Genomic DNA, 72,089 nt, shown 5'->3' with positions numbered 1-72,089 from the left:
ATTCCTCTTATGGGGGGCTTCTTCTTTTGGGGGGGATATTTATGTACATGGGTACCTAACATGGCCTCATTTGCCGGGACCCATCTTTTCACCCACCTAAGCTACGCTTAAGGGGGGGTGTTAGTGTAGGTTTTTTTTATTTTCCTTATGTTAGGGGGTATTTATTTTTCCTACACATATATTATTAAGCTTGCTTAGGTTATTAGGTGTGGTTAATATGAGGACACGTGGTGGAATACATTAGCTACATGTGTAACTCTCCACCTCACATGGGTAGTTGAGTTACACACCCTCTTTTGGCTTGTTGTGCCACCTCTCATAACCACTATTTTGTCATTTCCTAAGTGGGTTATGGGGTAGTTGGGTTTCTCACCCTCTTTTGGCCTTATGTGCCACCTCTTATAACTCCTTTTTTGTTTTCATGTAAGGAGGTTATGCCACATGTTTTGGCATTTACCAAGTAGGTAAAAACCTCCCACCTTTTATGGGGTAGTAGGTAAAACCTCCCACTTTTTATGGAGGTGGGAATTAATGCACCTCTTGGTTGTATATGCTATTATTTTTCTATATAATAAGCAATATACTCTCACCTTCACAAGTTAAGTGATAGCTCGGTGAGAGTCTTCTCTAAATTCTCTTCTTTATCTCTATTTTTCTCTCATATCAGATTTATCTTCATTCAGCTATTTTGATCTTCGATCATCCATTGCTTGGAGTTGCATGTGATCTATGACCGACATCAGATCCTGGCTCAATTCTTGCTTCTCACAGAATTTAATAGCCTCGACCTGTCCATTGTCTTGAGGGTAATATACTGATGACCAATGTGGATATCATCATGAATAGGATTGTCGTCAGAGTCATCAGATGAAGTTTCCAAACCTCTTTCAGGTGATTTAGTAAGCATATGTATGGTATCAATGCCAACATCTTTAATGTTGCAAGTCCCTTCATGTTGTGGTTCATCCGTTATTTGTACCTGACACACCTGTTGACATGATCCCATTGTTTCTGTAACTTGTTGTCGCCTACTCCATTTAGCTTCTTTTGGACTGATGACTAGTTCATTTTGTGTAGCTTCTAACTCTTTTTGTGTAGTGTTGTACTTGATTTGTTCTAGTTTAGCATGGGGGTACATGGATGAAAAGTTCTTTGGTATTGTTCCTTTTGTCAATGCTTGTTCATAGTTGGCTTGTCTCTTTCATCTGATCTCATGTATTTCTTTGTCTAGTTTCATACGCATCAACTCTTGAGCATCATCTATGACACCACTAGATTCTTTTGGAGTTTTTGTAGTGGATGTGTCTGAAAGGTAGTCAGGACCCCATTCATACTCGTTTGAATCAGTTTCTGAATCATCTACTTGTTGCCTACCAGTATATGTGATTGGAACTTTTAATGGTGCGAACAATTCTTTGATTCTTACAACTTCATCTCTTATATCCTCAGGGACCTCAACTTCTTGTATTATCATAGCTGATACCATCGAAGCCTGAGCACTGACTATTTCTTCTTTCTTGATTGTTGATTCCTCTTTCTCTTCTCTACACTCTACTTTTGTTTGTTTAGTGTCTGCTTCATGTAATGTTAAAGGCGATATCTTTTTCGAGCACCTAGACTTAGAAACATGTTTTTGGTCTAATGTCTTTTTTGGATTATATCTCAGTCCAGCCTTATCATTTGTGGATTTGGTTTGTATCTGAATTGGTTCAGTAATACCTTCCTTTTGTTTTCCCAGAGGACCCATACCAGAATACACTATGCGCTGAATCATTTTGTAACCAGGACCATACTAAGTAGGAGAAATCTCACAGTGTCATACCTCTTCATTTTGACTATCTTCCTTAAAGTGCCAGTTAAGCACAACATGCTCTTCTATTTCATTGGCCAAGGAGGTAGAAGACTGTACAAAAAGAACATCATATATGATATTAGGAGTTGGATTCTGTGTTCTCATGTTCTTCGATGGTTTGCCCAACTATTTTGGTGATGGAGGAAGAGAAACTAATGATAGTACCAGTTCTATCTTGTAACCATCCATGCTGGTATCTGTAATCTTCAATCTCTTTTCTAAGTCTTTCATCAATGTTTCTGGATCTTCATTTGGAGAGGCTGCCCTATTATGAGGCACAAAAGTATCTGCACCTTTTGTCAATGCATTACAGATGACATTTGTATCAGCGGGAATACTGACTTCAGCTCCATTATAAGGAAACTTTAAGCATTGGTGATACGTTGACGATACTGCCTTCATTTCATGAATCCATGGCCTGCCCAGTAAAATATTGTATAACAATGGAATATCAAGAACCTGGAAAAGGACTTCTCTCTCTACCGGTCCCACTCTGATTGGTAATGATACCTGACCTTTGGAGGTCCTTTCTTCTTCATCATAGGCTTTAATTGTTATTTTCTTGCCTGGATCAATAACATTTTTCAGAGAATCCTAGTTGTGTGAGAAGATGGTAAGTACAGATATTCAACCCCGCGCCTCCATCTATCAAAACATGTTTGACTTTATGTTTGTGGATCATGGCCTCAATATGCAATGGCTGGTTATGTGGATGATTTAATGAATTGTCATCTTCTTCAGAGAAGGTCAAATAGTGAGGTGAAGTCAGATGACCCACCATAGACTAAAACTGATCAATGTCTAAATCTTTTGGAATGTTTGTATTGAGCAATGCTTTATCTAGGATTTCCTTGTGAGCCGATGAGAGTTGTAGCAATTCAAAAATTGAAATTTGAGCATTTGTCCTTTTCAACTGTTCAACTACACTGTATCCAGAGGATGATGATGAAGTTAACCTTTTAAATTTGTCCAAGGTTGATTCCTTTTGTTTATTTGGTAAGGCTGTTGGATTTGATGTTTCTTGAGCTAGATTATAAGAACTAGCTCCTTGGAGAGTGACTTTCATTTGAGATCAGGTCAGAGCTCTTGCATATCGTGATTCATTTGGTTTATCTTGAACTATAATCACATTGCAATATTCCGAGTGTGAAGGCTCAATCATGTTGATAACGTTGTCCTGGTTGGCATAGGTATAATTTACCTTAGCACCTCCTTTGGTCTTTGATGAATCACCTTGTTTGTAAACAGGTAAATGATCTTTGAATGCTTTGTGATTAGCGTTGGTCGGATGATTTCTGACAATGATTTTACCAGTGTCTATAAGATCTTGAATCTCATGTTTTAGTTTCATGCAATTGTTTATGTTATGACCCTTGTTTCGATGAAAATCATAGTATTCAACTTCTCTCCACCATCTTGGTTTGACTTCTGGATCGTATGGTCTGGAGTTATCTGGTAGCATTGTCAGGTTGTTTGCCAATAGAGTCTTGAAAGTGGATCCATATGATTCTTCGAGAGGAGTGAAATCACGCTTAGGTTTAGAGAGCCAAGGTTTCTCTTTGAACCATTCTTTTTTCTTAGGAGTATTCTCTACTACAATCTCAGTAGCTTTGAGTGCTTGTGTACCACTAGCCAAGTTGAATATTGCGGGCTGTGAGGTGGTTTTAACAGTATCTACTACTCCATCATTAACAACATTCTTGTTGTTGTCCTTGCCAAATTTCCAATACTTGTTCTTCTCTTTAGAACTAGATCTTGGTTGTGTTTCCTTCCAAGGTGAAATATCCCCTTTTTTGATGAGCACATCTTCCATTCGAATGGCATTGTCTACCATCCTGTTAAATGATGGGTGTACTTGCATTTGGATACTATATTTCAATTCTGGGACCAAGTTATTGACAAATATATCCATTTTCTTAGAGTCTGGGATAGGTCGTGGGTACCTAGAGAACATCCTTCTCCAACGCTGGAGGAAAGTGAGAAAAGGTTCTCCTGTCTTCTGTTTAGTATTGCAAAGATCGATCATAGTCACAAGATGTCGAATGTTGTATGAGTATTATTTGCAAGAATAGTTGGACTAGTTCTTCAAATGATTTTATTCCTTGAGGTAGACTTGAGAACCATTCCATGGCTTGTCCTCCCAGACTCCTCGGGAAAAGACGCATGAGATAGGTGTGATCATGCATGAATTCCATATAAGCAGCACAAAACTCTCTGACATGATCTTGGGGATCTGAGATACCATCATATTTATCAAATTTTGGGATTTCAACTCGCAAAGGAAATTAAGGCATGTATAGACTCTTGTCAAATGGAAATGGGAATATTGTCTCCAGGGAATATTGCTTCGGGGATTTATCCTTATTCTTCAGTTCCGTGATCTCATTTTTCAAAGCTAGTAGTTGTTTGTGTACTGTGAGGATAGGTGAATCTTCCTTTTTGGTGACAAGTGTCTGAACATCATATCCAAGAGGAAGTTTGGCGCCTTGTCTTGCTAATTCTAAGATATAGTCTTCCTTCTCTCTAGCTAGGATAGCATTCATCACTTTTCTAAAGTCTTTGTCCTTTTGCAAGTCAAGAATTTCTTTTTCGAAAGGTTCAGCATCTTGATCAGCGTCACTGGAGGAGGAATCATCACTTCCATGAACATTACTATTGTCCTTATTTTTGTTGTCATATACTGTCTCATATATAGGAGGAGGTTGAGGTTCATCAAAAGTTGGTATTCCTGATGATGAAGGTATGTTAGTGAGTGGGTCTTCCTGATAAAATGGATTATGCTGGTATGTGAAGACCGGTTCCTTACGTTTGGCTTCTTTCTTACTGGAACTCCTGGTTTGTATAGGCATCTTTACGGATTAGTGTGATCCAAATCTTGTTTTTGGATGTAGAGGTCAAGATCAATTTTAGTGCTAGTTTGTTCGGTTAAAGTATTGTTTGAGAGAAACAACTGAGATTTAGTTTGGTTTCAGGAAAGATTTATCCCGTATAAGACATTTACCTAGGTTGATTCTAAAATAGCAACTAAGATTCAATCTGATTCAGGAATGATATATCCTATGTAAGATGTTATCTAAGTGAATTGAGTTTGATAGGTGGTTTGATTTGAACGAGCTGAAGGGTGATCGACCAAATCGTGCAACAAAAAAAAAATGGCAGAGGTACACTATTTTGATCTCTTTTATGCTCAGGAAAATGATAACCAGTATTATGTTCACTGTAGACTGTGTTTTTGGCAATTTTGACTGTTCTGTCTGACAAAACTAGAGACTTGTACGACTGGGTCTTCTGAACCAGACGACAATTTAGCAGTTATAGAACGAAAAAAGTTTCTATTTCGTACGAGTTGCTGCCTTATACCGTACAACTGATGGGCATGCGCAGGACGACAAAAGACTGAGGTCAATTCTGTCTCGTACGAGACAGGACACAATGCAGGAGGATAAATGATGTAGACTCGTACGAATGAGAATCTACTATGGAACGATAAATCAGTAAACTCATACAACATAGGACTGGTGTAGCACGATAAAGTAGCAGACTCGTACGACTTTTCTCAGGGCAGAGACTAAAAATTTTGAGTTTTCTAACTGCTGAGTATGACAACTGAGTATGACAAGTTCTGAGATGGATTGATTTCTGACCAGGCTAGACTAGTTTCCGACACAGACAGAGTTTCGACTTAAGATGGACTAGTTTCTGACGCGGACAGAGTTTTGACTTAAGATGGACTAGTTTCTGACACAGACAGAGTTTCGACTTAAGATGGACTAGTTTCTGACACAGACATAGTTTCGACTTAAGATGGACTAGTTTCTGACATGGATAGAGTTTCGACTCACTGAGTTGTTTCTGGTCTTCACTGATTTTTGGTACTTCAATTTTTGTTTCAGGGATGAAAACACAGAAAACAAGTAGTATGTATAGTGACTGCAATCACAACATGCAAACCCTAAGGAATTTGGTGAGGAAAGAAAACCTTTGCTTGTAGACTCAGGTACACACCCAATAGGTAATCAGAATACGGCCGAAGAGTCTCACGTAATGGATTCTCAACGCCGTATTATTCGACTCCAAATGCTAATGGGGGCACAAAATGACAAGTATCTTGGGAGAGTTACTATCTCTCTTGCACAAAGATTATCTCCCTTTTGGAGGTGAACCGGGTAGCTTCTAATTTTAATTGGATTTAGTAAGGGGTCCGTTCGGCGCGTCGAGGTATAAACTCAATTAAGAGGTCTCCCAGCCTTGAAAACCAAGGTTTAATATACCCAAAGGTACAGAGGACAGCTATTCCCGAGCACTGCCGTTGACTTGATTTTCATCAAATCACATTTATTTTATAGTGGGTTGGAGTACTTGTTGTCTAGCCATTCTCACTTAGGTCGTTCCCCTCTCACCGGCCCTAAAGGCTATAGAGTTATTAGCTCCTCAGGAGGGCAAGCCTGCTAAAGATGTTGCAATCAATCTTAAGAAAGCACTTCAAGGGTCTAGATTTTTGATTGTCTAAAAGAAGACAAGAGCATACTCTCCTACCTCTCAGATTTTTCTAAAACATGAAAGACAGATTTTGTTCATTAACCAGATAGCAAGTTAGGTGCCTAAAAATGAATTTAAAGAATACACGATGTTTAGTCGATTCTCCTTAGGCAACCTGCAAAGACAACGAATCAGTAGTCATATTGTTTTTGTGTGACAAGCATATTCTTCAAAAAGTGTCCTGCAAAAACTAGTTAGGCTGTGAAATTTTTTGAGATAGACGGATAAACAGTCAGGGTCAGTCGTCAGAATAATAAAAAAAATGATAAAATCATGAAATTTTCCTTTTTACCAGAAAATACGGGATCGTACGACAGACTCTCGACTCGTACGAGACAGGATTTAGTATCACACGAAATAGGATTGCTGATGATGTTTGCTCGTACGACAGAGGATCTCTGCTCGTACGACAGAAAATCTACTCGTACAATAAAATATTGCCTTTCATACGTACCTGAAGTTTGTCATTTCAGCCTGTAAAAATTGTTGTACGAGGTGACGTAGAGGCTGTACGGTCGAAAATCCGAAAAGTCAAAAAACCTGAAAAATAAGAAAAAAAAAATCAATCTTGGAGGCCAAAAAATGTAGTCTCGGGCCCCACGGTGGGCGCCATAAATGTGTGTGTGAAAAGTGGGATGAGGAGCTGTATCTGCAATACACAACACTTCAATTTAGTCATTATATGCATGGTTAGTCAGGTATAAGCATTAATAAGAAAACCATGACAAATTGACCAATTGCCTTCTAAAAGATGCGAGTATAAGATTGCTCTCAGATTTTTATAAGCAATATCAGTGACTAGACTACACCAAGATGAAGGATTTAATCTATATGATATTTAAGCTATATGGATGCAATATGAATGAATAATTCAAGCAATAATCAATTCAAGCAATAATGGATGCAAGCAATAATGGATGCAAGTAATCTAAAAAAAAAAGAGCACAATATATCAATGACTCCAGAGCAAAATCAACATGATAACAATCTCCAAGCCTGTTCTCAAAAATCTCTGGGGTGAATTGGAATGAGAGCCGGAGACTGAATTTATAGAGAATGACAAGAGAAAAAGCTCAATTTAGGACTAATTGAAAATAATTGAGAAATCAGGTTGAGTTAACCTTGAGATAGATTCCAATTATAGTTTAATTGAAATGCATTCAAATTAGAAGTCCAAGTTGCATTGGAAAATAATAATAACTTAATTCCATGCATATCAGATAAAAATAGATAATTCCATGCACATATTTGATTTATTGAAGAAAAAGGTCTTTTTAATGCAACTGAACTTCTTTTTCTGAAAAGCTTCGAGTTCCAATTTAAGAGAATAATTAATAATTCAATTAATTGCTTTTCTGATTTCAAGTTCTAAATTTAGAAAAAGAAATAATATCTCAAGTTTGATTTCTCTCAATTCAATTATTTTATTTAATTTTCAATTCAACTCTTTGTTTTGTAATAAATTCTTCTTTTGTAGTAAATTAATTCTTTTCGCATGGTTGAATGGCAAATTTAGTAATTAATTAAATATGCAAAGATATATAATAAATTAAAATAGGATAATTGATCAAAATGATATTCTTGGAAATGATTCAATTAATTAAATAAATATTTAATTAATATTGAGTAATTGATTTGCCATATGATTTTTGATAATTAAAGAATTAATAATGTGCTCAAGATTGATTTAATTGCCTTGGTTAGGACCTTGGTGATGTTGTTGAGATTAGGGGCCCATGGTTTAGATGACCAATTTTAGGGTATTACAAAGGTAAATACCTATCAAGTTCCTTTTGATCGGACGATCGGCGCTATTTCACATCCCTAAGGTGCTTGAGATTTAACCTTCGCAAAATAGCGAAGTGACATGGCAGCCACTTGGTCGGTGACGTGGCAGAATGGATGGGTTAGACCTCTAACGAAAAGACAAGTTGTCAGATACACGTCGCGGACCTGAAGTGGATCCCGTGGAAGTTGTTCGACGAATAAAAGATTGACACGTTGGTTTCCTTTGCCATTAGGTTGCCAGGTTGGATGGTGCTAAGTCAGAGGGCCCACTTCTACCGGTTAAGTTTGTTAAAGGGCGGGTATCTCAAAAGGATCCTACAGTGGGCGCTATTTCGTAGCCCGAAGATGCAAGGTAATTACCGTTTGCAAAATAGCAAAAACCGCTAGCCTTAAACACTTGGTGCATGGTTAGTGGGGTTAACCATCAGTCACATGATAGAATAAAGACCGATCAAGTTCCTTTTGATCGGACGGCCCACGCAGTTTGGTTGGATGAATGTGCATGATGTTTAGCTTTCGCGAAATGGCGAAAGAGATCTAAGCCCGTCGTCGGATGAAGAATAGTCATAAAGTAAAAGTCGTGCAAGTTTTGTTGGATCTAACGGTTGGCATGATTTCGCTTGATGAAGAAGCACAGATTTTAGGCTTCGCGAAATGGCGAAACAAGAAAGTGATAAAAACATAGACATTTTGTGATCTGTTGGAGCGAAATTTTTGAATTCATTTGTGAATTCAATTATGAGGTGATGGCCGAAGCATGTGGTGTTAATGTCGCAGTTAAGAACCCAATTGCCGTATATGCTCACATCAATTGAATGTAGGCATCATTTCGAAGAGTTGTTGCAGAAAAGATGGTGCAGAGCAGAGTTCTTCAGGCCGAGAACAGGTTTTCTTGTATCTTGCTTACCAGTTACTTGAAAGTTTGATTGAATTGTGGTTTTGTTCTGTTAAAGAATTGTTGTGATTAGTAATTGAATTACTTGCATATCATTGAGATGGCACCCAGAAGGGACTTCACAGGGAAAGTTAATTACCAGGAGAGAGCAATTTGTGATGATTTCCTGGAATAGTTGTCTATGTCCACAAACGTAGTAGCTAAGGTTAAAGAATTAGTGCGTAAGGCTCCTCGCTTGAGAATAGGAGAAGGATTGTATGACAAGGGTAATTGGCTGAGAGACCCACAGATAGGGTTCTCTGGTTTGGGTTTATTCAAGGTTGGATTTGGTATGAGGCACTCCTCAGCCCCAATGAACAGTATTTGGGAGTTGGATGTAGGTAAATTGGTGGTCCCTGGAGTGTTCATGGATGTGGATCTCCTAACTCAAATTGCACACAACTATGACCCTGTTACCAAAAGTGCTAGGGATATAAATGGAAAAACCCTCATTGAAATAAATGATGATGAGTTCATAAATGTATTTAGGCTCAGTGAGGTGTCCAATTATTTGGAGCCCATTAATTTTAAATCATTGGCTCAGGTCTACAATGCACAGAGGAATCATCTTAGAAATGGGCCTCTTAAAGAATTCTTTGTTAAAATTGGTGTATTGACTGTTTTAGGACCTAATACCATGGAGCCTTTCTCCTTAAATTTGTTCACTCTTAGAGCCAAAGGATTATACTGGTCACTCTGCCAGATTTTTGGAGAGGATGTTGAAGTGAACATGCCAACTCATTACATGTTAATGATAGCTCAAATTTTAAATCCTTCTTTGGTAGTCACATTTGATTATGCCCCCTATATTACTGATGCAATCCATGAAGGCTTGATAGGGATAAAGAATGGTAAGGTGGATAGGCCTTTTGGATGGTACTCCCTTCTCATGCATCTGTTTCTATTCAAGGGTGGTGACTACTTTACCAATGAAATGGATCTGGTGAAAGAAAAGGATGGGGAGAAAATGCCAGTTCAATTATGGAGCACAGTGTTGTCATGGGATAGGGAAGATGCTAGCTACCTAAAGTTTGATAAGTGCTTTGCATCCAAGATCAAAATTCTTTTATGCTCAGAGAATCCAAGGGTCCCTAAACCTCTTTTAGAGTTTCTTAGGCCAAAGGAGTTTGTTGAAGGAATCAAAATTGTCCACAATTGGGGTGACATGTACTTGTACCCTGTTTCCACAGTTTTCAGAGTGTATGGTTTCAAAGGCATTCCTTTTTTGTTGCCATATCAGGTCCCACTGAAAGTAGGAATTGCAGAAGTCCTCAGGTAGATTGGGAGTGTGCAAGAGGCAGAGCTATCTAACAGAGGAAAAGGGACCATTTTCCCTACAGTAACAATAGCACATCAATTTGTGATTACTAAAGGTGGATGGAAGTGCTTTGAGGAATTCTTTCAACAATACCATTTGTCCACTGTAGTGTCAAGGTTTTCTGACCCTAAAGATTTCTTTAATGGTATGTTTAGGAAAAGGTAGTATGCAAAGGCAGACCTCACCAATTCCAATTCCTTGAAGACCTCATCAGAAATGAGTTTGATTTGGATGAGCAGGAGCTAAGGAAAGAAAAATGGGTGGCCTACAAGAAGGCTCTAGATTTTGTGCACCAATTTGACACCAGCTATGACCCTTTGTCCACTTTTCACCCCTTTGAGGAAAAAGAAAAATTCCTAATTCTTTGATTTGAAGATGTAATGCAAACATTGAAGGAGAAGAGGGAAGCAGTGATTAAAAACAACCCTAAGAAGGCAAGACTAGTTCTAGCTAGGTCTACATCTGCTAAAGCAATCCCTCCTGGTGACTATGTGCTACATAGAAAATCCAAGTATAGTGTGTTGGTGCCAATAACATGGGAACCTTCTACTTCAAAAGGGAAGAGGAAAATACAAGATGTCATTGACATTTAGGAATCCCCAAAGAAGAAAAGGGTGGGAAAGGAAGTGCAATCTAATGAGCCCTTGTATTACCCATCTCAATCCCCTATTCATATAGGAGATGAGCAGGCAGCAGCTAAGCAATTGTTGTAGTTAGGGAGTCTTGGGGAGATAGCCTATACCTATGATGAAATAGAAGATGGATTGCCTCAAGAGCCAGAAGATGCTGAAATGAACATAACCACCAATGAGTTCAAAGGCCAGGAACTGGATCCTGCCATTAAACAAGCCAGTGAGGAATTCTTAGCTGATAGCAACTTTGTTACCTCAGGAGATTTTATGCAATTTGTGTAGAAGCAGAATATTGATAAGTTTAATGCCAGATGTGAGAAGAGGAAGAGTGAGCAGCCCCACAAGGATGCAGTTGTGGTGGAGGAAGAAATACAGCAAGAAATGGTCACTGAATTTAAGACCATCACTCCTTAGCAAGGAAGGGAGATGGTAGCAAAGGCTGGTGTACTCATCCTCCCTGAATGGGATATAGTAGATGCCTTGGTTCTAAAGGCAATTAGGAAAGAGACCAAGCCTATGAAAGGAGTAACCTTCAGCAAGGATAATGTTGCCTTGGTCATGTGGTCTCTGAAAAGAGATGAGAATAAAAAGAAAAAGGATACCCCAGAGTCAAGCTACCTTGGAGGTATGATAGTGAAGAGAGTACAAAATACTGGAGTGGTGGAGGCTGCTGGCACAGTCTTGGAAACTGCAAAGTTCAGTGTTGCAGTGGCAGAAAAGGAAGCAAAGCAAAGGGCAGATCTCCAAGCTAAGTTGGAGATAGTTTTAAAAGCTTACAATGATGCCAAAGGAGAGGTAATGAGCCGAGACACTATTATTGCTAATTTGAAAAGCCAATTGGCAGGTCAATACCATCGAGGTGAGTCCTTAACATTGATGATTGCTTCTTCTCCTGCATAGCCTCCATTTACTAGCCCTATCATTGAATTCCCACCTTCTCCTGCACCTTCTAGTTCCTGATTAGTTGAGATCACTCCTCAGGAGTTGGAGAAGCTAAAACAGGCTCAAACCCTGTTTGCAAATAAATATGAAGAGAGAGTGAGGGCCACAATTTTGAGTTTTGCTGACACTGTAGGATCATCATTGGTGTATAACAATATGAGTAAAGTTTTGGATATGTGGAATGAGCTCAATGAAGACAAGGCTATTCTAATGCCTATTTTGGACAAGTGGAAGCCTAGGGAGGAGGACCTAGAACTTGTATGTGTATCTTATGATGAGGCAGGGGCTGATCCCATTATCAAATCCACTTGTGACATGACAAAGGATCTGGCAAAGTTAGTAGAAGGAGTAGATAATGCAAAGAGGAAGATCAACTTGTATAAGAAAGAGTACACTGAGCAAGTATTTGAATTATTCCCAGGGGGTTTTGCCAGTCCAACTCAATTGAAGGACAAACAAATATGGCTTAATGAATTAGGAGCCAACCTATCATTAAGGATAAAGGGAATCATTAATATAGATGATACTTCCCTATTTGTCAGAACAGTTGAGGAGATAGAGAAAATTTAATCACACTATGGTTTCCTAAATTCAGAGGTCAATAAAATGAGGAACTCTTGGAAGAGATTAGCCAAGACAAAAGGGAAAGTTTTTAGCTTCTCATGGCCTATTGATGATGTGTACTAGGAGTGGACAAGAAAGTATGTTGTGCTGGATGCAGAGGTTCAAGAAGAAGCCGCAAAATGCCAACCGCGGGAAAGGGGCCGTTAGAAAGTGGAAAAGATTTGCTACTTCTTGTTCAAACAAGAAGTTTGTGGTAACAAACCATTTGAAAAGGTCTGAAGCTTGTATGAATCCATACTATTATAAATGGATACCAAGACTAATTAAAAAGGATCACAAGAATTTGTAAGGAAACTCTGCAAAAATATATCTGGGTTTTTCTAAGTTTACAGAGAATATTCTGAGTTTTGTAAGGTTTTTCCAAAATGAATATCAATATATAGACCATAAATTTTCGAGCCTACAATTTGTGTTGTCTTCTGGTGTGCTTTCAATAATTTACTGGTTTCATTTGGGTAATCTAGGGTTATTCAGTTGAACATGGATTGTAATGCAGTCTTTATAGATATGTTTCTTAGCTTTCTTCTTTAGGAGGGGAATTAAATACGCAAGGAATATCTCTGTCAGTATGTTATTTTGTTGGAGACTTTGAATCTGATGAACATTGTCTAGTCTAATAAGGAAAGATTCTTATATATGTCAGGCATATATGGGGTTGATAGAAGCCGAAGTGATGATATGTATGGAGATATTTGATTGTGAGATCTTTGTTTAACTTAGATGACTCTGTAGCCTGGATAAGGCATTGGTATCAGTTGTAGCTCTCTTTCTACATTTCTTGAAGATCAATACTGAACATGAGCATAAGCTTTCTTTTATTATTCTAGTTTATGTTTTGGGGTGATAAGATTCACTAGTTTTAGACTGGTTTACTATGGATCTATTTTAAAAGTGAGAAATTATTCACAGAAGGTATACCCGCTTGAACTTTGGATAATTTCAAAGTGTAGAAGGTTCTTGAAACCTTGTCATATGTTGCTCTGAGGTTCTTTTTCTTTGATCTCTTTATTTGCAGATAGAGTTATTATTTTTCTTATAAGGGATAAGAGGGGAATCAAAATTTGAGAACAACAGGACCCTCCTTTCACATCATCTTGGATCTTTCCTTACGTTGTTAGGCTCTTCTGAATCTAAGGACCAAAGCTCTGATACCAATTGTTAGTCCCAACCGATGCTAAGAGGGGAGGGGTGAATCAACACTTTACCACTTTTATAAAATTAAATTTTTTTAACTCAAGACTGCAGTAACTTAATATTCATCAATATAAATAGTTATTGTAGAAGAACATACATGCATGAAAAGATACATAGTAACACCAAGATTTATCTCGTGGAAACCCAAATGGAAGAAAACCATGGTGTGAGTAGAAACTCACAAAATTTGCACTCTTCTAGAGTATGCCCAGTGAGGAGCCATCCCTATTAGGAGATTACAAAGACACTGTTAGGTGCCACCCGGTTAAGGGATTTTGTTTAAGGCCTGTTATTGCCTTTACCCTATTAGAGGTAGCCTTGTTAAAGGTCTTAGGATCATCAATTAAAATGACACCTAGTTAAGGGATTTTATAATGAGACCTGTTAAAGTCCACTCAGTTAAGGGATTTTGAGTTGCAATGGTTAGAAAGCAACAAAAAGATGATATGTTGGAATAGCTACTGATAGCTTGATCAGATCACAATGAAAATCATACACTGTCTCCACCGGTTGTGTCTGCTCTGCACTCCACCGGTCCTCTACTCTCACCCTCGACTTTGCACTTTGGTGGTCTAATTCACACACACTCTGCTATGCTACATCATTTAGCACTTCCTCACTCTTCACTCTACTCTTTGGATCGCCTCTCACGGGATTTGTACTTTGTAAATTTTACGATCAAGAATATTTTGAATGAACTCAAAATACTTTATACATTCTCTTTCGTCACCTTTAGGTGTTTCCTTAATCAATGCAATCATAGATTTTGATAGATTTAGAATTCAAATCTTCCCGCTCTTGCTCTGCATGACCTACAACAATTCTGCCACTGCATTCCCCAAAAATAGTGACTTCTGGGTTGAGTTCAGTCTTTTAAATGCAAACTAGAAAATCCATAGGTAATCATGGCTTAACTGCATGATCCTTGAAGTTGACTTCACCAACCTTTAGTTTGGCATAGATAGAAGCTCACCAACTCACCTTTTTCAATCGCAACTGTGTAACCGATCACCGCTCTGAGATTTACGGCGTCCGCCTATCTTCCTTCTGCTTCATCGGTGTAGCGGTATACCACTGCACTCTTCATTACCGGTTCATCCTTTGATGTCGGTTTATAGTGATTTCATCAAGCCTCTTCTCCTGTTTGCTAATGAGGTTCTCGTTTGCATGCAACCTCAAGCCTTCTTGCCTAAGTCACCTTCTATGAATTCATCATCATCAGAATGACCAACTTGAAGATTTGACCTCAAAACTGATCTTCTTGAGTGACAGACTAGTTAGCTTAGTTTGTCTTCCCTTGAGCTGATTGAACCTTTATCATCTGTCTCTTATGATGTTTCCATGTTGTTTACAAGTCATCACCTTTGCTACTAAGATACAACACTCCACCTGTACCACTCCACCGGTCAGTGTTAGACATCAATGACAAATCTTAGCAAGTATACCGGTTCTCTGGATTATTCGGTTTTGTCAATGCCAACACCTTCATTGTGAGGTATGAAATTCCTTGGTTCAAAAGGTTTCTAAACCTTCAAGGAATGAGATCTAGTGTGCCCGTGCCATGGTGGGGGAGCCAGTGTCACCAAATCTCTGCATATCCATTTTGTTTGAGGCATTGCTATTTATAGCGAAGGGCCTTAGTGAGCATTATTCTCTATATAGACTAAGTTGTACATGTTTTCGAGTGATTTTAACTATTTAAACCAATGATGTTAAATATGGGCTAATTTAGGCCCCTTTCAATCATAACTGATTTTATTTGAGAGTTGAGCATTTCAAACAACCATTTATGTTTGTTATGTTTTATGATCAGCCATATAACATGATTCTAGGTCATCCCTGGATACATGCCATAAAAGAAGTTCCATCTACTCACCATCAGTACCTGAAATTCCTTTATAATTGAACAAAAATTGCTATCCCTAGAGATCTAGATCCCTTCTAATTTTGTGCAAACCTATAATGAATACCTGAACAGAAAGTCCTAGTAAATAGAGAAGCTCCATCATCCACTAACACTTCTCAAAATGTGGATCCTCAAATATTGGCTAAATTGTCCAAACGAAAATTCAAGGTTGAAGAAAAAGCATGTGGAGAATACATCATGGCACAATCATTCCACATCGGAAAGATAAACACTTCCCTTAAGTCTTATGGAAAGCCCCATCCTTTACAAAAATAACCCAAGGTTGTGATTTAGTATCAACCTCCTACTACTTTCACAAAATGGGGAGACCACAACGAAGAGAAAATTGAAGAGGATGTATCAAAGTGGTTTTTTAAAGATGAAGAAGATATACCACCTATACAATTGCCCATTGAAAAGTATGAAAAAGGATTTATAATCATGCAGAAGAAAGGGTATGATGCGCATAGTGGTCTTTACACAAACAAGCAAGGTATTTTAGAACCCGTTTTGCCAAAGGTGTAGCATCACACTTGAGGACTAGGATTTAAACCATTATGGATTGATCCCTCTAATGCTAGTTAGACAAGCTTTCTCCAGCTTGTATAGATTTTGGATATTTGGACACAATGGTTTGTTTAGTGTCAAACCCTACTCCTATTTTTGATGGTTCAAATTATTCTATTTGGATTTGTAGGATGGAAGTCTAACTATCCTCTTTAGGTTTTGATGTTTGGATGTCTGTTGTAAATGGCTACCCTAGTAAAGTAAGTCCTCCCATTGATTTAGATGTCGAAAGAAGAAACTAGTGCAATGATGTAGCAATGAGGTCTATACTCTGTGGGTTATCATATGATGTCTCCTCATAGGTGGACAAATGTAGATCAACAAAGAGCTTATTGGAAATTTCGAAGAAGCTCTATGGGAATGAGCCTACCACTACAGAACCAGTTTGTGAAGATAGGATGAGGAATGCAACTCATGTATCGGCAGATGATGAATGTAGATTTGTTAGCAGCCACAAAAATGATGAATAAGGAACCCACCTCTTCATGGCACAAGATTTAGAAAATGAGAGGCACACATCTGAGAATGATCATGCAGATCACTCCTATCGATGATATATGTTTGGGAGTGATAGTGAAGGAGAAGAAGAAGTTGAAGCAGAAGCTGATCTAGAAGGTGAGTTGATAAGTTCCCTTGATGAATTGAAATGTATTAGGGATGAATTTAAGAATTATAAGAAATGAGTTCATGAATATTGCAGCCAGTTGAAGGCATGCCTTGAAGAATCAAACCAAAAGGTCAGTTTATTGACCACTCAACTAGAAGAGGAAAAAGGAATGGTTGGTGATTTGAAATCAGTCTTGCAAGCCAAAGAGAAAAGATGTGAGGAGCTGTAGGAAGAAGTGAAGATAAAAGAAAAAGAATTTCACAAGCTAAAAGAAGATACGGAGAATCTGAGGAAAGAATATAGGATATTCAAGAATGTTACAATTATGGAGCAGAACCAGTTGATCAGATGCCTTGAAGAATCTGAGAAATGTGTCTCAAAATTAAAGACTCAACAAGAAGACACCAAAGTGTGTAGGAGTAATGATCTAGCATCTGAGCTAGAAGTCAAGGATAAACAATATCAACAATTGGTAGGAGAAATGGAGATTCTCTAAAATAACCTTATGTGAGGAGGGGCACACTCCTGATGATGAAAAGAGACCTGAGGAAGACATTAAAGAAATTGATTCCAATGAGTAGGAATGGGACTCCTATTCCTCTAGCTTCTATGCCCTAGATGATATTTTCATTGACCCTAATGACTTACCTATTTAAGACAAACATGTAAATACTTCTCCTTCTGTACAAACTTGTCCTAGACCCCAGATTCTATACTTTTGGGATCCTAGCACATCTTCTAAAGAAAATGCAATATCAAAAGCAATGCTGACAATGATACTATCAATGTTCATATCATGACCTTAACCTTTTCCATGCCAGATTTGTATAATACCGATGATAGCATGCCCTTAGTAGATCTCAAACTTATCGATTGGGATCAATAAGGACCATCAATTTTAGACTATTTTGAGAATGATGAGGCCATAGTAGCAATCCTTGAGTCTCACGAGGGCACAAAAACACACTTTGGGGAGTCAACTCCATCTTCCAGTCATAAAAAAGGAAAAAAAAATAAAAATGAGTCTCTCGGTGAAAACCGCAAGTCGCCTCTAGACATTAGAAAAGTAAAAATAAATGACGTATCCAAGGGTGAAAACCTCAATGAGGTGATTTAGGATGGAAGAATAGACAAACCCCTAATAGATCATGTAAAATAATCTCTCTTGGTGGAAACACATCAATTATGTAGAATGGATTTCTAACTTGTGCTAGTAAGAAAACCCCCTTGGGGCATCAAAATTTGTACTAATTATGTGATAAAAATGTGGGTGCAAAATACAAGTGATTAAAATCTAAAATAATAATTGAACAAGCACAAATAAATCAAACACCTCAAGATAAGAACGTTAAAACAAAAGTTGAATTCAACATGAAAACAAACACAAACCAGAATCTGCTTTAGTTTGAGAGTACTTTGATTAGATGTGTGCTCGATGACGTATCAGATGCTCAATTATGCTCCATGATAGCTAATGAAAATGATGTGAAGGATGAGTGATTATTTCAGTAAGGTAATGATATGATTGTGCAAAAGTGGATGAAATGCATAGGAATGGGAGGGTTTAAATAGGATTTGATGAGGAAATGAAGGGTTTTGGAAATGTGACACTTGTCTTCAAGGAGGATAAATTTCAAGCCATGTAGAATGAGATGCCACTATTGTACTCAAAGAGGACAAGTGGATCAAGAGGCAATGACAAGTGTCCTCAAGGGGGACACATGCCTAGGGGAGGAATGACATGTGTCCTCAAGGAAACATGTCCATTTGCGGAGTAACCACCCAAAATAGAATATTTTTTAATATTTAGAAATCCGGTAATGTGCACACACATGTGAGGGGGGAGGTTAGAAATGATAGAATAAGGTTGGTTAGGGAGGATAGGATTAGTTTGAACCCATGGGTTGGGATAGGGGTTGGGTTAGAAGGTGGTTTAGGTTAGGAGACATGTGGGGGAATTAATTTAATTTAAAATTAATTAATAGGCTAGAGGAAAAGGACAATGAATTAAATAAAATAAAGTGAATTTATTTTATTTAGTAGAAGGAAGGTTCAAAGGGAAATTGATTAATTAACAAGGTTAATCAATTAATGGGGTATGGCCTTATTAATTAAATTAATTTAGCCAAAAGGAACGAGATCTTTCAATATATTTAAATAATAAGAATTATTTAATTGATGTGAGAGGCTAAGGGATTTGAATTTGATTAAATTAGTTAGTCAAATTTAAGTGTCTACACTGATTTTAGTGACTTGAACAAAGTATGTCCTAAAGACGAGTTCCCTTTACACAACATTGACATAGTTATGGACATGATAAATGGTTATAAAATGATGTCCTTAATGGGTAGTTTCTATGATTATAATCAGATCCGAATATCTCTCGCGGATCAATCTAAAATAGCTTTTACATATGCATGGGGAACCTATTGTTGGAATAGAATGCCCTTCAACCTCAAAAATGCCAGAGCAACTTATCACGGAGCAGTGAAAACCATCTTCCATGATTTCATGCACATATTAATGGAAGACCATGTATATGACCTATTATGTAAATCACTTACCAGAGATATTCATTTGAGTATCCTGACTTTGAGCTTTGAGCAAATGGACAAATATAAGCTTCTATTGAACCCTAATAAATGTGTTTTTGGGGTTACATCAGGAAAACTCCTAGGATACATTATCTCTCATTGTGCTATTGAAATAGATCCAACAAAAGTGAAAGTTATAATGGATATGCCTCCACCTTCAAAAATGAAACAACTAAGAAGTCTACAGGGAAAGTTACAGTATATCAAGAGATTCATAGCATATTTGGCTAATAAAATTCACCCCTTCCAACATTTGCTTCACAAGGGGATAGATTTCAAATGGAATGAACAGTGTCAACAAGCTTTCCAACAGTTGAAAGATTATTTGTTATCCCCATCAATTTTGATGTCTCCCATTGAAGGCAATTCATTCATCTTGTACATATAAGAAATAACAACAATAGGAGCTCTCTTAGCACAACACAATGAAGAAGGAAAGGAGAGAGCTATATACTATTATGAACAAAAAATTCACAAGTGCATGTTTGTGCCTTAAATGGCTCTTCCCTTATTTTTTTGAGCTTCTGAGTTTCGGTTGTGTTTCATGATGTGATGTTATTGTGGAATTTCGTGGTGGATGCACATTTCTCTCTTCGCGCTACTGATGGCATGCTCTTCATGTGGCCTCCCTATGGAACTTCTAAGGTTTTTGATGGTTAGGGTGCTCCTTTTCTCCACCATACTATCATGTGACTAGGGGACAACAACATAATTTTGTTATTTGATTTGCACCGTATTCCAAGGATGAAATCGTCATCAACATCAGATGATAAGGGTGAATTAATGTTGCTAATACTTCTATAAAAGAATGAGAACATTAAGATCTCCTAGCACACTTATTAAAGCATATGAATTAGGATCAGATTAAAAAGGAAGGTAGTTACAATGACCATCTTAATGATCGTCTGCCATCTTAGGGTGGTGAGGGTTAGGGTTTGTCCTGATTTATTAGGGTAAAATTTACTATGATATAAGAGATTTTTCCATAGAAGATAGGGACTTCTGCTTTTTCTTCATAATTTAAGAAAAGACTTACAGACTATGCCATCTAAGCCTCTCTATGTTTTTCATCTTTGAATTTGTTTAAAAAGTATTATGTCAAGGTTACTGTTACATATTTTATGACTCTTATGGTTTCTGTTTATCAAATGCAAGTTACTAAATCATGTTTTGTTAAACTCTTTGATGGCTTGAGAATGATATTTTATTATCATATCATGTCAATGTGAATGAATCCTATTTTCAGGCAATAAACAAGAGGCATATATCTTTTTACAAGCCTTAATGAATAATTCTGCTGAAGGTTTTTCAAGTATTTGGTTTTTTATGTTTTCAAACTTTAAGCCTCTCGTTCTCCTTCAAAAGAGTGAATTTATCCTATGCTCCCTTTTCTAAGGATATTATACTTGTGAATTAATTGAAGAAGTTCTTAGCATTACAATTATGGCATATCGGCTTAGTATTAGATTACTTTTTTGTTCTTCTTCCCTTTTCACCCCATCTACAATTACAAAGAGTTATCTTCTTAAATATTGAAGAGAGCATTAAGTCCCACCTATATGGAACTTCTCGACTGCCCCACTTTAGGTTTTCAGACTTGATTAGGGATCAACAACTACATCAACTGAACTCTTATTAGCTATGAACTGAACTACGCCACCATTGAACATGCATGCCTAGCAATTGTCTTCATTACCCAAAAGTTGTGAAATTACATGTTAAGTCACAAGACATTGCTCGTAGCAAAGATAAACCCATTGAATTATCTACTCAATAGAGCAACACAAGACACCTCACTAAATGGGTTATGATATTAAGTGAATTTGATATCCAATATGTAGACTGCAAGGCTATAAAAGGAAAGCAATAGTAGATCAATTGGTCGAAGCACCTATCCAAGATAATCACCCATTGCTATTTGATTATCTAGATGAGTCCATATTTAATAGCACACCTACTACTGAATGACAAATCTATTTTGATGGATCACACACACAACATGGCTCAATGACATGTATTTTATTTCTAACTCTGAAATGAGATGCAATCCCTAAATCATATAGAATCACTTTTGAGTTGACAAATAACATTGCGGAGTATGAAGCCTTAGTCACAAGACTAAGAATTGTAGTGCAGGGGGATATCAAGAATCTTAAAGTGTATGGTGATTCTCAATTGGTCATCCGACAATCAAATGATGAATGTGAGACTAAAGATGAAAAATTAATCCCTTACAAGAGGTTAATCAGTTTCTACAAGACCAGGCTTGTTACAATCACATTCAATCAAGTACCATGACTACAAAACAAAATAATATATGCCATGGCCACTATTGCATCCATGCTTGATATCCCACAAAATGTTGCTAAATGCGAGTTCTTGGTGGAAAAATTGCTCATTCCTGCTTTCAAAATTCCACAATCCAAACTTGTGTAAGAAATTGTTGGTCCTAATTCCCATTGGTACCAAGATATATACAATTACTTACATTCCCAAACATTGTCTCCCAGCCTGTCAAATAATCAATGTTGCTCCTTTATCCGCCAAACCTCTAGATATGTTGTCATCAGTGACATCCTCTACCATGACCAAACCCTCCTTAGAAGAGAAAACTTCTTTGAAAGAGGTACATGATGGTATTTGTGGGGGCCACTTCAATGGTTTAAGTCTTGAAAATAAACTGACAAGAGTGGGATACTAATGGCCTACCATGGAACATGAGGCTCACACTTTTGCAAAGAAGTGTAAAAAATGTCAAATTCACAAAGAGTTGATTCATGCACCAGTGCAAGAACTCCAACCTGTCATATCTCCTTGGCCCTTTTCTCGGTGGGGAATCAACCTCATAGATAAGATCCACCCTACCTTTGCTAATGGCCATCAATTCATAAATGAGCGAATTTTTTGGATTTTTTTACAGTTTTGGAAAGATCTCAAAATTATACATAGGATCTGATCTTTGTGATTTTAATTTTTATGCAAAATAATTCCTTAAAAATTGGATCTTTAAAAATCAGGTTTTTGGATTATTTTGATCTTATCTCACAACCTGCTTGGATTTTTTGCAGGATTTTTTTTATGCATGTTTGGAATGCTATCAGGAGTTTGCAATAAAAAAATCAGTTTTTTTGGATCATTGTTGCATTTTCTATGAATTTTTTATGATTTCTAATAAAAAATTAATTTTTGGAGCAAAATAGATTTTTTTTTGGATTTTCTTACATTTATGGAAATGTCTTGAAATTTGACAGGTGATCTGTCTCGTAGAAAATTAGATATATGAATCTATAAAAAAATGTCTTGTCGAAGGCCCCTATTTCACAAAGTCTTTTGGATCTAAAAATTACCTAACTTGTGTGCTTGTAGGAAGGAGTAATCATTTGAAACAAGCCAAACTACTCATAAATATTTGTTGCAGGATCTTGGCAAGGGTTTTCTTTTGATTTTCATTGTGTGCCTTATTTTCATAGATTAGCAAACACTTCAATTGGTGCACTAAAATTGAACCAGTGTCTTTTGTGTCTTGAGCAATAGGCTCTTTGTGTTTAATCTTTAGAGGGCCTAACTCCCTGTGTGGTCATTATGACTACTAGTGAGGAGGGGACGACCCAAGTGGTAGCGAGATAATACCCTCTCTTCCGAACCACTACAAATAATTGTATCCATGGTGAAAGCCATGGGTAACGTGTGTTCATTAGTCCATACCGACACTATGTCTCCCCATAAACCCGTTTGATCAATAGTAGTGCATAAACCCTACTGGCTGAGAGCCTTCTGTATTTACAGAGCTGAAAGTGCTGCATGTATGGGCACACGAGCATATTCCCTTACTAGCACCTTTTTATTTTAGAAAGCCAAAATTCTTCTAGTTGTTGGGGCAGGAGGTCGGACCTTTGGAGCGCCCCACACACATACGGTTCTTAGTAGAGATACAAAGTTTGCCACGGGGAGTTTTCATGGGGACTGGCACTTGGATGCCCCATAGAAGTGAGTGCGGAGGGTGGAGCCAGTGGGGTCAAGCATCTAAGTATCCTCTTTGAATAGCGTAGCCTCGGGGGAAACCCCATGTGGGATCAACAACTATTGTCCTGGCCAACCATAAGAATTGTACTTGTCTTCTTTTAAACATTCAAACATTTAAGATCAAACATCAAAACATTGTGTTTTTTTGTGTCTTCAAGTGTATGCAAAATATTTTTACATCAAACAACACACTTTTCTTTGAGTCCAAACACCTACAAACATAGAGTCCTCATCAATATTGTGTCCTCTTGTCATGAAAAATGATCAAAAGTTCAGATTTGGTCACAACAACAACTTCATAAATTGAAAAAATTGCACTCAGATTTTAGAAACACATTTGTGCAGTGTTTAATCACATATGTGAAGTATACATGTACGTCTATGTTCAGTATTGAAAAATTTACAGTCCAGCAAACAAGAGCAATCAATTTCAGAATTCTTGAGCTTCCTAGGTTATTTCTCTGAATTTTCATCTAGCATTCAACCTATTTTTGGGTCTCACAAAGTTCATCATTGCTTTACATCTTGCATTACATTTACATTTGTCTAAACTTGAGTCAAAAGGTCACTTGCTTGTCCTCATCTTACTTTGTCAACACAATACATATAACAACATTTTTCTAAGTGGTCCCTCATCAAAGTCTATCACCTTTGGGTCTCATTTGGTCTTACTTAGAGTCAAGGTCAACTTACTTCATCAAGAGAATCTATCATCTCTTTGGAAGCCACACCTACTCTTCTACATACATACTTGGTCTTACACTTTGGACATTGCAAGTACACCTCAGATTCATTTATATTCCATCCAACTCTTGGTCTTCCATACTCTTTCCATTTTCATCTAGTCTCACACATCTTGGTCAAGACCTACTTCGTGGTTGAAACCCGTTCCCAAAAATCTAGGAGGGAAGCTAAAGATGTTTAAGAGTCTGCAAACATGAGTGGCTATGAGTACGACAATGATATCTTTTTCAATTCTGATCATACCACATTACCTGACATGGACATCTATAGAAACACTCAAAATGTTGAGAACCTAGATAATACAAACAAAAATGATACACACAATGACAATGTGAACAACATTTTAGTACATTCAACAGAAGTGGAAGACTCTATCATGGATCCCCATTTTAATAGATTGGTTGAAGAGATCATGAGAAGAGATATACAATATTTTCTACAAGTGATGGCATAAAGTGGAGCTAAGATACCTCATGATTTTGACATGTCTCAAATTGTGGAAAATCGACCTATGCAAGAAACTCAACTCAACATGGATCAAAGGAGACCTAATAGTGGAGGTACTAGAGGACCACGCTTCATGCCTGAGTCACCATCATCCTTGTTTCTAAAACCCGAGGTCCCAAATACACATGGTCAAGCTTATGATACTCACGAAAGAAAATCTCATGAACAACTCCGTCTACACAGACCTTTATGGAAGTCTTATGCGAATAAATACACTCAATTGCATACCAATGCTAAGGACCAACCTCCAAAACAATAGGATATCTAGAGGCATGCTCAAAATTTGGATACAAGAAAACCCCGTGTCAAATTTGGGGGCACTACACTAGAAAAAACTCATGACATGCCTGTAGAATATGATATGCATGGACAAAGCAGATATTCCATTCTTTATTATGACTCTATACCAGGTGGATCCTATATGCAATATCATTATAGACCTCCTCCATACGAGCATGTTTATGATCAATACCATCCATATATGCAGTATCCTCCTCAACCCGGTGGCTCAAGCATGGGATATGGTCCAAGAAGTTGGTATCCACCCAAAAACAATTTGGAACAACAGATAAGGTACTTACAAAATAAAATGGAGGACATAAATACACCAAAGCTAGCTTACACAATGAGAGATATATGTCCCTATCCGTTTGATAAAAGTATTCCAATGCCTCCATTTCATACACACTTTGTGACACCAAAGTTTGATAAATATAGAGGAAAAAGAGACCCCAAGGCACATATAAGACATTTTTTCATAGCTTGCATTAAGGTAGCAGTGGAAGAAACGTACTTGATGAGATTGTTCCCACAAAGCTTAGGTGATCAAGCTATGGAATGGTTCTCCCAACTTCCACCTGGAATTAAGTCATGGGGTGATCTAGCATAATCTTTCATACAAAATTTCTCATATAACATAGAGACAAATATATCAGTTACCACTTTGTGCAACACCAAGCAAAAGGATGGGGAGTTATTTTCATCATTCTTACAAAGATGGATGAATTTAGGCAACAGATGCTCTTGTGAAATTCCACAAAAACAAATGGTAGAGATGTTCACCCAGAATGTTAACAGAGAAATTGGTTATGACTTGAGGAAAGCTTGTTTGTCCACCTTCAAGGACGTCATTGAGAAAGGCTTAGCAACAAAGAAGGTATTAATTGAGCAAGGAGTCATTAAGATATTCAAAGAAAATAAAGAGGACTTTAAAGGAAAGGACAAGCCATGATTTTGGAACAAGAACAAGACCACAGTAAATGATGGCATTATTGATGCTAACACAGTGAGACCAAAAATCATTCTCTCAAGATTAGGTTCTTCTACAAACAATCAAGTAAATACCCAAGCAACTTCAAAACCATGAAGGAAATATACCCCATTGGGAGAACCACTTCAGTCAGCTTTTAGGAAGCTAGCGGCAAACAAGATAATAACAATTCCTGACAATCCTCCATATGAACCAAAAGTCAAACCAAATTGGTGGAATGATGATGAGTATTGTGTATATCACAAGAGCAAGGGACATAAAATAGGAAATTGTCATCGCTTGAAGAACATTATACAAGATCTTATTGATAGAGGTGATATTGAGATCGAGGGACATACATCCAATCAATAACATGAGATGTTTAAGGAACCATTCCCTGAACATGACAAGGGAAAAGCCAAAGCCACAAATGAGCAAGATAACTATACCAAAGTGTCATATGATTATGATTCAACCGTTAATCACATTTTAATGGACAACTATGTTTCTTCTATTATCATAAAAGACAAAATGCCTAAAAGTTCTACTCAAAGAGCCAAAGTTGTCCTAAAAGGCCTTGGAACTTCTTCTGAATCTACTTCTGAATGTAATGTCACAACTTGTTGAGGTAAGGTCACCCTGCAAGGTGCTCCAGCTAAAACCACCATTTCCTCATCGACCAAACCTGAGTACAACCTAGTAGAACAGTTAGGGAAGATACCCACGCTTATCTCAATCCTAGAATTTTTACGCATATCCCCCACACATAAAGCCATCCTTGATAAAGCTTTGAGAGAAACCTGTGTACCCAATGATCTAAACATGGACCAGTTTAAAGTCATGGTGGGATACCTTTCTTTTCCACACTCCCTTACATTCACTGAAGTTGACGACGCCTCTGTAAGCCAACCACATAGTGCACCTTTACACATCGAATAAAACAAGTCCTAATAGATGGAGGAGCTGGTCTCAATATATGTACATTGAATACTCTTAAGCAATTGGGATATTCTAAAAAATTTGTGAACGCTATGAACAAAATTACCATCAAGGCATATGATGATGAAGAGCGCTCATCCAAGGGCACAATCACCTTACCTCTCAGAGTTGGGCCAGTTACAAAGGATGTGGTTTGTTACGTCCTTGATTTAGATCTCACATACAATATACTCTTGGGACGCCCATGGATTCATGAAATGAGAGTTGTTCCCTCAACATATCATTGATTTATCAAGTTTCCACGCAATGGAGTTGAAGTGACCGTCAAAGCTGATCCAAACCCATTCATATATTACAACAATCTATGACCTAGATCAGAAATAACAATCCCAGTCAATCGAGAGGTTGTTCCTTCATCAACATATGTTGATCTAGAATCCTTGAAAGCTTCTACATCAAAACAAGCAGAGATCGAAGAAAAGTTCAAGGTGAAAGACATGGGATGTGGTTTCTATATCTTTCATGTTCATCAACTCCCACTATCTCCTAACACATTTAGTCAACAAGAACAACCTACAAACAATTTGCAATATCAAGGAATTGGGTGTGAACCACCTAGTGTTGTGGCTACTAAGTCTGAATGCAAATCTCCTCTACTGGTGCAAGCAGCTCTTGATATCAATATTCCTAAGAGTGGTTCCAACAAAGAATCTATTGAGTGTATCACCAACCCTCTTGAGAAATCATATAGCCTTACCATTTCATCCACTCATTCTATTTCCACTCCTCTCCTAGACTTGGATCAACAAGAATTGTAAAAGCCCTTACTCATTGGGGATCACAAATCAAGATTTAAAAAGAAAAATCTAAAATTTAAAAATAAAGAAAAGGCCTCTAGTCCAAATCAAAATCAAAAGCTATTGGACTTTGCAAAAATCAAAGTCAAGGATAAAAACACTATGAAAGAAAAAGAGCAAGAGATGATCTCCCCTAATATCAAAATAACTGGGGGCAAAAGTTCTAAAATTTTAAGTCAAAAAGAATACTTGTTGATCTTAAGTCTCCGTCATGTCATGATACTTTCACTTCTTTTCTCAATCGTAAGCCTTCATCATTCATCCACTTGTTTTGCACATCCATTCCCTTCTGGCAATACATCATGGACCTTTAATTGAACTTCCTCGAAGGACTTTGTTGTCAAGGATGCCCAAACTTCTTTAGCTGCCATGCATATGGGCCTACATAGTCCATATGCTAGTAATTCTATCTCAGTTCCTTTATCAAGGAAGACAGTCACTCAAGCTACACGTCATTCAGTCAAGGAACAATGTGGTTAAAATCATAAGGTAATGCCTCACACATTCGAGGTAGGTGACTTAGTTCTCAAGGAAAATCCCCAAAATTAGAAAGATAGAGAGAAGAAGGGCAAGTTTGAACCGAATTGTCTTGGTTCGTACATCATCACAACAGTCTATGGATCTGGTTCATATCAGATTTCAACCCCAAATGGAGAACCTTTGGAAGATCCTATCAACAACATGCACCTTTGTAGGTTTTACACATAACTCTTCAAAATATCCTAATTCAAAAATACAAAAAAATCATAAAAATAGAAAATCGTTACTTGGTGAAAACTTGGCAAACAGATGCCTTGTGACACAAAAAAAATTAAAAAATCAAAAAAATTAAAAAATAAATTCGTCCAAAGGTGAAAACCACTTCGGTGGCACCCTGGGCAAGTACCATGGTGAAAACCGGGTCATCGGCGCCATGTGTAGAGACATTGCTCCTCCCTCCTTCAGGATTCAATATAATCCTTCACTTTATACACACTCACAACCTATCCATCCATAATAAACTTACCCATTCCCATGATGGCTTGTTATTGATCTACCTAAGATTGGTTAGCCATTCATAATAATCCCTCTTTTTCAACCCTTTCCATCCATAATAAATCAGCTCTTATTTGTGGCTAAGGCATATCCTAAGTCAAATGATGGGTGTGGAACTAAGAGCATCACACGTTTCGAGGAGTACAATTTCTTCTAGTTTTCTTCAGTCTATCAACACACAATCCACAATAAAGCAACACTTGCATCACAGCCCCGCAATAAATTTTTGTCTTCTCCACAATAAAGTATCAATTTCATGGATTCAGTCAGTTTCAAATGACACACAACAACAATGGGTTTCAACAAATAAACTCTTTCAACAGACTCAGACAACATTATGGTTCAGTGCTATCTATCCTTTTGTGAAAGTAAACATTGTGGCCACAATCAAATAAGACTTATACAAGTGACAAGAGACACTAGACTTGAGGACTACAGTGGATGTTGGTGTCGAGTCTTGGTTTTCTTTTAATTTTATCTTTTGGTGACATTTCTTTTATCTTTTTGGGATATCTTTGACTAGAAAGGCAAGGATGGGGCATCGTCACCTATTTTTCTTTGTTGTCTGTGGATTGTCTCTTAGTAATGCTATAACTTGTCCAAGGATATGAGGACACTGTGAGTCTAGTATGAACTGGGGCATTCTTTGTTTGCGATTGTCTGATCTCCATGCAAACAGGTACAATGACTTTCTGGGTCGAACATATATCTAGATTGTCATAACCTATTTGCCATAATAAAGCTCAATGATTATAATAGCACAAGAATCTCTTTCACTTCCATATCTTCTATCTTCCATCCCCCTTTCTTGATTGACCTCCATTGTCCTTCTTGAGTCCACATAGCCTGCTATCATATGAATGAGTATAATAACACACCAAAAATATTTGCATTTCATGTAGTTTTCACCTGCATTACCACATATTAGCATCTTATACATACATATAGATATCACAATTGCACCATATCCTGCACACAACACATGTTAGCACATTTTACATTCTCATCATGTAAATAGTTATTTGCATTATCATATTCATCTGCATTTCATACATTCATATTTGCATCATGCATGTCATATAAAAACATAAAAGAACAAAAATACATTACATTTTATTATGTACATATTTGCATCCATATCATAAGCATCACATAGGTACACATGCATATAGCTGCCACAAGGATGAATCATCTCATATATATATCTCAAAAATCATGTGTCATGATACAATGATGTCAAAATACATATGGATACATAATCACCCAAAGGTGTCTACATCATCCTACAAAAATGGTACAAAAACTAATACATAGGGAGCCCTCTGATGGGATGGGGTTTGGGATAGACTAGCCTAGTCTATGCTCTTGGATCCTTCCCTTGGATCACCTGGTGTTCTCTTCACACCCTAGGGTCTCTAGAACTTCTCTTTCTTGAGGAATCCCCTAACTTTGTCCAATCCACCCACCAATTAGTTGCAATGCTTCTCCTAAGGTCTCACCTACTCATGAGACTCAAAACCCCTTACTATGGCTAATAAGGGCTTGGCTTGTCCTACTGCTTCCTAGGTCCTAGCAAGGTTAGGACAGGTCTATTTCATGGTTTTCCCACCCATTCTTGTTCCCCCAAGAGGTTTCAAGATTCCAACCCCTTACCGATTTCACTATTTTGTGTTTTTGCCTACAAAATAGGGCTACAAGGATTTTGACCAATTAGGCCTCCTACCTGGTCCTTTAGGGCTCCCTCTCACAAACGATGCACAAACAAACCAAACTCCCAAAATGGACTACCATTAATTTGGCAAGGGCTCAAGGATTTCTCTGGTTTTGGGCCTCCAAGTGGCCGTACAGTGCCTAGGGCCAATTTTGGGGTTTTTAAGGGTTTTACGGTCTGCCTGGGTCACAGTGTATGTTTTGTGTTCTAGCCACCTTGTCTGGATTGGTGGAGGCTCCTCCTTCACACCAGTGGTTCTTCAAACACTCCTCTGCACCTCCTCCAAAGGGTGGACTCTCCTCTGACCAACCTTGCTCTCCAAGACCTCTGCAACTTAACCCTTCCTAGCCGAGCACTGTTCAGTCTCGCCTAGGATAGGGTCTTTTGATGGCCTCCCTGCATTTTCAAGGGCATTTCTTGCTTTGTAGTATAGTATAAGGTCTGGACTCTCATTCCCCATGGTTTCATGGTGGTTCCACAATGGGGAATGGAGTCATGATTCCATTTGCACAAACCAGTCCAAAACTGGATAGTGAGAAGACAACTTACAAAATATTTACAAGCACACCACACTTACAAACCAAAACCTATTCTAAATGCTCACAATGAAAGTTAACACACCATACAAGATACTCCACACAGTTTTGCATGGAAATCAATCCATTAATGATCCTTCTTTACTCCATTTGTGTCGACTGGCAACAAAAATTGCAGTCACAGTCAGTTAGTTTGCTTGGGCCATACAACATCTGACATCCAACCCATTAATTTAGGGTTTGCAATTACTTATACTACCTTTTCCTCAGTGTGTGTGCCCATATTAGGGTTGTCCACGCTACATTAAATATTTTGACCCCATGGTGGAAAAGTTGTCATGCAACTTTTGCAACTTTTGAGCAACTTTCCCAATGTTGCTTTTCTCGACTCCTAGACCCATATTGGGCATACCTAAGGACACCACCATTCTAGGAAGGACCCCTAAACACCTCAAAGGCACACATACCCTCAAATTTCAAAAAAATCTCAATCTTGACTTAAGACCCTAAGACCTCAACTAGGACCTTAACTATGACCAATGAGCACGTGGCTCTTTATTTTATATACAATGGCTTCAAAAGAAGCATAACACCAACAAAAAAAGGAGGAAGAGCTTGGAAGGGTGCTCCTGCACCATACTCCCCCTCTTCACACAACTAAGAAATAGAAGAAGAGATGAGAGCCAGGTCTATGCCAAGTGTCTTGAACTTGCTCTCCTCCACCCAAGTGGCTTCAAATATAGGTTGGCCTACCCATTTCACCAAGTGCTCCATGTAGACCTGGTGTCTAGTAGACTTCTTCACCCTAGATTCCAAGATCTCCTCTGCTATAGGCTTCTTCACTTGTGGTAAGTCATTCACATCCAGGTCTTGTAGTACCTTGGCTTGGTTCTCAGTCTACCCTTCTATCTCACCCTTGTACATGATCAGGTGAGCTACATTAAAGACTGGTGATATAGCCAAATCTGAAGGCAGGTCAACCTTGTAAATATTCTCCCCATACTTTGATAGAATTCTACAAGGTCCTACCCTCTTCATCTGTAGTTTAGTAGGCTTACCGCTTTGCATTCTAGCTTTGCTCAAATGGACCATCACAAAGTCACCCACCTTGAACTGAACCTCTCTCCTTTTCTCATCCATTTTTGCTTTCAGTTTTTGAGTGGATTCAAGGATGGTTTTCTTGACTTTCTCTTGAAATTCCTTGATGGTTTGAGTGAAGTCCTCTGCTTGCCCGCTCTTCATCTCCAAAGTACCAAGGTCTCTCAACTCACATACTCCCCTTGGATGTCTACCATACACAACCTCAAAAGGACTTCTACCAGTGGTCCTATTCACACTGTCATTATATGCATACTCTGCTTGAGGAATGATTAGATCCCATGTCTATCCATACTCCTTAGTTAAACACCTCAACAAATTGCCTAACACCCTATTGATGACTTCAGTTTGACCATCAATTTGAGGATGGTAAGTTGAGCTAAATGACAAGTTAGTTCCTAGTCTCCTCCATAATGTTTGCCAAAAATGGCCCATGAACTTGTTGTCCCTATCTGAAACAATGCTTAAAGGGAGTCCATGAATCCTAACAATCTCCTTAAAGAAGAGATGTGCAACATAGCTAGCATCATGTGTAGTCCTACATGGTATGAAATGACTCATCTTGGAAAATCTATCTACTACCACATAGATGATGTCCATACATGTCTTTGTCTTGGGAATTCCTACTACAAAGTCCATGCTTATGCATTCCCAAGGCCTATTTGGGACCGGCAATGGTTGATAGAGACCAGCATTGCTTGATCCTCCTTTTGCTCTTTGGCATACACCACATTGCTCCACATACCTCTTCACATCTCTTGGCAACTTAGGCCAATAGTAGTACCTCTGTACTAAATCCAAGGTTTTGTTGACTCCAAAGTGTCCACTTAAACTACCATAGTGTTTCTCTTAGATGAGGTTTTCCCTCATGGATCCTCTTGGCACACACAACTAATTACCCTTGAACAAGAGACCATTTTGGAGAGTGTAATCTGCATACTCACCATGGAAATGGTTCTCAAATTCCTTGCAAACTTTGTAAGCTGATGAGAAGTCTTCATCTCCTTCATAGAGGTCCTTGAAACCTTCTATTCCTATGCTCTACAACTATAGTTCTTGAACTGTCAACAACATCCTGCTTAAAGCATCTGCCACCTTATTGAGTTGCCCCTTCTTATGCTTGATGGTGAAGGTGAAGGATTGGAGGTATTCCATCCATTTCAAATGCCTATTTCTAAGCTTCTCTTGAGTGTTAATATAACTCAATGCCTGGTTGTCTATGAACACCACAAATTCCTTTGGAAGTAGGTAATGCCTCCATTTCTTTGAGACTGCACTAATGCATACAACTCTAGGTCATAGGTTGAGTACTTCTTCTTTGCTTCATTGAGCTTCTCACTGAAAAATGCCACAGGTCTTCCCTCTTGACTCAATACACCCCCTACTGCAATTCCACTTGCATCACACTCCAATGTGAATAGCTTGTCAAAAGTAGGTAGGAGAAGGATACGTTTTGTGGCTACTTCTTGCTTCAACAATTGAAATGCTTTGTCAGCCTGCTCAGTCCATTTAAACTTAGTTTTAAGGCCTCCTTTTATGGTGTCAAGGACTGGTGCACATATGCCACTGAAGTTCCTCACAAACTTCCTATAGAATTGGGCTAAACCATGGAAACTCCTAACTTCAGTCCCTGTTCTAGGTGCAGGCCAATTCAAGATTGCCTCCACTTTACTTGGATCCATCTTCAAGGTTCCCTTAAACACCACAAATCCTAAGTAGACCAGCTCTTGCTTCAAGAAGTCACACTTCTCTAGGTTGATGGATAACTTCTCCTCATGCAATCTCTCTAAGACTGACCTCAAATGCTCAAGGTGCTCCTCTTTGGTTCTACTATAGATGAGAATGTCATCTAGGTACACCACCACAAAACTGCCTGTGAAATCCTTTAACACCTCATTCATCAACCTCATGAAGGTGCTTGGGGCATTGGTGAGTCCAAATGGCATCACAAGCCATTTATACAACCCTTCTGTGGTCTTGAAAGCAGTCTTCGACTCATCACCCTCCTTGATTCTAATCTGGTGATAACCACTTTTAAGGTCCAACTTGGTAAAATACATGGCACCTCCTAAATAGTCCATCAAATCCTCTATTCTAGGAATAGGAAACCTATACCTTATGGTGATCCTATTGATTGCCCTTGAATCAGTGCAAAGTTTCCACTTGCCTCCCTTCTTTGATGCTAGCACTACCGGGACTGCACATGGGCTGATGCTCTTCTTAATCAGTCCTTGTTCCAATAACTCCTGCACTTGCCTTGCTACTTCCTTATTCTGATTAGGTGTGAGCTTATATGCTGCCTTATTAGGTAGGGATGCTCCGAGAACAAAGTCTATTTGATGACTTATAGACCTTCTTGGTGGGAGTGTTGCAGGTGCTCCATCACTCACTACGTCCTTATACTCTTGCAACATGTGCTTCACCTCCTTGGGTACTTCTACCTGCAACTTGTCTTCTTCCTCCTTTGGCATCACAAAGATGGCACACTTCACTATCTTGTCCTCATGTAGCAAATTTAAGAACTCTTTACCAGTAGCCAATAAGACACTAGGTGTTCTTGAAGTTCCCTCTTCATTCTCTGTCAAAGACTGAATCTTAAAGGTCTTGCTGTCCTTCTTGAATGAAATGGAGTTCTCCTCTCCATCATAGATCACCTTCCTATCAAATTGCTAGGGTCTACCTAGTAATAGATGACAGACATCCATAGGTAAAACATCACAAAGGATCTTATCCTTGTATCCTCCAATAGAAAACTCTACCCAAGTCTGTTCATTGACAAGCACACTCTGCTCATGATTCAACCATGTCACCTTATATGGGTTAGTGTGGGGTATCCTTGTGAGTTTCAACTTCTTGGTTGCCTCCTCTAATATTATGTTATCAGTTGACCCTGAATCAACTATAACCTTGCAAACTTTACCAAGGATCTTACATCTCTCCCTAAACAATGCTCTCCTATGCTTAGGTTCATTCTTGACTGGCTGTCTTATCAAGACCCTATTGAACATCAGATTTTCTCCAATCTCTGATTCAATATGGTCCATTTCAAGTGTCTTACTGCTTGAAGAGTCTTCATGTGCATAAGCAATCCTCTTTCCACTATTTGATGATGTAGGCTTGTCAGGGCATCTATATGCCGGGTGTCCCAATTGTCCACAATTGTAACACTTCATAGTTGCAAAGTAGGAGTTACCCCTGTCGGTACCTCTACCCCTACTTGGACCACCTTGTGCACCTCTTCCTCTAGAATGGCCTCCTTTGAGATTGGTTTCACTTCCATGCTCAGTCAACTTGGCTTCTCTTTGGTTCCTCTGCTCATTTGCCTTGCTTTGGTAACCACCTCGGTGATTCATTTTTTCTCTACCTCTGCCTCTACCCCTGTTATTAGAGTCTCCTTTCCTTTTCTTCCTCTCTTCCACCTTGACAACAAGCTGATGACATTTTTGAACAGTAGTAGGAGTCCATAGGCTTATCTCCTCTTGAATGTTCCACTTTAGGCCGCTTAGATACCTAGCCACCTTAATAGATTCATCTTCTTGGACTTTAGATCTAAGACAAAGTTTTTGAAATTCTTCAGTGTAGGAGGTCACATCAAGGTCTTTTTGCTTCAAACCGTGTCTCTTCTTATGAAGTTGGACTTCATAATCCTCTAGTAAGTAGTTCTCTTTGATCTTACTCACCATGGCCTTCCAATTGGCAATAGGTAGCTTACCCATGCTAACTCTCTCTTCTTGCAGGTACTTCCACCATGTCAAAGTTGCTCCCCTTAATCTTGATTTGGCAACCTTAATCTTTTGAGTCTCTATCACTCTCTCACACTCAAAGTGGTTTTCCATGCCCTCTATCCATTCCATGACAGTATCAATGTCCATCCTTCCACTAAAATGTGGCAATCCTTCAAAAGATTTGGTGTTCAAAGCCTTAATAGCTTTTACAAATGGTTCTTCATTGAACAAGGGATCTGGTTCAGGTATAATGTCATCTATGTCTATAGTTTTCTTGCCTTTATCGTTGGTGTCTTCTCCCCAAGGTCCATGTGTCCTCTGATCCACCACTTCCTGCAATTTATCTCTTATCTCACTCATAGCTTCTTCAAGGAGTCTATTCTTCTCCTTCTACTCTTCTACCTTCCTAGACAGCTCTGCATTAGTGACCATTCTGCTCTCCCCTACTGATTCACCAGTATATAGAGACATACACAGTCCAACAAATCTTTAACTCGCTCTGATACCAATCTGATGGGATGGGGTTTGGGATAGACTAGCCTAGTCTATGCTCTTGGATCCTTCCCTTGGATCACCTGGTGTTCTCTTCACACCCTAGGGTCTCTAGGACTTCCCTTTCTTGAGGAATCCCCTGACCTTGCCCAATCCACCCACCAATGAGTTGCAATGCTGCTCCTAAGGTCTCACGTACTCATGAGACTCAAAACCCCTTACTATGGCTAATAAGGGCTTGGCTTGTCCTACTGCTTCCTAGGTCCTAGCAAGGTTAGGACAGGTCTATTTCATGGTTTTTCCACCCATTCTTGTTCCCCCAAGAGGTTTCAAGATTCCAACCCCTTACCAATTTCACTATTTTGTGTTTTGGCCTACAAAATAGGGCTACAAGGATTTTGACCAATTAGGCCTCCTACCCAGTCCTTTAGGGCTCCCTCTCACAAAAGATGCACAAACAACCCAAACTCCCAAAATGGACTACCATTCATTTGGCAAGGGCTCAAGGATTTCTCTAGTTTTGGGCCTCCAAGTGGCCGTACAGTGCCTTGGGCCAATTTTGGGGTTTTTAAGGGTTTTGTGAGGGTTTTATGGTTTGCCTGGGTCATAGTGTATGTTTTGTGTTCTAGCCACCTCGTCTGGATTGGTGGAGGCTCCTCCTTCACACCAGTGGTTCTTCACACACTCCTCTGCACCTCCTCCAAAGGGTGGACTCTCCTCTAACCAACCTTTCTCTCCAAGACCTCTGCAACTTAACCCTTCCTAGCCGGGCACTATTCAGTCTCACCTAGGATAGGGTCTTTTGATGGCCTCCCTGCATTTTCAAGGGCCCTGCTTTCTTTGCAGTATAGTACAAGGTCTGCACTCTCATTCCCCATGGTTTCATGGTGGTTCCACAATGGGGAATGGAGTCATGATTCCATTTGCACAAACCAGTCCAAAACTGGACAGTGAGAAGACAACTTACAAAATATTTACAAGCACACCACACTTACAAACCAAAACCTATTCTAAATGCTCACAATGAAATTTAACACACCATACAAGATACTCCACACAGTTTTGCACAAAAATCAATCCATTAATGATCCTTCTTTACTCCATTTGTGCCGACTGGCAACAAAAATTGCAGTCACAGTCAGTTAGTTTGCTTGGGTTGTACAACATCTAACATCCAACCCATTAATTTAAGGTTTAAAATTACTTATACTACTTTTTCCTTGGTGTGTGTGCCCATATTAGGGTTGTCCATGCTACATTAAATATTTTGACCCCATGGTGGAAAAGTTGCTTGACAACTTTTTAAAAGTTGTCATGCAACTTTTGCAACTTTTGAGCAACTTTCCCAATGTTGCTTTTCTCGACTCCTAGACCCATATTGGGCATACCTAAGGACACCACCATGCTAGGAATGACCCATAAACACCTCAAAGGCACACATACCCTCAAATTTCAAGAAAATCTCAATCTTGACTTAAGACCCTAAGACCTCAACTAGGACCTTAACTATGACCAATGAGCACATAGCTCTTTATTTTTTATACAATGGCTTCAAAAGAAGCATAACACCAACAAAACAAAGAAGGAGGAAGAGCTTGGAAGGGTGCTCCTGCACCACCCTCTAAGGCTATGATGAACTCCCTCCCTCGGAGCCAGCTAGCCTCGATGGAGTTTGAGCCTTGCAAGTCCCCGCCCAGGATCATCTCTCCTGCCCCCTCTATTTGGTGGTGGTGGAGGACCCATGACCCCACCACTAGATGTTTGTCTCATGTCTCTCCCTCCAGTGGTCATCATAGTCCGTGATGGTCTCCAAAAGATCCTAACTCGCTGATCTAGTGGCTCCACTCCATAGTCTCTCTAGTAGGCTATCTCCTCCCCTGCCCATAGAACATAGGCATATCTGACTCTTGTGTCCTCTGCTGCCTGTCTTCCTTCCCTCAGTGCTATCTCAGCCTCTGTGTAGTGCTAAATAGTTTGATCCCTCTCTCACTCAGTGTCCCTTAGTTGTCTCCTGAGCCTAGCCCCATTCCTCTCCAGATCATGGATCTCATCTGCTTGTCCCTAGTAGATCTCCCTCCAGGATAGTAGCTCATCCTCCTCCTCTCCTCCCACCTCCTCCTGCCCCTTTGGCTTCTCCTGTGGCTGTCCCTGTCCCTATCCCTATCCTTGTACCTATTTGGGAACCTATGTTGCTGGCACCTATAAAGGCAATCCACCTCTACCCCTAACTACATGAGCATGCCTCTCCTCTCCTTCATCTCTCCTCTAAGCCACTCTCCTCACCGCTACTACCCCCGCCTCTGTTGCCGACCTCTACCTCCACCATCTCCACTATCATCTCCACCATCTCCACCATCACCCTCTATCGGCTCTCCTGGATCCATCAACCGTGGAAATGGATGCTCTGCCCAATATGCACTATACTTCGTATCCAACCCTACATCTACCCAAATATCCCAAGGCATCGGAACCATCTCCAACATCTGTGTCATTTCCTGGTCAGAAGATAATAACGGACCTAAATGGACCCAATCCCTCATTGTCCGTGCATACATCCCTGAACCCCGTGGCATCTATTGTATCCTATCAAACTGCCTGCATACTTTGTCTATCAACTGCCGCTCAATGATGTATAGTGTCCGCCCAATTAGATACCTACTATTGAATACATATGCCAGCTCCACTGCATCATCCTCCCAGTCCTCACAATCTCGGTAAGGCCTCCATACTACATTGTCTACCTCATCGAACACTCGACGCCAATACTCTAGCCTCCCAATCCGTGGCTGGGACATAATCATATCATACAGATGCACATAACTGTGCTTATTTTCCCTGCCTCTAAATTGTATCAGTTGTGTCACTGGAAGATGCTCATATGCCCATACCTGCAGCAATGTCACTTCACACCACAATCCTGTTGATCCATGATATACAAACTGATGCAGCTCATAATACAAGTGTGCCAGCAGACACGACCTCCATGCAAACCTGGTGTGCTCTGTCACCAATGTCTTCAGAGTCCTCCCCCATCCCATAGCCAACCCTCATGTTGCCCTATCCGGATAGAGGAACCCATTTATAACTCCTACCAACATCGCCAGTAGAGCTAGTCATGTAGTTTTCATGGTGTCCCAGGCCACATGTCCTGCCCTCATCTCCAGCGCTGGATCCTAGAACACTCATCTCAATGCATCCCTGTCTCTCTCTCGGTCGTATGAAACCAACTCCCCAATGATAGGTATCCTCAGTATCCTATATACATCCTCTAAGGTGATTTTCATCTCACTCATCGACAAATGAAATGTGCATGTCTTTGAATGGCATCTCTTAGCTAATGCAGTCAGCAACCCCATGTTCGACCAAAACTCAGGTATATACATAATGTATCACAATCCTATGGCCTCAACTGCTACTCTATCCTCAAATGTCATCTCTACTCGCAATCCCTGAGTCAAAGGAAATCTCTCTCGTGACTCCAACATCGGTAGGTCCTCGTGCAATCAAGCTAATCAAATGTGTCAATCCTAGTAGTACTCATTGTTCATCACAAAGTTCTGCTTTTTTTATCCTAGTGCTTATATCTATCATATGGTACTCTATCCTAGTGGTACTCCCTATTCATCACAAAGTACTACTTTTTTATCCTAATGCTTATATTTATCATATGGAACTCTATCCTAGTAGCATTCCCTGTTCATCACAAAGTGTTGCTTTTATCTTTTAGGGCCCCTACTTGAGTGTATCCTCTTGAGTAGCTTATCCAATTGACAATGTATGTTCTATCACATAATTGTCAATTTCAGCCTAATCCAATTGACAACGTGTGTTCTATCACATAATTGTCAATTTTTATGGTACTCCCTATTCATCACAAAGTACCTCACTCTATCCTATCCTAGGGCCTCTACTTGAGTGTATCCTCTTGAGTAGTTTTCTGATTGGCAACATATGTTCTATCACAGAATTATCAATCCTAGCCCTATCTGTTATCCTAGTCTTCCCTAGAGGACTTGCTTGAGTGAATCCTCTCAGCAGCTTATCCAATCGACAACGTATGTTTATCACAGAACTGCTGATTCAACCTTGAAGACATAAATGTGCATTCATGACACAAACATGCTTACATACTTCATAGACATTTTTGAATTTCACAGACGTGCCTCTGTTCTGCATAGACTGCCTGCCCTGCATAGACGCGCCTACATTTTGCAAATGCGCTCACATCTGACATAGACACTTTTGGCATCATAGACGTAGTTACACTTGACGCAGATGCACCTAACTTACCCAGACGCGCCTGGCACCAACGCAAATGCGCCTTCCCGTGTTTTGACCTGCTTGGAAATTTCTACGACATACCTAATGCACATTTATTGACCTACCTAACATGCATTTATGACAACAATTAATGCAACAAGGTACAAGGAGGTTTTGTGGTACTCACTGGCTCTCCTGCATCTGTTGGCCTCTGATATAGGTGAACGCGATTGAATCTATGCACCAATGCCATCGTTGTTGCCTATTGACTGCTCTCTGCTCTCTCTGCACTTTGATCTCTTAGATGTGTGGATGACAATGAGGATATTTTCCCTCATAGTCTATCTTATAGACTACCCTAGCCCTAGTCTCCCGAGTCAGTCTTCTTTATCACGTGACTCTGTCACTTTATCCTATACTGTTAGTCCATTCTAGCCTTTCTTTCTTATCGAGAGATTGTCTGTGATCTTTTCCAATATTTTCATCCAATCTCTCGAGGGGGCATATCATTCCCATCTTGGGGCAACTTTGTATCAGTTCATCTATCTTCTTTGAAACAACGCGACAAGCCGCATTGTCTCAAAGAGGGGCAAAATGTAGACACCTAAAATTGTCCTGTCTAATTAAATAAATATTTTTATTTATTTAATTATTTTATCATAAGTCTTCTATTAATTAAATAAATCTTTATTTATTTTATTTATTTATTTATCCTCTTCTAAGCCTTTTTCCTCATTTAAATAAATACATTTATTTATTTAAATTGTCATTTTCCTAAATTAAATAAACATTTTTTTTGTTTAATTGATCCCACTTCTTCTATTAATTAAATAAATCTTTATTTATTTAATTAATTCATTACCCTTTTCTACCTATGACACATGTCATTCATCTCTTAATTCCTACACTACCCACCCCTCTCATTATTTTCTAATTTTCTCTACCTACCCTTTAATCCTAGTCGACCATCTATCTTTTACACCTCTTAATCTTATCCCTCCATTTCTTACAATGTCTTCTATATAAGAGGATGCTTCTTTCATTCTAAGAACTCCCAAGCATTCTAGCGTTCAAACTTTCATATGCGATCAAGCCTAATTGCAACCACATTTTCGTTCTTTGTTGAGCTCTTGCGCACACATAAAATCTGAGAGCAAATATATCAAACAAGATCAATGGAGATAGGAAGAATGGAGATTCAAACCCTATTGGGCATGTAATGGTATAATCTTTGTGATTTTGTTGATTTGCATTGTCTTAGGTAATCTTCATATGTTATGGTAGATCTTTGTTGTTGTTAGGATAGGGTTTTGTGGTTGAATTCATTTATTCTTTCAATATTGTTGTTTCCATTATTCACTTTTCACCATATACAACAATTAATAGTGAACTAAGGAGGAACAATAGTTTGGATATTAATAATAAGTATCATGGAACTATTAATATTTGTTCAATGATAAACATGTGTGCATGATAAGAAAAAAGGGGGCATGTGTTGAAAGGGTGCTAAGTGGCTTTCGGGTTATCCAGAGGGAATAAATAAAGAATATAATGCTTTGGCCAAAGCTTGAGTCACTTCATGAGTAAAAGGGATTTGCATGGATGTTTCTCTAAAAAGAATTGAACAAGTTGCAATGTCAATTACTTCATGATAGCATAGATTTCACACATGTTGTGATGAGATGGACATATTGTTATGGTCACATGTGAGTAGGCATGAATGACTAGATGAACATATTGTCTAGGTCACATGATTGATGACATGAACATATTTATTCACTAACTCTTCAAGTCACATGTGAGTAGTCATTACTAATTGGTGAATACATTTATAGTGTCACATATGAGAAAGTATGCAAGACAATAATTTATTCTTTTATGAGAAATTGGATGAACACTTGGAATGAGATTACTTGACTTTGATTTGATAAAAGATAAATGCCTTATTATTCCAATCTATTACGAAAGAAAGGTATATATTGAGATGATAATCTGGTTGTATATCAATTAACCTTGTTAAGATATAACAAATATGGCAATCTCATAAATTTGGAAGTAAGTTATATTTAAAAAGTTTTGTTTACATGATATGATTGAGTATATTTTGATACTCTTTCAAATTTGAAATTCAACCAGATGTATAGCTCTACTTCCAAGTTGTGACTTAGTAATGTTGTGTAGATATATTAGGAGAGTATGTGTATTTCATAAATGATCAAGTCGTGATTCAACTTAATGATATATTACTTATATAAGACTTTGAAATTGATTGTTTACGAATTTTGATGACATTAAGTTTTTGCATAATGATATTGGATATTGAAGTGATTCACCACTGAGATGTCATGAGATATTTAATCTCTAGCATTATGGTGATTAATGTTTAAAGTAAAGGTAATCTAGAGTTAATAGTTCAAATACTTGAATTTCACCCACCCTCCCCCTTACCATATATAAATAGTTCTACAACGATTCCAATCTGTACAAGTTTGTCTACTAAATTTTGGCCTATATAAACATGCAAATACTCTACATTACAAGTATGATCACACACACATGAAATGACACTCTCAAAATTCAAGAAAGGTGAGAAATGTAAGGAGTATATAAGATTTATCTACTCTTTCAATAATTAAGCTACACAATAGTTAAATGCACGAAGACCTTTGATCAATAGATCACAAGATAGGAATATGCATTGACACTTTCTCTTCAAACCATCTTCTATTTCCTTCCTCTATAACCAAAAGTTTGTGTGTGTGTGAGAGAGAGATAGAGCATCATCAAGGTGATATCCACCCAACCACAAAGCATTATATTCCCCGTGCTACTCCACTGGAGAAGCTCGTCCCATCACAAAGGGTCTAGTTGTAAGTGGCCAACAAGCATGATGATATCTAAGGTACTAGGTAAATCGTCATTAAGCTAGCATAACTATATGTTCATAAAACGTATATCTAATGCACTCGTCCAATAATAACACATTAAAGAAAGAATGTACATCAACTCAAGTGTCATTATTATGAGTGTAACAAGAGACACACAACATAAAATGACCCAATCTTCTCATTATGATGTATGAACATTCAATGAGATAAATAAACAATACTCGGAGACAAGCCCATAACTAGCATTTAGAACTTGAATATAACTTAAATAATATTTTTTTGGACAAATAATAATACTTATAAATTATTCCACTAAAGGATCCAATCTACAACACAACCTAAATCCATTTCAATTTAAGCAATTTAGAGACAAGAGGTCTTACTTCCTCCACTAAATTTTCCAATTTATAACCCTTCCTAAAATCAAGTGACAAGCTATTTAATAACCCCACCCATATTTCACAAATAATGATAATCATCATTTAAGTTGTTTACTTGCGCCATATAAATCAATTCACAATTTTCAATCTACAGTTTGCAGCGAGCAGGAGCAGCATTTAAACCATCATAACTTTCTTGTCCCTTGGCCAAAACTAAAAGTTTAATATGTTCTAGAAAGGGGAAAGAGTGAAGAATAACACCCAAAAATTATTTTTGTGAGAATACCAAACATGTGTGAGCAGATTTCTCTGCAACTCACCTCACTGTCTTTTATCTGAAACAAAAGTTCCTTGATTTCTGTGTTCTTGATGCACTAGGGTGACAATTGGTGGGTTTTTTTTTATGGTTAGAGAATGTGTCATCTAATATAGTGTATCATAAACGCCATAAATTGATAGCTTTAAAATGTTCACAACAAGGGAACTAGGAAATCTTTTAGAAACAAATTCCAAGCTAAGGATGACTTTAATGTTTATTTTCTCTATTTGCAGCAAGTCAAGTCCCTTGGAAGCATAAATATTTTGGTACAAAGATCTATATTGGAGATGCTAACTATTTCCCAAGCTGTATCCTTCAACAAAGAAATTATGATCAATTTATTAATTTGTTTAATAAAATAGTCAAGTTGATCATACTTTAAAGGAAATTTAATAAGGCATCTATCTCTTTTTAAAGTAACAATATAATTTCATGCCCACTGAAATGTATATGATATAGTGAAACAAATCTTAGCCAACAATCACTAGTTTACTTAGTAATAATTCAAGATAAGATCTCAGTGTGGAAAGTTTACAACTCACATAATGGTATATATATTATGTGTATGAATTATATATTGCAGCTATCATGTTTTCTACACATCTATTTTGAAAATTGGCATTATATGTATTTTCTTACATATATAGGAAACCTTCTTTAGTTAGATCAATGTTGAATTTTGTGGAATAGAATTCTTTTTATAATCCCACAATTGCCTTTCTGAACTTATTGTAAGAATCCTCATCTAAATTAATCTTAATATCCCTAAATTTCTTATTTTAGTGTGTTGACATTTTATCAAACACTTTCATTGCAAGTTGTCTTGTTCTTTCTCTAAGGTCGCTCGTTCTTAGAACAACAAATTCATAGTTCCAAACTAGTAAAATTAATACCCTTACTAAGACTTGTCAACTTTTGCAAAAGAAAATTACTATTAATGCTCATTCAATTGTTTGGTATCATGAGGGGAAACGTATTCACTAATTATTTTTTATCATTGTCACATCAATCAAGTAAATAATCAGACAAATCAACTTGTCATATCAATCAGTCAAACAAACATTGTCTCAACTATAATCTGTCTTATATAAGGTGCAATATACTCGAAACCAACATGTGTCCGTCTTAAATGGGGTACATCATTCCTAAAACTAGACATCATGATCGTCCTATCAAACTCTAACAACGAGATTACAATGGCTATTGAATCACTTGGTCTAGTGAGTCTTATCATTCATTGATTTACCTTTCATCATGTTCATATGCTACTTAAGGATATCTACAAGTGATTAGAGTGGACAGGATGGTTCATGATCTTTTTTTTTGTCTTCTGTTTGTGGGATGTTTTCATGATGTTTTGAAACAAGTATATTCTGGGTATTGGTGTTGGTATGTTCACTTTGTGACTATCACACATACTTCGACCCTTAACATACAAAAAACCCAATATTTCAAAATGGATTGGAACATTCCTTGTCTACGCTATGTCTATTTTTCTGCAAAGGGTTCACATTATATCTCAGACCTAATATGTCATGATAGGATGTATCCACTTGCCATATTAAATAAAGCTCTATGTTGATAATTGTGCACTTATGAAAGCAATAATTGATCATTACTATCTTTTCTTTGTCTAACTTTTGTATTTTATTAACATTTCTTTAGTTAATCCTTGTGGTCCCCGTGGTTATGTACTCTGGTACCCAAAAATAGGAATCCTAAATTCACAAACATGTTAGTCCACATACAGATCATAACCATTCATATGTCATCTCATCATGCGCACATATATTAGTACCATTGCATAACATCATGGAATTACGCATGATTCATACAACAATAACATCAATAGCATCAATAGCATCATCATCAAATAGAAACATAACATACATAAACATATTCATAGCAAAAATATCTTATATATAAAAGCATCTCATATAGAATAACACATCATATAATCTCATATAGAATCTCATCTCATATACATATCAGAAACATTATTAGAGTACAAAAATCGAAGTCTCTGTGTCAAAATAGAGCTTGCAAGCTCAGCAAAATCTAAAAAAAATGTCTACAAAATGTGTATCACTGGAAGTATCATTAGGTTCTCCCTTGGTCCTCTTGACCTTTGTCATGTCCTGAGGATGAAGCTCCTCCTATCCTTGATCCTACTTGTCCCAATGGCTTTAATGGCCCTATCACCCATGCACTGCTTTGTGTCCTTCAAGAGTGTGTCCATTTGCATGACTTGCTTTGTGCCTGTTATGATGGTGCTCTCTACTTTGTTGGGACCACGCTCTCATACAAATCCCTCCAACACCTGGCCTACTTTCCTATCTCTCCTATCTCCTACATAGCCTCATGCATACTAAAATTTGTAACACTCTGGATAAAATCCTGAATAGTCTCATCTACTCTCTCTTCTCTAGAGACTGTTGTATCTCAAGAGGCAATAAGTGGAGCCCTCTCTATTGTAAGTTTGTCTCTATCGGTGATCAAATGTTCTTCCTCTACCTCCCATATTGTTCTATTTGTTGTATCCCAAGAGGCTATCAGAGTATCCCTCTTTGCCAATAGTGTGCCTACAATAAACAATGCTCTCTCAGCATCTGAAGCTATCTTGTCAACCTGAAAAGATGTTGTCTATCTATCAACATTGAGACATGCTCTCTCTCTAATACCTCACCTAACCTCTAATAGCCTTGTCATTTGGAATACACTCAACCTTATCACCTACAACAACATCCTACAAAGGCTCATTCTGTGGAACCTGTAGGTTATTGGCCTGGTCCATCAACATGGCATCCTAATCACCTAACTCCTCATCTTGTTGATCCCCCTCCTCCTCCTCATCCTCATTGTCCTCATCTAACTCCTCCTCATCTAAATCCACCTTGAATCATCCTCATCTCCCTCTGACTCCTCTACCTTGTCATCATGTCCCCTCCTCCTATGTCATCATTGTGCTCTCCTTGGAACTGGAATATTATCAAAGGGACTAGCATGTGCTTTGTAAACTACCTATCATATGTTGTTGTCATTCTTGCATCTATAACATCCAGTCCATCACCCCATTGCCTCGGTTGTAACTACTCAAACTCAGTGTAAGCTATATGTGGTCTAATTACTAGTCCCCAATCTCCAACCTCCCTGTTGAATTGCGCATAATATTCCATACCTGTAGAAACATCATGTTGCTCTCCAAACCGCCTTCGTACCCTCTCTATTAGCTGAACCTCAATGACAATCTCATAATGATCCTACCTATCAAGTACCTCTCCTATCTACAATAAGAAAGATTATCATCATCATTCGGCCAACCCAGACAATCCCTATACAGTCTCCATGGAAAATCTCTTAGATGATCTATCTGATGTCTCAATTACAATGTATGACACAATAGTCCCTATGACAATGCCCCGTCATAATAATACACATAAGGTAGTCTTGGCTGCACCTATTTATCTGGTATAGGTTTGCACACTTCTATGTGCTCAAAATTCCACACATGTAATAAGGTCAACCCATAGCTAATAGTCAAAGTTCATCTATATTGCACTTGATGTAGATGAAAGTATAACATCCCAGAACTCGACCCCATCCAATAGGGAATCCATGACCTCTCCTATTTGGTGCTACCAATCTCACTATCATTATACTGATGACAGTCACCAACCTCAAATGTTGAGTTGCCATAGCATCCCATCTAATCTCATAGTCGACAACGAATAGCTTGTCCTCGTCTAACTCAAACATCTAGCTTAATGTCTCTCTCCCAGTAGTAGGCTCATACACAACTAACTCACCATGGATAGGAATCCTCAGTATATTTCATACATCCTCCATTGCAATTGTTGTCTCTCCCATTGGCATATGAAATGAATTTGTCTCAAAGTGCTACCACTCTTCTAAAGTAGTAATAAGTTCCATATTTGCATTTATCTTGAGCATATATTTAATATAATATAGTCCTAAATGCAAGAGATAATCTCTCATGTGTCCCCTTAGCTGATGACATAGTGACATGCATGTAGGTCAACTCTCACCAGTATGTAAAATTAGAAGATCAACCTACAAGACAATGGGGCAAACATTATGTTAACCCTATCCTCATCCATCATGACCTCTTAACCAAGCAGTTATGTGAACCTATCAATCCTAACTTGGAACCCTAATCAGGCACATGAGCATTAACCCTAGTCAAACCATTCCAAACACTAGGTCAAACCCTAGGCCAATCTAGGTCAAACAATAACTCATCTTAGTCCAACCCTATCCCTAAACACTACTTAATCTGTATTTTGACCTAGTCAATTGTGCAAGATAGCCTAGTCAACTACGTAGTAGAACCTAGTCAACTGCATAGTAGAACCTAGTCAACCATGCAGTTCTAGCTTCCAACAACATAGTTGTAGCTCCCAATTACAGAGTTTAGACCCCCAGCTACACAACTCTTCTCTCAACTGCATAGAAAATGCACCCAACTATGAAAATTTGATCCCAAACCCACTGAAAAACATCAAAAATGAAGAAATATAACCTAAAAAAGTGTGCACAAATTAAAAATTGACAAGTGGGATTCAAAGTACATACCACTAGTCTAGCACCCTCTGGTCAGTGGCAGCTTTGCACACGCTCACCTCGATGATTCTCCATCAAGATTTGCACCATCCTTGCCTAATCCTCCTTGCTCCATAGCTCCAATTCTTCCAAATGAGAGAGTGAAAATGAGTTCTTTTCACCCTCCCACCCCCTTTTCTACCCCTCTTACCTACCTAAATGGACGTGCCCGCACTCCCATTTTTCTTGGTCGCGATCTTTTTGACCTTCCAGAGCTTTTACCTTTTGTGTTTCAACTTCGATTTTACTTTTGTTAGATATTTTGGAATCCTAGCGTCATTGTCAACAAATTAACCTTTTTTGGGATTTTTCGGTCAATTTCTCAAGGGGGTATCCTTATACCTTGTCATAACCAAGGCATGTTTTTATGTGATTTTTCAATTTTTTTTGAAACCACGCTCTATTTCATATTATCTCAAAGAGGGGCAAAAGGTAGATGCTACAAATTGGTCAATGCCTGCGTTCTCTATTTTTAACCTAATTGTGCCTACAATCTTTACTATTTGTCGATCCTATCTCACTTCTCTCTTCCTATTTTTGTCCAATTAACATCATTTTCTCCCGATTTCTACATGTATACACATCCCAAACTGATTGTGAAGCTTACTCATGACCATAGCAACTTAAAGTATGTGTGTGTGGGTCTCAAGATGGCATCAACATATTTTTCCTTTGTCTATACTCCTCTCATGGATGATACTCTCCCTATTATTTTGGTAGGATGAACTTGACAAACTCCTTCTTGGATATCATTTGGACAATCAAACGTGTGATTAGAGAACTTTCATACATAAAGTCATATTCCATAATAGAACATTCTTGTATTTCAATTTCATCGCAAAATGAATAATTTAATACATGTCTTTCTTTGTGAATTTCAAAACACATTAGAAACCAAATTGACGTCAAAAAATTACATGAATGATGACTCATCCAGATTCATAGTAATTCTACCTTTATAGCATGAAAGTTCAAAGTAAAAACCATTCAGAATCGGAATGAAATACTAGACAAAATTTGGGAATGTAATATATTCCCCCCCTTAAGAATCATCTCTTATTGTCCAACCTAAAAGACCTCAGTCCATTCATCCTTCCCTAAAAGAAGAGATGAAGCCTATACCTGATGAACCTAAACCTTCAGCCAAAACAAGACGAAACCGATGTGTGAGAGAACGCTGATAGAGACGTCGTGCTAGAGCTCATGAAGTTGCTTCCCAAACCATTTCTTCTCCCAAAACACTAATTGTTGACATGATTCCATTTTCTCCTAAACAAGTTGTTCAACCTAATTCTCCAAGATACAAAATGCTTACTTGGGGGTGAACTCACAATAATGGTTCCCACATTTTTGCCAACTTTGACACTGAGATGAATTTTTTTTAAATAATCTTTACTTTCCAAGACCTATAAATTTTAAACCATTAAGAATTTGAAGATGATGTTAATTAGTGATTTGTAAGATCTTGTCTGCAGATTTTAAATATACTTTTTTCAATTTTTTTTGAAGAAAATTGTTTTTATTTTTCCATCTCCCTCGAAAAGTAGTTTTTTACAACAAACAACATTTTTTAAGAGTGATGTGGCTCCCGAAATGCATAATTTTTGTTTCTATAAATGATAACAACTCAATTATTTCAAATTTTGGTTTATAACATAAATATATAGGGCATGGAGTTAAATTGATAGTGATATGTTGAATATTTTTCATTTTATTAAGTTTTGAAGTCCAACTAATTATATTTTAGACATAGTTGTACGTTTGAACACATAATTTGTTCTATATATATCGAAATTCAATTTTTATTTTTGTTAGAAAGAAGACATCAATGCCTAGGGCATAGATATTTTTCAAAAAAAAATTGAACTAGTTTACTATTTTTCCCAATGCGTTGAACAAATAAGTTCATCTTCGGTGAAAAATCTATATTTAGTAAAATTTAAAAAACAAGATCATAATAAACTTACAACATAATAAAATTATAGTCATTGGAAAGCTTGCTTCGAGCACTGCCATCCTATATTTGTGGGTTATCAAGATTCTCTCATTTGAGCCTTGAACCAAAGGTTTTAAGGCCAAAATTTCTCAGAATATTGAAGAATTTTGGGGAGAGATGTCTAGGAAGTCGATTCATGTGAATAGGGGTTCGTATGAAGGGGGTTCGTTCGAACCCTAGGCAATTTGCTCGAACCCTTGTTCGCTCGAACACATGGTGCACAAATAACCATATAATGACTTGGTTCGTACGAACATGCCTTTTTTAATTGTCGACGTTCGTACGAACCCAAGCCAACACAAATTTATATTTTTTGCAATTAAAAATTTCTTATAAATAGAAATGTTTTATTTCATTTTTTCAAACACAAATTATCAAATTATTTCGTATTTTTTAATGGAAGAAGACATTTAAGGGCGACAATTTGAAGGTCATTTTGTGGGCGAGAAATTTAAGTCATTTGAAGATATTTGAAGGTTGTTTTAAAGGCACGGGGAACAATAAGAGAAGGCAAAATAAGACTTCAAGGAAGTATTCACTCGACACGGAACAAAGATATCGAGAACTGAGAATGCAAAGATATTATACACGTATGTATCTTTACTTAATTTTTAATTAATTTTACATGTATTACGTACTGAAAATTATGTTTATTTGATTAGTTAAATATTTTTTATGTAATAATTTTATGAAAATTATTTTAAATAAATTTAATTAAATTAAATTAATAACTTTTAAAATAATTATATCTTAATTATTTCTAAATTATGTTATTTTTATTAAACGTTGTTAAGTGTGTTTGTGCTTTTTTAAATTATGAGACATTTTGAATAAATGAGTTAAAATAATCAAATTTGAAACTAGTCTATGATACTCTACTTAAATCTTTTCATAACTCCTCTCTCTCTTTACAACCTCTCTTTTTCTAGGATGTCGTTAAATTAGGACCTCTATATCTAGAGTAACAAGTTCATAAATTGGAAATGGTTGAATTATAAATAATCTCATTTTAATTAAAAAATAATTTAATTTTAATTTGAAATAATGTGTGTCTTTGCATTTAAAATTCCTAGTCTGATTAGGCTCACATGATTTCATTGACATTTTCTTTGTTTGTTGAGGGTAATTAACTTGCTTGGTGTGTCTTGTGCCTTTGGCACATTGTGTTCAGTTTAGAACCCAAGGTGATAAAAAAAGTATCCTCTCCCCTCGTCTTCCATTGGATCTTCGATGTAAGAGAAATTGTTATTATCTTCATAGTGCCTGCCTCCCGTCTTGTGAGAGGGAACAACCCAAGTAGTATTTTGTTTTGGTCTGTTGTACAAAAGATAGTGGTTTTGGATGAAAGTCCCTTATCACTTGGTACCGATGTGTTATACCAACATTTGTCTCCTCTAGTGCCATTTGGTACGATAAAACCTGTAGAGCGTAACCTCTGCAGACTGGGAGGTCTCAATTAACTTGAGCGAAATGTAGCATGTATAGCCACCATATGCCCTGAAACATGACTAGAATGTTGGCCATTTGGTGGAATTGATTATGTGTTGCAGTGATGTTTTGTCATTGATGCCAACACTAGTTGTTTGCATTCTTTACCGACACCCTTTTGGTCCCAGTGGGTTGAGTCATTTCTGGTTGATTTGGATCCGGCATGATCCGGTAGGCTCTGGTATGATTTGGTTATGGAATTGGCTTAATCACGATACTCATGTTCATATTCAGTAAGTTGGTTCTGTTCTGGTGATCGGATGCTATCTTGCTTGCTTAGAAGCATGGCTTCTGGTTCTAGCGAGGGTTTCACCGATAGAGCTTTTGATGAAGATCTTTGATGAATTGCATAAGTGGTGTTGGTGCAGCTTCTGGTGGAGTTTCGAGATGCTATTGGTGATCATGTTTGACACTTGGTGGATGGAGATCATTGATGTAGCGTGTGGACCTATACTGGGTCCCGATTGATCTAGGTTATGGACCGACTTTAATGTAACGTGTGGATTGGACCTCTCGATGTGTTTCTAGGATACCTTATGTGTTGGATATTATTTGTTTGGTCTAAGGCCGACATGATTTGTAATTATGTAATTGGTTTATTGTCTAGTGGCCGACCTGATTGTTTATGATCGAGGGTTTGTATATATAGATGTAAGATCTCATTATAGATCATCATGGTTATGAAAAAAGGAATTTAATGTGCGAATAATGTAATATCACTCAGGCAGAGGATTTGGTCTATCATTGGAGATCGAATTGGTTTTATGTAAGAGTATTTAGTCCTTCGATATTGAGCTTAACCGGAACTGTACTCAAGCATAGGAGATTCTATCTTTTGCATTTCAACACTTCTTCGGATTGTAGTCTGGATTTCTATATAGTTAGTGAGGCTCCTTTTGTGATGAGCAGTGTGCTCTAGGTTGTTGGACTTCCTGCAAATGTAGGGCCCTCAATTGTAATTCACATACTTACTGTAGAAGTATTCTCTGACTGTCGGTAGGCTTCCCATCATGGTTTTTCCCTTTATCGGGTTTTCCATGTATAAATCTTGGTATCATGTGGATGGTATTTATTCTATGATTATTGTTTATGCTTAATTGGTTTAACTATTATTCCTATATTAATGTGCTGGGTTCCGGTATTAAAGTTTTAATTGCTAATGGTTTTGGTAATCTGTGACAACTGATTCACCCCCCCCCCTCTCAGTTGTCTTTCGGTTATCTGAATTGTCTAAGATATACCCCGAAACATGACTAGACACCTTTAGATTAGTGGCCCACCCTTTTTTGATTGAACATCATGATAGCTTCAGTGCAAGGGGATAGTTGGGTTTCCCCCCAAGATACTCACCATAAGGCTCCCGTGGGATGAGATAGAAATCCTCGGCTTAGCATAATCTACTTGTAGCTTTCCAAGGAGAGGTTGATAGGGTCATCCTTCCAGTCCTGGAGGCCCCTAGTTGTCCACTCATGAAAAAGGAAAAATTAGTGAATACACCCCTTAAGGTGTCCCTACACTTGAGCTGACGGAGATTCCAGGTTGTGGGCTGAGGTTACCACCATGAGAATAATGTCCTTAGGCTAAGAAAGTGTTTGATGTGTTTTCTATTGTGCTAGACCTATGGAAATTTGGTTTGATTCGGCCTATAGAACATACACATTAAGATCATTTTGACAAAAACACCTTCACACATTGTGTCTTCATTGTTTGTTGTGTGTTCTTGCCAAAAAAACATTCAAATAAACATTTTCAATATTAGCAAAAACCACGTCTGTGTTTAGTAAAACCAGTCTTGGTCCCACAGTCAATCATTTTCCTTCATTCACAATCCCTCCTACATAAAAGGTTGATTTTTTGTCCTTATCACATATCTTGCAAACATGTATTAAATTAAGTAATTTATTAGATCTTGTATGGGTTAGAAACATCAAACTCCCAACAATTTACTTTTGTAAGTTGTCCCATCAAATATTTTAGCACCATTATCTCTACACAACACAACCCCATGAGCACTTGGAGATGATGCCCGTCACAATCAATCATATTGAATTTCTTCAACATTTGCAAATGTGTACTCGTTTGAAAAATAAAATTTTCATCCTTACTTTGATAAACCTCCATTCCTAGAAAATATTATATAATAGGTCTAGATCTTTCATTTCAAATTCATTTGAACCATAAAAACTTTGAATTCATTCTTCATCTTACAGGTACTACCCATACACACAAAAAAATTAACATACAAACTTATAATAAGTTAAAGTACTACAACATATCACTAGGTGGTTCCCTTATTAGATCCATCATCTTAGGGTACCATTTGGTTTTCTTGAAAACCTCTCTCTCTCTTATTTCTTTTTAGTACCCCTCCCTTCCCCCTTAAGTCCATTTCTAAGACCTCTCTTTTTAGGATCTCTTATTAGGACTTCTCTCTAGATTAGCAATTTATATATTTGAATTTTTTATGGATTAAAATTAATAGATCTAGTTTTAATTTAAATTAGATCTTTATATCATCTCCTCTCTCTCCCCTTAAGTCTTCTTACGACTAGATCTCTTCTCTCTCCTTTTAAAAATTCTTGAATCTACCTCTCTCTCTGTCTTTTTGTCTCTCTCTTTCCATAAAAGTGTCTAATCTCTCTCTCTCTCTCTCTCTCTCTCTCTCTCTCTCTCCCCTTAAGTCTTTTTTTGATCTCTTTTTAGGACCTTTATCTTACTATATACTATATATATACCTCTCTCTATCTCTCCCCTCAAGTCTTTTTTTATCTCTTTTTAGGACCTCTCTCTCTCTCTCTCTCTCTCTCTCTCTCTCTCTCTCTCTCTCTCTCTCTCTCTCTCTCTCTCTCTATATATATATATATATATATATATGTCATATTTTGCACGTGCAGAATGGGCTCAACAAGAAGGAAGTTCCCATGCGGGAGTCGAGACAAACGAGGCTAAAGAAAACATTATATTTGAAGAACATAGGGAGGAGGCCCAAGTTGAATCAATGGATGTAGAAGGAGAGGGGTCAGACTCCTTACCTCCTACCAGTATGGATGAGCATATTGTGGATCTAGCTAAAAAGGTGAAGAGAAATATTTCTTATAAAAATTTAGATCATTTACTTGAAATGGATATGAATGAGTTGAAACATCTCAGTGAGGAACCTATGCATACTAAAAGGAGGTAAATGAATAAAAGTGCAAAAGAAATAATGTCTCATTTCAATAATCTTGATACTACACTAGAGAAAGATCAATTGTTATCAATTGTACTTACTCATAATGAGTTAATAGATCCATTAAAATTGTGGGGTAAAGATACAACAAGTAAAAAGAGGAAAACTTCTCAGCTACAAAAATCTATTTTTGAAAATGTTAACAAAGATTTGGTGAACATTGGTGAAAAATATTGAATAGTAGATAAGACCATTTCAAGAAGAGTGATGTTGACATCTTTAGTAAATGAAAGAATGCCTCAAAAAAGACAAATCTCTTCACTGTCATCTGAGTTTAGTTTTAGTAGAAGGACAATATCAAAATATGTGAAAAGGAGAAAGACTTTGGATGATACTACCTTATAAGGGAATTCGGCAATTATGTGTAAAGCTCCTTGTTATGATAGGATTGAAGATGTTGTTAGGAACTCGGTGACAAGTTTTTGGAATGATAATACTCGTCCTTGATCAAATAGTAGAGATGTTATCAAGCATAGGATTGGCCCTGATCGTTATGATCTCCATGTAAAACATTGGTTAGACACAAAAAAACATGAATTGTATGTGTCATTTACTAAATTAAACCCTCATATAAAGATTGGACAAATGATGTTTGAAAGGTTAAGGTCATATTATGTGAAGGTAAACAAAATCTTTGAAACTTGTTGTTGTCGTCATCACATTGAATTTGATTTGTACTATCAAGTGTTTTGAAAGATTACAGAAGATAGTGATGGTTATGAAAATGCTTCTCCTAAACAAAAAAGTCAATTCATAGCATCCATCTTATGTGATAAATTAGATGATAATGCAATCGGTAAAATAGATTGCATAAAAGGAATTTGTGGAACATGTGGGGAGTTGGCTAAATTGCCTTTGAGAGATGAAGATACTGACATGATGAAGATGGTAAATTGCAAGAGTTACAAGTACAAAAACTTTGAAACAAAATTTGGAAAGGAGTCTACAAGGTTAGATTATGTAGACGAGGAGATACCTATTGGAACATTTATGGAGAATTTCCGTAAGTTGATAAAACCATACATTTGCCATGGTTATTTTTCCAAGTGACAAGCACAACAATTTCAAACATTAAGAGACACTTTACCACTTGGAACTATTCTATCAGTAGTGAACTTCACAAAAATTTACTCTTTTGCACATCAAAAAGAGATTCAATCAGAGTATTACTTTTCAAAGTAAATTACTATAATGGTGCATGTGTGTTATCAACATGCACAAATAGATTTGGATGGTGTCGACAGTACATTTGAAAATCATGTCATTAAGAAAGAGTACCACTTATATATTAGTGATGATAAGGAGCATGACACACTTTTTGTACAACAGTGCTTTAATTTTTTTTTGAAATATTTGAAAGAGAGAAGAATAACAATAGTTAAACATTTTGTTTGGTCTGATGGATGTGTGGCACAATTCAAAACTTCAAGGCCATTTTATGCACTATGTAGATATCATCGAAATGACAAAATACCACATGTTTGGGGTTTTTTTGAGAGTGGGCATGGAAAGGGTGAACATGATGGTGCAGGAGCTTGTATCAAACGTGCTCTAAGAAAGGATCAAATAAATTATATAGGAGATCATATAGATGATGCACATGATGTTGTTGAATGGTATAAGAAACACTTAATCCAGTCAAATTATCCTAGTTCATCATCGGAAACATATAGGCCCATTCCATATAGAGTGTTTTGGGAGATATCAGTTATGTGTTCTCTTTTCAAAATAAGTTCAAAATATATAATTAAAAAGGGAATTGTCTTAGAAGTAAATTAAATTAAATTTAAATATTTAGTTCATTTTTTTACAAAGATGTGCGTGTGTAGACATGCACATTTTGAAGATGTGGATAAAAGATCAATGCATGGATGCAAGAGCATGGAGAAGACAAGATCTTTGCATTGTGTCATGAGTACAGATAATCACCCATGGACATTGTACACTAGAGATTATTCATGTTTTTGTTCTGATTGCATTTTAGAAAACTATGTTAATTGCAAGAACCAAGAGCTTGGATATGTTAGTGAATGGAATTTGGTGCCACTAGTTGTTACTCACACATACGAGGAAAATGAGGACGAAATATTTGAAGACATTCCTTTGATTTCTATTGATTATGACCATATTTTAGGATTGATTAAAAAAGGTATGTATGCATGTACGTGTATGTAGTTCTTTAAAAATTAGATCTTTTAAAAATGTTGTAAGTTTTTTTCGAGTACATTTAATTTATAAGTTTTTAATTTTCCATGTAAATTTGAATTGCAAGAGATATTTTTGCAGTCATAGCAGAAGATGGAAATATAGAAGATGTTAGTTATTATTTATTGCGTTGCATAGAAGAGAGAAAGAAGTTAACAAAATCTAAAATGAGCGATGGAATGTACTTTCCCACAGGTTTGAATTGATTCATGTGTTTTAACTAATTTATTTTATGCACATGCATTTTTAATTTTTATACACTTTCAAAAAAAATTGAACCTAGAGGAATTTGTTGTTTCTTATGTACATGCAGGCTCAATTGTAGTGCAAGCAACATATTTCAAACAAGTTAAAATTGTTCAACATGAAATTAAATCACTGAATATCAAATTGACAACAAGGTATATCAGTATAGCCACTTGGTCATTGTTGTTGGCCTAATTCTTCATACAGTTCCACGTCGTAGGCGGTCTCAAAAGTGGAGACTAGATAGTGAAGATCATGAGAAAATATTAAGTGTTATTGAAGAGCGGTCTGAACCACTTGATGTGGTACCATGAACTATTTAGTACACCAAAGTACATGTGTTTGAACCCATGAATTGAATTAATAAGACTTTAGAACTTAACTTGTTTTGAAACTTGGATAAATTATTAAATACATTAAAGTGTTTGACTTTAATACATGTGATATATATGGCTTGTGTGGACCATATTGTTTAGTTAAATATGAATTTTTCAATTATAATAAATCATGATGTATGAACTTAATGTACATGTTAAATAATAGTACGTGTGTATGTAAAATAAATTGGGATGTGGATGAGTTTAAAATGTCTTAAGGGGACATGCACAATTAGGATGTATATATCTAATTCTAAATGCACATGCATAATTTGTAAGTTGTTAAAATAATTTAGCATCATGTATGTAAATTAAATTAGGACATGTATTCATTTAATTAAAAACCTATGCATTTGTATGAAATTTGATGTTAAATTAGGACATGTGTGTAAATTTGAATAGGTCTCAAGGGGGTCACATGTACAATTAGGATGTATATATATACTTTTAAATGCACATGCATAATTTGTAGGTTATTCAAATAATTTAGTATGTATGTATTTAAATAAATTAGGATGTATTCATTTAATTAAATGCATTTGTTATTAATATGTATGTAAAGTAAATCAGTCCATACATATTCATTTCATTCAATGCATTTGTATGAAATTAGATATTAAATTGGGACATGTATGTGTAAATTTGAATACATATCTTAAGGGGACATGTGTACAATTAAGATGTATATATATCTAATTTTAGTTGTATATATATGTCCAGGAAATTCTATATAAAGTAAGTCTGAATGTAACAATATGTCTATGAAAGTCCATGTATATATAAAGATAAACATGTAAACTGCAGCCCGACACATGCTAGAAAGTGGCAGATGGGTCTAAATCATGTCAGTCATGAACAAGGTGACCCTCTAAGTGAGAGTCCTAACTGTCTAATGGATGTCCAATTGACCCCTGCAAAAGTAAAGTATAAATTAAATATCTCTACATGTATGGACATTAAATCAAATAGACTAAAATATATTGTAAATAATGTACATGTTCAAAATCCATAACCAACCTGTCCACTAGCAGGTCTAGCATAGAAAGAATCTCACCTATGCACATGCTCTGAGATCAAGCTAGGAGTGACATGAGGTAACTGTTACATACACATTTTAGGATTAGTTTGACAAATAAATAATACTCAGAGTTAAATTATAGAAATTGTATCCATTAAAAATATATATGCATATATCGACATTTTTTATTTATCAAAAATTACGTGCACATGTACCTGTGTATCTAGAGATAATCTGATCATCTCTTGCAATCATATAAACCACATTATTTGTATCTTCATATCTCTCTGGCAGTATGAATGAGTGAGGAGTGTAAGGGGCTAGGTAGATGACTGGGCATCGATGAAGTGTCTAATGCTAGTAGCATATCCATATAACCAGTTTGGCCCAAATCTTGAAGTTGTTGCTCAAATGAATCCAAGCCCTCATCTGTGATATGGACCTAATCAACCTGTATCTCCTCCTCTACAACAATAGACTGACCTATAGGTGGGTCACCTAGAGCATACCTAGAGTGATGTGAATGTTGAGAAGGTCCCAACATATGAGTCAATGCAGTAGCCTGAGTGTCTCTAAAAATCTCATCTCTAACATTAGCCAATGGTATCTGAAGTCGAGATGAAATGAAACGGTATGCATGTAAGAGGTCCTCAAATAAATATGGAGACATATGTATATGTTGAGAACCACCTGATATATATACTACATCATCTGGTGAGGGGATTCCAGTAGTAACATACTGATCTAAATTAGCCACCCCATGACTGGACGATGCACTTGTGGATGATCTCAAACGTGGTCGAGTCATCATGTATCCACCCAGCCTATCAGAAGAAATCATGGTTGCAGCTGATGCAATATCTCCAATGGTATCAATTGCTTCTCTTTGAGAAGCAATCACAATAAGATCAACTATGGGGGTGAGGGTTGGGACTATCGTAGAAAATCTCTACCCAACAAGCTACCTATGTGTGGGTGCCTGTCTATCACCCCTATAATATAAATATCTATAAGCAACTCTATCTCTCCCTTGTCCGTAATGTCATGGAAGGTCAAGGTAGTTGGGTTTCATACCCAAGTGAACCTTAGCATACACCTATTGAGCAAAGTATAATGGTATCTAGTCGCTATTAGGATAACAACCATAAGTAGCTAAGAAACATGGGTATATATGCGCTGTCACTAGTGGATCAATGTATTGTGTCACCTAGTATGCACTGACCTTGCTCCTCTCCCGATACTGGGGAAAACAACGTTCTTTAATGATTTCATTGGGGACTACCTTCTACATGTCCTCCAAGGTATGTCTACCCCTCACCTCATCCCTCAACTATCTAAAAATGGAATCAATAACCTATGGGGATTATGATGTGTGGCTGCCCAGACTATCTCTCAATTTCTACAAACTGTCATAAATGGATTGGCATGTACACTTGTACATGCCATCCATTTGTGGATTGTCTAAAATGGATCTCAATTTTTGCATCTCATGGTCACTGTGATAAAATATGGTACCCATATCTGGCACATGTTCTTGTTGTGCAGGTTGTGCAGGTTGTGCATGAGGAGCCTCATCAAGATCCATCTATCTAGGTGGACAACAAAATTAAGAATTTATGTAAGTGTACATGAGTGCACACACACACATGAAGAGCATTAAAATTAAAACATTAAATTAAAATTGTTAAATTATATTGTTTCTTAAAAATTTAATATCCAAGAGAGAGAGAGAGAGATCATTAATCTTGAGTATTAAATTAAAACATGCAATTCGCATAATTTAAATTAAAATGTTATTAGAGAGAGAGAGAGAGAGAGAGATCATTAAAGATCACTAAATGAAAACATTTTAAATTAAAACATGTGAAGAGCATTCAAATTAAGGGAAAAGAGAGAAAGACTAGATCACAATATACTAATTCAAACAATAATTTTATAGTACAAACATGTATTAAGGAGTCATATGGGGTCACACATGTGGTGTTAGAACACCGTATGGACATTGTATGGTCCTAATGGTTCGTATAGTGTCCTAAGGGGTTGAATACGGTGTTGTTAGGGGTCATATGAGGTCCTAAGGGGTAACACATGGTGTTAGAACACCGTATGACCCCTTAGGACACCATATAAACCATTAGGACATCGTATGGTCCTAATTATGACATAATAGGACATTGTATGGTCCTAATGGCTCATATAGTGTCCTAAGGAGTTGAATACGGTGTCATTAAGGGTCATATGAGGTCTTAAGGGGTCATGCATGGTGTTATAACACTGTATGACCCTTTAGGACACCATATGAACCATTAGGACATTGTATGGTCCTAATGGTTCATATGGTGTCCTAAGGGGTTTAATACGATGTCATTAGGGGTCATATGAGGTCCTAAGGGGTCACACATGGTGTTAGAACATTGTATGACCCCTTAGGATGCCATATGAACCATTAGGACATCATATGGTCCTAATGGTTCATATAGTGTCATAAGGGGCCATATGGTGTTGTCAGGGGTCATATGAGGTTCTAAGGGGTCGCACATGATTTTAGAACACCATATGATCCCTTAAGACACAATTAAAACCATTAGGACATTGTATGGTCCTAATTGTTCATATAGTGTCCTAAGGGGTTGAATACAGTGTCATTAAGGGTGATATGGGTGAAGAGGGGAAAAAGATGGAGAAGGGACAAAGGAGGTTTGAATGCAAAGAAATCAAACAAGACACAATACAAATGCAAATAACCAAATTTATACCTTGTCTTTCACCTCTCCCTCGGATTGAGCTTGATGAAGTGAACGCGCCCCTTTTGATGCTCCACTTTATTTTCTCCTTTCCTGATTTGGATGTGGATTAATCTCCTTTGATCAATATGATTAGGATTTGATAGGATTTGGATTGATGGATTATTCATGGATGAGGATTGAGGATTTGATAGAGGACTGATAAAATGATAAAGATGTGATAGAGGGAGATGAGAGGAGAAATTACCAACATAAGGATAGAAGAATGGAAGGCTCTCTTTGAGAAGGAGAGATGCTTCAATTTATAGATTGGAGGAGGCCAATGGAGAGCCAAGATTGATTTTCTTATGAAATGCTAATATTGATTCAAGATAGTGGACATGGATCAAGGATGTGTTGGTATTTGATTGAAGATTGCATTGATGAACTATTGTGTTGTCACCGATGTCAATTGTAACCGGTAATGATGTTGTTATGATGTTATTTTGCAACTGCTAGTTGAGAAAGTGAAGGAAACCGATATTACTTTAGAAGCAGTAAGATCAACTGGTAACCCTACCTGTTGATGTGCCAAACCCTAACCAATGGAGCTTGGTGAATCAGTTGTATTGATTTATGATCAAATGATGATCGGTAATGATTATGTCATGTATACATGTTGAATGTGATGAGTTTCAAGTGGTTTTTGGCACATAGAGATAACGGTTTTATCTTGGGAATGAGCGAGTACATTGCATGAAGAGGAACTTGTGTGATGAGTTACAGGATTCGATGAAGTGGTGATCAAGGAGCGGTCGAGGTTGTGTTGAACAATGTGTAATGATTGCTATGTAATCTAACGATCATACTTGAACCGATTTGTTTGTAATCTCTATGAGATCTTAGGTTTGTGATGTGTTACCAACCTATTGTTTTGATTATAAGGTCGATGAGTTGTTTTATTGTAGTGTTGGCAATTTTGGTTAATTGTCAATGTAATTAATTGTCGAACCAGAAGGAGTATCTATAGTATGTGTGAAGGCAGATAGGAGCATGAAAAGGATCTAATCAAGAAGAGTAGTGCTATTTACCAGATCAATAAACCCCTATTGTTCTCTAACAATTACAACAGTTAAATCCCTTAACAGGGTAAGCTTTAACAGGCTTAGTGCTATCTAAATCCTTTAACCAGGTGATCCATTAGCTTGGATTTCAAATCCTCTATCGAGGTTACTCCTAATAGGGTATTGCTTCTCACAGGGCATTATAGTGAATCCCTTAACCAGGTGGTCCCTAACAGGACATTTTGTAAATCTTTAACAAGCTTGGCTCCTAACAGGGCGAACTTCAGAAGAGTTCAAAATACTTGTGGGTATTCATCCCCACCGTGGTTTTTCCCATTTGGGTTTCCATGTCAAAAATCATTGTGTCAAGTGGTGAATGGTTTTTGTGGTTATGTTTGATATGGTTAATTTTCTTAACTATTTAATCCACTTAGATATGTTAAGATGACCGACAGTTATTTGAAATGTGCTTTTACTATTGTCAGTAAAGTGTTTTGATGTTTTGCTTAAATGGTTTGGGAGTTTCAAAACTATTATAGTGTTATTTTGATATGCCAATCAAACTAGTAAACTATCAGGGCTATTGCAGTTCGTAGCTCAGTATTTGAACCAGTTTGTTCAATGATTTACTTGAGAGATTGTTTTCAAGGTTGGTGAAAGCTTAGTCAATTTTCTATCTACTAATTCACCCCCCTCTCAGTAGTTGTCTAGATCCTTATTGATTCATCATATCATCAATTGGTATCAAATCATTTCAGGTCCTCTAGTGTCTAAGCCTAATAACTTGAGGTAAAGATCTAGAAGAACATGATGAAGAAAGAAGGTCCAAAGTTTAATAGGGAAAACTACATAATATGGAGTGATAGGATGAAAATCTATATCAAGAGTCTAAGAAGTCAATATTGGGAACATGTTGTTACACAATATACTGTACCTAGTGAGACTTTGTCTGATGACCAAAAGAAAGAGCAACAAGAGAATAATCAAGCATTGGAGGCCATTATCAGTTCTTTGTTTGATTCAGAGTATGTTTATGTCCATGGTCTGGAGACTGCTTATGATGTGTGGAAGAAACTTGAGGAAATCTATAGCGATGATGAGCATGTGAAGATTGCCAAAGAAGAGAGTCTGAGAGGTAAATTTGATGACATGCGGATGCCTAAAGGTGAGAATATTCAATAGTATGGTTAGAGGATCAATGAGATAGTCGATGAGATCAAGAGTTTTGGTGGTAAAAAGGAGGATGCCATAGTGGTTAGTAAGGTGTTGAGAACCCTTCTACCAGTCTACGTTATCCGAGTTGCATCCATTGAGGAGCTAAAGTCTATTGATAAAACAAAGGTAACTCTTGACTCCATCATTGGTAAACTTACTGCATTTGAGTTAAATGGTTATGATGGTAGTGCTTAGAAATTTGAATCTGCATTTAGAGCTTATGTTTCTAACCCACTTGTGAGGAAAAGTAGAGATGTTAGTCACAGTTATGAGTCTAGATCCAGTAGAGAAGTTGACGATGAAGACAATCTGATCGATCTTGAAGCATTGTTGGCCAAGCGATTACCTAGAGGTACCGGTAAGTACAGAGGTAAATTACCTTTGAAGTGTTTTGCATGTAACAAGATTGGACATATTGCAGCTAACTATCCTAATGGTGATGATGAGCATAAACGTGAGAAGTACAAGAAGTACAAAGGAAAAGGCAAAAGAGATTGCCTAATTGGAGTTGATGGTGGAATCACTGATGAAGAATATGATGGAGATGCTAATGAAGACATTGTTTGTGTTGCCATTAAAGAGGAGACATCTAATCAAAAGGCATTTGTTTCTTGCATGGATAAATTTAACGATTGGATCATAGATAGTGGTTGTTTAGACTACATGACTGGTAACTAGAGTAAAGTTCTTACTTTGAAGGAATTTGATGGAGGAGTTGTGAGATTTGGAAATGACTTACCTGCATGGTAAAAGGAAAGGGAACCATTTCTCTTAATGGAAAGAGCAGTGTATATGATGTCTACTGGGTTGAAGGATTAAAGCACAATCTATTGAGTGTAGCTCAATTAAATGACAGAGGTTATCCATTGGAATTTAAGAATGGAATGTGCAATATCTATGGGAGGAAAGGTGAACTGACTCCAACCGGCAAGCAGACAAAAGGTAACATGTTTCACCTAAATCCTAAAGTCAACAACTGTTTAATTGCTAAAGTAGATGATAGTTGGCTTTGGCATCAGAGATTTTGTCATATAAATTTTAATAACATTGTCAAAGTCAGTAAGTCCGAGTCAGTAAGAGGTTTGCCTCAGTTGGACAAACCGGTGAATGCTCTGTGTAAGGAATGTTAGTTAGAGAAGATGACATCCTCAACTTTTAAGAGCAAATATTTCTCAGTAGAACATTTGTTAGATTTGGTTCATACAGACCTTTGTGGACCAATAAGGACTAAAAGTATTCAAAGTGATAGATATTTTATGATCTTCACTGATGATTGTTCAATAATGATGTGGGTCACATTCTTTAAGGACAAAACATAAGCCTTTAGTAAGTTTAAGGCATTCAGGGCCTTGGCTGAAAAGGAAAGTGGTAAGAAGATAAAGTGTCTGAGGACTGATCAAGGATGTGAATTTACTTAAGGGAAATTCACTAGATATTGTGAAGACAATGGAATTAAGAGGCATCTTTCTGCACCTAGGACACCATAGCAGAATGGTATTGTAGAGAGGAAGAACCGATCAGTTGTTGAAGCTATTAGAATGATGCTAATACAAGGAGGTGTAGCAAAAAAAATTTGGAGAGAAGCTGCCAGTACAGTTGAATACACTATGAACCAGATATTGGTAAAGTGAGGTAATGATAAAACTCCTTATGAATACTGGTATGGTAGATCACCTAATGTCAGTTATTTTAAGGATTTTGGCAGTAAATATTTTATCAAGAGAGGTGACTATGTTGGTAAGTTTGATGCTAAAAGTGATGAAGGCATATTTATTGGTTACTCCACCAAGAGTAAAGCCTAAAAATGTTACAACAATTGAATAAAGAGAATCATTGAAAGTGTTGATGTCTAAGTGGATGAGTGTCCTAAAGTTTTAGGAGAAACCAATGAGGAGAAGAAGGAAGATGAACCTTGCATTCTAATTTTGGAACCAGAACCGGTGAAGCCAGAAGTTGGTGAAGTGAATGTTGTAGTACCAGTTAAATCAGAACAGGTAGAATCAGAAGAAGATAATGATCATGTTATTCCAAGGTATACGAGACTCAATCATAATCCTGAGCAGATTATGTTGCCATTACTGATATTGACAAAATCGGTTAATCGAGTGAACCGGTATATTAGCGGAGATTTGTCATTGATGATTAACACTGACCGGTGGAGTGGTGTATCTCAGTAGCAAAGGTGATGGCTTACAAACAACATGCAAGTAGCATCAGAGATAGATGATCAAGGTTCAATCGGCTCAAGGGAAGATAGACTAAGCTAACCAATCTGTCATTCAAGATGATCGATGTTAAGGTCAGATCTTCAAGTTGGCTATTCTGATGATGATGAAGTCATAGAAGGTGACTTAGGCAAGAAGTCCTATGCAAACCAAAACCTCGCTAGCAAACAAGAAAAGAGGCTTGGTGGAAGTACTGCAAACCGGTATCAAAGGACGAACCGGTAGTGGAGAGCGCAGTGCTATACCGGTAGACTAGTGAAGCAGAAGGAAGATAGGTGGTCACCATAAATCTCGGAGCGGTGATCGGTTACATAGTTGCGATGGCAAAAGGTGAGTTTGTGATTTTGTGTCAATGCCAAACTAAAGGTTGGTGAATTCAACCTCAGTCAGCATGCAGTTAAGCCATGATTACTTGTGGAATTTTTGGTCCACATTTAAAAGAATGAACTCAACCCTGACTTCGTTATTTATGGGGGATGCAATGGCAGATTTGGATGAGTAGTTGGTGGAATTGTTCTAGGGTGCGCAGAGAATGAGCGGGAAGATTTGAATTCGAAATCTATCGAGATTTGTGATTGCATTGATTAAGGAAACACCTGAAGGTGATGATAGAGAGTGTATAAAGTGTTTTGAGTTCATACAAAACATTTTGATCAAAAAAATTGTAAAGTGAAAATCCTGTGAGAAGCGATCCAAAGTGCAAAGTGAAGAGTGAGGAAATGCGAAGTGATTTAGCAAAGCAAAGTATGTGTGAAGTAGATTGGTAGAGTGTGGAGCCAAGGGTATGAGAAGAGAACCGACAGAGTGTAGAGCTGAGGGTATCAAAAGAGAACCGGTGTAGTACAGAGCAGACACAACCGATGCAGCCAGAGTATGAGATTCATTGTGATCTGATCAAGCTATTAGTAGCTATCCCAGCATATCAACTTCCTATTGATTTCTAACCATTGTAACTCAAAATCCCTTAACTGGGTGGACTTTAACAGGTCCCTTTGTAAAATCCCTTAACCGGTTGGCATCTTAATTGATGATCCTAAGTCCTTTAATAAGACTACCTCTAACCGGCCTTAAAGAAAATCCCTTAACCGGGTGGCACCTAACAATGTCTTTATAATCTCCTAACAAGGATGGCTCCTTATAGGGCGTGCTCTAGAAGAGTACAAATTTTGTGAGCATCAACTCACACCGTGGTTTTCTTCCATTTGGGTTTCCACGAGATAATTCTTGGTGTTATTGTGTATCTTTTCATGCATGCATGTTCTCCTGCAGAAACTGTTTGTATTGATGAATATTAAGTTAGTGCAGACTTGAGTAAAAGTTTTTAATTCTATATAACTAGTAGGTAACTGATTCAACCCCCCCCCCCCTCTTAGTCACTGGTAGGGACCAACAGTTGGTATCATAGCCTTGATCGTTAGATTTAGAAGAACTTAACAGCTTAAGGAAAGATCCAAGATGATGCAAAAAGAGGGCCCTAAGTTGTCTAATGAGAATTTTACCTTATGGTGTGGTAGAATGAAGCTCTACATAAGAACCCTAGGAGATCAATGCTAGAATTATGTAATCATGGAGTACAATGAACCTACAGGGGTTCTCAGTGCAAATCAGATCAAAGAAAGGCAAGACAACACTGCAACAATGGATCTAATCGCTAGCACTCTATTTGATAATGAGTATGTTGAGGTTCAAGATCGAAAATAGCCTATGAAATGTGGAATAAGTTGAAGATTGTTTATGGAGGAGATCCTCATGTTCAAAAGGCTAAGGTGGATATCTTAAGAGGCAAATTTGATGAGATGAGGATGCAAGAAGGAGAGAATATAGAACAATATAGCAAAAGAATAAAGGATGTAGTAAATTCCATCAAAAGTGTTGGAGGAAAGCTTGAAGAAGATGATGTGGTTAGCAAAATCTTGAGAACCTTGCTACCACAATATTCCATAAGGGTTTCTACAATTCAGGAACTCAGATCCTTGGGAACAGTTAGTGTTTCACTTGACTCATTGATCGGTAAGTTGACTGTCTTTCAAGTAAGCAACTATGATAATAGTGTACCAAAGATTGATGTTGCCTTCAAAGCTTCCATGATACCTGCACCAACAAGGAGAAGAAAAGAAACCGAAAATAGTTCTACTACAAGAACCGATCATTCTCATGAATGTGACAACCTGTTATCTAAAGAACAGGAACAAGATGAGATTGAATCTCTATTAGCAAGAAGGTTGCCAAGACGAAAAGGAAAGTATAAAGGTAAACTTCCCTTGAAGTGTTTCTCTTGCAATAGAATAGGTCATATTGCATACAGATGTCCTGAAAATGATAGGAAGGATAATTTTAGAAGCTACAAAGACAAGAGAAAGAAGGAGTGCTATCTTGCAGAAGGAGTTACCGATGAAGAATCAGAAGGATATGTTGGAGATGGAATTGTATTTGTAGTGGTAAAGGAAGATAACACAAAGGAAAGTGATATGGCATTGATCTCTAGTTCAAAACGGTGTGGAGACTGGGTAATTGATAGTGGTTTCACTCACCACATGACCAGTGACAAAAACAAATTCCTCAGCATGGAGGACTGTAATGGAGGACCGGTGAGATTCGACAATGATTCTCCTTGTACAGTAAAAGGTAAGGGATCTATAACCCTAAATGATGAAAAAAAATTGTGAAGATGTTTATTGGGTAGAAGGGATAAAATATAGTTTATTAAGTGTTGCATAACTTAACAATAAGGGTTACCGGTCATAATTCAATGAAGGAATATGCAAAATAAATGATAAATTAGGAAGTCTGATTGCTACCGGTAAACAATCTAGAGGTAATATGTTTCACCTAGACACCATTGTAGGGAGTTGTCTAATGGAGAAGGTAGAAGATAGTTGGATGTGGCACAAAAGACTGTGTCATGTTAACTTTGATAGCATAGAAAAAGTCAGTAAAATGAAGTCTGTCAGAGGTATGACTGATATTATGAAACCTGAAAATGCTATGTGCAAAGAATGCCAAGTAGGAAAGTTGGTTGGGTCTAGTTTCAACAACAAATCTTATTCATCTGAGAATGTGTTGGACTTAGTTCATATAGACTTGTGTGGTCCTATGAGGACCAAGATTTTCTATGGGGACCAGTATTTCATGTTGTTTGTAGATGATTTCTCAAGAATGATGTGGGTTGTGTTCTTGAAAGAAAAATCTGAAGCCTTTCACATGTTTAAGGTCTTCAAGGCTCGAGTGGAGAGATGAATTGGTAAGAGTCTGAAATGTTTGAGATTAGATAGAGGAGGAGATTTCACCTCTCAAGAGTTCATGATTTACTGTGAAGAACAGGGGATTATGAGATAGATGTCAACATCGAGAACACCTCAGCAGAATGGGGTTGCTGAAAGAAATAATAGAAATTTGATTGATTGTGCAAGGACTCTGATGATACAGAAGGATATTCCACATATCTTCTAGAGAGAAGAAGTAAGTACTGATGTGTATATCTTGAACTGGATATAGGTGAAGAAAGGGACAAATAAAACTCCATATGAATTATGGTGTGGATACTCACCCAATGTGAGCCATTTCAAAGTATTTGGAAGTAGGTGCTATATCAAGAGGGATGAGTACTTTGGAAAGTTAGATCCCAAGAGTGATGAAGGAACCTTCTTAGGTTACTCCACAAAGAGTAAAGCATATCGATGTTTAAACAAAAGGACCGGTAAGAATGTGGAGAGTGTCAATGTCAGAGTAGATGAGTTCTCTGAGAAAAATGAATAGGATAGCAAGAGTGAACCAAAGGATTATCAAGGATTCAAGTACACTATACCTATTGAACCTGTTGAAGAGAATCTTGTTGTAGCAAAAAATGAGGAAGCATGTGAAATAGAACCTGCACAATCGGTAGAAGAAGCTCCAAGAAATGAACTGGTAATAGAAAGGTATGTCAGAAACAATCACTCTGTTGAAAATATCATTGGTGATAAAGATGCAGGAGTATTGACTAGAAGAAGAGCAAGAGAGAATGCATGTCTGCTCTCCAAAATTGAGCCCAAAATAGCAAAGGAGGCTCTAAAAGATGAAGATTGGATACAAAGCCATGGAGGAGGAACTGGAGTAAATTGAGAAAAATAAAACTTGGACTCTTGTTCCCAGACCAGAGAATAAAAATGTGATAGGCACCAAATGGGTGTTTAGAAACAAAATGGATGAAACCGTTCAAGTAGTAAGAAACAAAGCAAGGTTAGTCTGCAAAGGGTATGCTCAGGAAGAAGGTTTGGATTATGGAGAAACCTTTGCATCGGTGGCCAGGCTAGAAGGGGTTAGAATCTTGCTTGCTTATGCTGCCTACAAGAAGTTCAAAGTTTACCAAATGGATGTAAAATTGACATTTTCTTGAATGGAATTTTAGAGGAAGAAGTGTACATAGAGCAATCAGAAGGGTTTGTATTAGAAGATGGAAGAGATATGGTATGAAAACTTAAGAAGGCTCTGTATGGGCTAAAACAAGCACCAAGAGCTTGGTATGAGAGGTTGAACTCATATTTGTTAAGCATAGGGTTCATAAGAACCAATAACAATAGTAACTTGTACCTAAAAAATGGAGAAGGAAAACATCTAATTACAGAAATTTTTGTAGATGACATCATTTTTGGGGGAGATGATGAGATGAGCAAAGGTTTTGCAGATGAAATGAAGCAAGAATTTGAAATGTCCATGATCGGTGAAATAAAATTCTTCATTGGTCTGCAAGTATCTCAGCTAAAGAATGGTATATTCATTAGCTAGACCAAGTACATAAGGGAAATCTTGAAGACTTTTGGAATGGAAGATTCCAAACCTGTTGGAACTCCAATGGTTACCGGTTGCAAGCTCTCCAAAAATGATGAGTCTAATGAAATGAATGAGACACTTTACTGATCCATGATCGGTAAGTTGCAGTATGCAGTACACAGTAGATCGAATATAGCACAAGCAGTTGGCTTGGTTGCCAGATTTGCTACAAATCCAAAAGAGACTCATATGGTGGTGGTTAAGAGAATATTTAGATAGATTAAGGGGACTGATGAGTATGGTCTCTGGTATCCACATAAGGGAGATTTCAACTTAAGCATCTTCACCGATGCAAATTGGGCAGGGAACATTGATGACAGAAAGAGCACTAGTGGAGATGCATTCTTTCTTGGAGACGAGATTGTGTCATGGACAAGCAAGAAACAAAATTGCATCTCTCAATCCATAGCTGAGGCAGAGTATGTGGCTGTTGCAATCAATTGTACACAATTAGTATGGATCAAGCAATTATTGGAAGGTGTCCAAGAAAAGGTGACTGAACTTGTGATGTTTCACTATGACAACACCAGTGCTATCAACATATCAAAGAATCTGGTGATGCATTCCAAGACAAAGCATTTAGCTATCAAATACCACTACCTCGGGGAACAGGT

Source organism: Cryptomeria japonica, chromosome 1 (genome assembly GCF_030272615.1).
Source record: "Cryptomeria japonica chromosome 1, Sugi_1.0, whole genome shotgun sequence".
Taxonomy (NCBI): domain Eukaryota; kingdom Viridiplantae; phylum Streptophyta; class Pinopsida; order Cupressales; family Cupressaceae; genus Cryptomeria; species Cryptomeria japonica.
Note: the sequence above shows the minus strand (reverse complement) of the source record.